The sequence below is a fragment of the Lygodium microphyllum genome, chromosome 26 (genome assembly GCF_053477565.2).
Source record: "Lygodium microphyllum isolate KBCC chromosome 26, Lygodium_microphyllum_v1.1.10, whole genome shotgun sequence".
In the NCBI taxonomy this organism is placed as follows: Eukaryota; Viridiplantae; Streptophyta; class Polypodiopsida; order Schizaeales; family Lygodiaceae; genus Lygodium; species Lygodium microphyllum.
The window spans coordinates 94,490,950-94,563,038 of NC_141160.1; the positions used below are offsets into that span (position 1 = coordinate 94,490,950).

Sequence of the window (72,089 nt, forward strand, 5' to 3'; positions counted from 1 at the left end):
GATTCTTAAATTGGTCATCAAATTCCACTCCCTCTTGCTGGTCATCAACTTCAAGTAACCTAGAAGGACCCACATATTGATCTAAACCAACATTAACTACTTGCTGTCCATGCAAAGTGCCTTGTTCAAGATGACACACAGCATTTCCAACCAGCGATGAATTTTCAGACTGAGAGGCATTATCACTGCTTGATCCCATCTCACTATATGAAGGCATTCTTGCTATAATGCTTAGCTGAAAGCAATTTTAACACCAAAGCAATGCTTTAGACTTCCAATCACATGTCATGCACCCACCAATTCAAGGGAATTGATGTATCCTGGCAATGGAGCCTTGGAACCAACCTTCTCCTGACCTCCACAATGTTGAAATGAGGCTCAGCCAACCTCAAATATCCTTTCGCTTACTTGCACGGGCAAGTTTTGCCGAGTGGAAGTTTTCTAATTAGATTTTTTATTCATTTAATTAATTTTCACAATTAGTAAGACTCAAAATTAGTATCAATCATTGTCCCTAACCACAAAATTTAAATGTGCCCCATCCACGATTAAATTAGCTAGGCCATTTTGACTCCTAGGTGGTGGTGCTAAGTTGGGATAGATTAGTCCATCAAGCATTTATGCACTGCTCTACCAAGAGTTCAATGCCGCTCACACTCACCCATTAAAGGTATGCACTTCTATCCTCAAATGGAAGACTCCACCTCATTAGAAAGCCACTAGAATCTCACAACATGAGTAGTTTAAGACATTTAAAGGGGTGACATTGCAGACTTGCCCTACCTGAATTCGCAAATAAGACCATAGTCGCTTCCACAAGATGGACAATTTGCAATGTTTCTCTAAAAAACTAGTATGTAAGCATGTTGTGGTGCACCCAGCATCATTGAGGGTTCTATGAGGGAGGTGTCATGTTCCTTGCTCAAGCCGGGGGCCTGTTTGTCCTTTGATGTAGGCGAAATTGAAGTCAAGGTATTGTACTCATCCAAAGTTAATATAGCATGTGTAGCATTAAGAGGACTGTGAAACATGAAAGGGCAAGTCACAACTCCATCACTGACTTAAGGGTTCGTCCTTCCCTTCTTGGTGATTACTTGAAAGCTCACGACTCTACTCAGTCAGAGTATTCACAATGAATACACTGCCCATGTTGAAAACATGAGACTAACGGCACTATGCAGCATTTACAATGGTCTCTCTTACGAAATCGTCCACGAATCCCAGTTAAGCACCAAGATTAGAGATCATAAACGCCAGCGGCACAATACTAGGTGTAATTGAGCCCGCACGCCATGACCAACAAAGATATGCGCTCTCTCTCTCTCTCTGTGCGCGCGCACGCGGGGCCTAATACAGAAACACCCACGTAGAGAGATTAGCAAAAAAGAGAAGAAGTAGCTACCTGCAGCGTGTAGACCTTATCGCCGTTCTCGTTGGTGTAAAACATGAGATACATGATGGTTGCTTCTTCTTCTGTCTGTGTGTAAGCCTTAAGGTATCCAAGTCCTCGCACAGCTCAACTCCGCACCAACAAGCAAGACATTTGGGTCAAAAGAGTATGCATATATAATATATAGATAGTACTGGGACTTTGGGCCTAATTCTTATGTTTAACACATTCATGTTCCATTAGGGCTACGCTCATTTTCACTAGTGGGCTCTCGCGCACCGTGTGTAAGAGGTCGGTCACACTTTGCTTCCCGTCAATACGCGGTCACATCACTCACAGCCTCTAACCCTTGATTACAAGTTGCTTCTCAGGCACTTCTAGGATTTTCAAAGCATGTGAGGATCGTTAAAAATTTAATGTAACTCACCTGGGGAAAAAATAGTTGTCTTTCTTTTATCTTTTTTCTTGTTTGTTTGACTTATTTAAATGTAATTTTTAATAACAATAAAATTAAGTATGTAGAAAACAAAAGCAAGAGGTGCTAAAAACATAATTTTCTATAATCTCATCATCTAACTCCCTCCATGTTTAGCTTTTGTCATCCAATTCTTCCGTCGTTCAGCTATTGTTCAATTTTGTGATCAAGGTACATGCATTCTGGATTATCAATTATCAGTTTATCTTGTTTTTTTTGCCATTAGTTACCTTTAGTAGATGCAGTTATGCAGTATTAATTTCTTCATGGTGAGATTGCGGTGTTAGATTTTATGCCTAATCGTCAAGTGTTGGTTTCTTTGCTATGAGATTACGTAGTTAGATTGTGATGCTCAATTGCCACTAGATTGCCCTATAAGGTTGCATTGCCTCGTTGCCATTACATTGTGCCTCTACCATAGGCTTTAATTGTTGTGAACAGCATCAATCCTATCATGTTAGCAATCTCAAATCCTAGCTGAGCACAGGTCCATGTATTATTACTAGTATTAAAGTCAGCAACTCTTTTGTCTTGATCGATAATGCCAATATGAGTATGTAGTAGTAAAAAGTATCATGGAAATAGCAAGATGTAGGGTAATCCCAGGTAGATGTATATGCATTAAATTAGATGTATTTTGCTTGTATAATTTTCAAATATCTCTCATGTTTGAAATATAGAATGTGCATGCTCTATTTGGTAGCTTGTAGTAGCTTTTGTACGAAAGCTCAGATTGGCATGCTTTTGTAGTATATGTTTCATCCTTGGATATATTCAAATTGTTGTAACAAATATAACACATAGTTAGTCACAACATGTTTTCCTATATCCCTCTTTTGGCAGTCCATCAACCAATTAGTTGGGAGGCAAATTTGCATATTTAGGCAAATCAATCTTGTTAAAAGTCAAAGTAAAGCATGTGGTCATGGCATGCTAATTTGTGGCCTTAGATTCTTGATAACTCTAATAGAAAACTAGCCCAGTAGTTGCTAATGTCAATCGATTCTTAACTATAAGGTATGGAGCTTGATGTAGTTTACAAGTCTTGCCATGAGGATCTTCTAAAGAGAGGTTATTTCTTCAAGCAATATAGCTTCATACTTCAAAATTAAACTCTTAGATAAATTACCTTGTTTGAGATCTCTATTATGTCTAGGACTTAGATTGCTCTTATGGATTTAGAGCTTTACACCGTAGTAGCAACCACATATACCATTGAACCCTTGTTTTTTCTGAGAAATGTCAAATCAAGTTAATTCCTACCTTTGATCAGAGGAAAGCACCAACTTACTAATACGCATTCTTCCTTATAATGCCAAGAAAGGGAGCATGAAGGAAGGAGGAGAAACACAAGGGAAGGAGAAAAGGGAGAAAGAAGAGAGGGGAGGAGAATTGGGAGATTTGATTTACACTTACATCAAAAGAGCTTCACCTTTCTATGTACCCACTTGGTCAAAAAAAGGAAAAGCATAGAAGAGTAAAGGGCAGCCACCCTATGAACCCAATCATGCTGCTTAAAATCCACAAGTGGATCTCGATGTCACATCACAGATATAATCTATAGATACATGCTTTGAATGGCACTTTACAAAACTAAGCTTATCAATGCTATACATCATCTTTCCATCAACTTGTGCTAATGCTCCTTTATCCTTCAAACATTTGGTGCTGTTGTTACCTTCTTCAATTTTACTCATTTGAGAAGCCTTTTCTCAAAAATTTTAGAATTCATTTGATACTAAACCATAGTTTTTCTTGAATCCATCCCGATCAATTTGGGCACTAATTGGAAAATCACGAAAATGTATTTACACAATAGAAATTGTTTTTTCCCATTCATTATAATATTAGTCAATGTTTCTAGATTCTATTCCACTAGCATAGAATGTGGTGCGATGTTTAAAAAAATAATGAATGGTAATTGTTTAATTGTTTCTATAAGAAGCTAGTTGCAAACTACTACAAACCATGCCCCTACACATGGCACATGGCCTTGAATTTGAAACCAAATGCAAACAAAAACAAGATGTATATGCCACCACTACCATTGGTTTTGAATCCAAATCCACACCTTGGTGGAAACATGTTTCAAATTGCACATGTGCATGTCCAACTAGGAGGTTTTTTAAATTTTTTCCTTTTTTTTTCATTCTTCTCTTTGTCTCATTTTTCTTTTTATTTATACCAAAAGAAAACAAGGCAAAATAACACAAAACCAAAAGTGAAAAAGTTGAAGGTTAAAAATATAGTCTTCAAATAAAAGGGGGCGATAAAAGAGTGTGAGTGAATAATGGGAATGACATATAGGTTGCAAATGATGATCGAACAAGTACTTAGCCATAGCATGAATTCATTCCACTATTGTAGCTGATTAGGCCATAATGGCATGTAATGAATAGTATTTGTTTAGGTTGGTTAGTCATAACATATAATAATTGGTTCTTAGCTACATGACACAACCATTAGTGCCACCCTCATCCCTATTACCTATAACACCTACGTCCGTACACATGGTGCCATCAATGCTTGCATGCCTATCTAAGCCATAAAAACCCTCATCCAAACTACTATCAACGTTGAAAGGAAGTGGTTGGACAAATAAAATCTATAGCACAATCCATGGCCCAACACCATCCAACCCGCTCTCTCAGTTTTGACACACACCTATAGTTGGTGCCAATTATCGCCGACACTAGTCGCCTCGCCATTGTTGTGTTGAACATACCCATGGTTGTTGTCGTTTGTAGCTATTGCCTATTGTGGTCATGTATGTCACGGTGGATGTTGCAAGTTGTGGTCGTGTATGTCGCTAAATATGTATTTAGTAGATTACTTAGTCATCAATTAATTTCTCAATTAGATTAGTTTGTCGTCAGTTTATTCATTAGTGTAGCTATCAAGACAATCAAAATACGAAGTAAAAAACTAATTAGTTAATTAGTTATTAATGAGGTATCATTGGTTGTTAAATATATAATTATCCAATTGCTTTGTTGTTTATAATTACTTAATAGCTATTTAGTTATAGTTGAATATATTCTTAAGTAATAATTATAATGATTAATTGATTAGTTATTAGTATTTTTTAACATAAAACTAATTAATTTTGAGCTTAGAATTGATTTGGTCTACTCATTCAATTTTGTGTCATTATTCTAGACTTGACTTCAGTAAAGCAAACTACAATATTCATAAATATAATCTTTCACAAGGTTATAATCAATATTGAAGAAAATTAAAGAAAAGTGCAAAGGCGAGGGAATGGCACCTTCCCCCATAATTATAAAACAACAGGTTGCTTGTATATCATGTTCATATGCCTCTTTGTGTTATTGCCATACTCTTATGAAGTTAAGTTAGTCAACAAAAATAGTGAATATCCAAGCCAATACATCTCAAGCTTTGATCAATGAACTTTCAAGTTTTTTATTTTATGTTTCAATACAATGTTAACTTGTGAGTGCTATTGATCTCAGACAGGTACTCATTTTGGTTAGATATGGTTCATCCATAAATTAAATAAGTTGCCTTCTTTTCATTGTAAGTGATTTTTAAACTATTCACACTTTTTTTAAATGCATTTTTAGTTCAACTATTATTTTCAAGCAATGTAGAGTAAACCAAAATCTACCAAAATATTCAATAATAAGGACTTGGACAAAAAACACATAAAGTAAAATTGAGCCAAAATGGTGTTGCAAACCACATCATTGCTAGAAAATTTGGAGAACTATTATCCTTATATTTTTGTGGTCACAAAATTTATTATTCATCATGACATGCTATTTCAAATATTTAAGGATATGTTTGTATCCAAAAACCCAACCAAGCCATGCAAACAAGTTTTGTTTATGTTCGAACCAAGTCCATACTAGTTGTGAACCATTGGGCCCAATGGAGACAAGTCCATAGTAAAGACCTTAGATTTAAAATCCCAAAGTAGCTTAGAAAATGATATTTTGCCTAGTGGTCACTTAAGCCACTTACTTAAAGTTAAACCTCAAAAAAATTAGATCTCATCATGTAAGATTTTGCAAATGGCACCCATGTCTTGTTGAAGTCAAAGTGAAAAACTTGCACTAAAAAAATAGGTAAGAAGATCATTGCTCTCAACCTATAATTCAAGTGCCCTTGGACATTGTCCTCCATAGAAGGGACTTTTAGCCAAGCCAAATATTTAATTACATATACTCAAACAAAGACCGCTGGAATTTCCACAAGTACCTCTTACACTTTGTTTGTTGGCTCAACCTTCTCCTTCTCTTAGGCATGTTGAAAGAAAATTTCATTGGGGCATACATTTGTAGCTATAACAATAAAAATGGCTAGCCATTAGCTGGGATCACTCCCAAGAGTGCCACTTGTATGGGTTTGGGAACTCTTGGCATATAAATCAAAGAAGATGCTATTCTCACTACTAAGGGAATGGAGGATAGCTAACTATGGTCTAAGGTGTTTATGCACTTCATTGAAAGTAGCCCCACTATAGCTAAGGCTAAAATAGGGCTCAATTAGGCAAATAAGCTCTTCGGTACGAAAGTCATTATTGGTGTAGGGATCCTATGTCATAAGAGCTATTGTTAATAATAGAGGGACATTATTTAATCAAGTAAAATGGGTTAGGCAAGTCGAGGGGACCCTTCCTACTTCAATCTTGGCAATGTGTGATGCATATGAAAAAAGATATTCTATCCTTACACGAGAAGCCCAACCTTGTAGCAAAAGGTGTCAAAATTCTAGCTCAACCTTTGAAACCCAAGAAGATTGAGTTTGAAGCCTAGGGAGGGGATCAAGATTGAGTTCAACCTCATTGATAAAGAACAAGAGTAAATGTAGGGATGTGCTTTAAAATAAGGTGTCTTGGCCTACCTCACTAATTGTAAGGAGGGATGGGATGCTATCCTTTAAGCAACATGTAAGATAGTCCAATTGCACAAATTGAAGAATAGGTCAGGTTTTCAATAGTAGGATAGGAAGCATATATGCAAGCTCAAAGAGAGTTAGTCTAAGATTTTCCAAATGAGACAATGAAGGTTTGATCTAGGAGGTGTAGGAGAGCATGGTTGTATACACCATCTAATAGGAGAAATGTGTTCTTATGGACAATACCTCTCCAAAATATTCCAATAAGAAAAAGTGTTGGGAAGTTCAGGGAACAAACCCCATGTATTCTTTGGTGGCGCAAAGTGGAAGATGTGCTTTATCTCTTATGGGAATGCAATTGTGAGAAAGATCTAGAAGTACTTCAAGAAGGTTATGAACAAAGGTGGCTTCCATAGCATGATAATGTGCAAGTAGGCTTTACTTGTGATCGAGGGAATATGTAAACTAAGAGCTAGAGATTTTGGGCAATAATAATAAGGGGAGATGTATGGGGTCTTTGGAATAAAATGATAGAAAGGGGAGAAGGGTTTTGTCATGGTGACATTGAAAATGGGGATCAATGTCTAAAGAGCCACAAGGCAATGAAGAGAATCCAATGGCCAATCTTGAAATGGGCATTTGGCATGGGGCAAACCAAAAGCATTGACTTTCGTTTAGCAGTTTAATGTTGCATATCCAAGGGGAAATTAATGTAGCCATCAAAGGTGCAAAAGGTTGCTACCTTTCTCAAGAGTAACAGTGGTGGAGTTCTCCTCTCATGCAAGGTAGAGACCATCCACGTGGGAACAATTTAAGCAAGTGTTTGCTTCAACATGGTTGACTAGTACTTTTGAGGTAGATGCAATGATTGCATGGCACAAGTTTGATACATCTCAATGCAAAAATTTAGAGAAATAAAACAAGAAGTTTTGGACATCATCGCTACCCACCATTACTTCATATCATGCATTGCCTCTATCAAAGCAAATAGAGAAGTAACATTGTGGGGTACACAAAGAAAGAAGGGATTTTTGCATAAAAACAATAGTAACCAACAGATAGAAATGACATGTTCAACTAATGCTTTGCTACATGGAAAGTCTTCAAGCTTCAAAGATGATGAAGAGAAGTTAGAAAAGAAGACAACAAAGGCTAAGAAACTGGGAAAGTCTACTTTTCATGCTAGGACAAGCCAAAGACAGCAAGGTAGCACTTGAAAAATTGGTGGAGAAACGCAAAGAATTGTATGCTACCAATAATGCCATGTGTGTGAACAAGAGGGGGATATTACCAAAAACTATCCCAATAGGCAGCAAGTTGAAAATGCTGAAAACAAAGGTAAAACAAAGAGTAAATGGCTTAGAGCCATTGTTGGTTTGGACCCAGATATCCTTAGTAAGTAGCCAATGATGATGCCATGGAATTGTACAAAGTATCGGGCAAAGTAATGATGCATGCATTGATATTCTTTGATCCGAGTACTCATGCTAATTTTATCTCCACAAACATGGCTGCTTAACTTGGCATCAAAGAGGATAAGATGGGACCAATGGGAGAAACGGATATAGCATGACGTGCTCATGCAAAGCTTGTTACGACCATCATTAGGAAGCTTCACGTTCACATTAAAAGTTATGTGGACAACAACCTATACATGTGTCCATTTGATGAGGAAAAGCTAAGAGGCTGCTAAACATAGATTTCTGATGTACTTCCTGAAATGCCATGGGGCCATCATGTGCATGATACATATGCAAAAAAAGTCACTCTCCAATATAAGGAAAAAACCCATACTTTGGATGTAAAGGTAAAACGGGAGGCACGTTCCTATTGTATATGCTTCAACTATATCCAAAGTAATGAGAAATCATCTTTCAACTTGCTTACTACTTGCCAAAAGGGGTCGATTCAACCCAACTCATCTCCTTATTGCTTCACTGGTGTGTTGTTGGTGGAGAAAAGGGATGGCTCATGGTGCATGTGTATTGACTATTGTGCTTTGAATAAGATCATAATCAAGGATTGCTTTCTCAGATCAATGACATAACTAACAAATTTTAGGGGTCTACCATTTTTAACCATGTCGACTTGAGAAGTGGTTATCATTAGTTTTGTATGAGTTCTAAGGATGTACACAAGTGAACAAACAATCAAGGAAGTCTGTCATCATCAGAAGATGACCCAACTCAACCAAAAATTTTCACAGCCCGTATGCAAATCTGCCACCAAATATGATGTTGATTTTGGATGCAAACAACGTACTTGTGGTCCGTCCAGCTATAATGGTTCCAATCAGCATCATCGCTCTTATCACCATTATAAAGATCACAAGTCCTACTTCAACAGACAATATCAAAATTACCAATTCCAAAAGTCACCCAGATATTCTCACAGACATGGATATGGTAAGTCTCAAAGACATTCTAGACATTCTTCCCATTCTCAGAAAAAAAACAGGAATCAACGAAAGAGCTTAAATGCTATATTTGCAGAAGTTCTTCACACTTGGCCAACAAGTGCCCAAAAAAGGCCAATGCTAAGAAACAAACAACTGCTGCTAAGATAAACTTGCATTATCTTAGCGATATCTCATCTACTTCTTCTTCCTTTGAAGATTATTCTTCACATGTTGAAAGTTACTCTTCTTCTGAAAGTGACAGTGACAATGATACCTCTTGGTATGCTATTGACTCAAATACCTCAGTAACTGATATAGATGTTTCTACAGACTCAGATGTTTCCACTGATTTAGATACAGATGTCTCTTAGGATTATACAGTTTATCCTAATACTTTTGAGCTAGTCAATGCACATGCAGTCCATTTCTCAGGACACAAAGAGAAATTGTTTCTTGTAGCTACTTCTACTGTACGAGGAGAATCTTCTAGAAGACACAAGGGCAAACAAAAACAATCTTCATCACATTCTGATACTTCCAACACAACCACTAGTTCCTCTGAAAAGAAAAAGAAAGACAAGGTACGTCAAGAAATCTTCACTAACCCATATGATTTACCAAAACCAAGAACCTTAAGCCTTGAAACAAAAGGACAAGCCAATATGTTTGTCCCTTATACTCTTGATCAAATGCATCATCCTCGTACAGCAACACAATTACTACACTCCCTGTCTACTACAACCTCCAATACTCAACAAGCAGGTACAGATATGCTACAAGCTTTTACCTGTATGCAACAGGAGTTACACTCCCTCTGTAAAGTGTATAAGAGAATACTTAAGAGGATAAAGAGAGCTAGCACATGGAACAACTGCTATTCTACAAGAACTACATAACTCTACCCTAGAAATCCCAACCAAAACCTGTTAATCAAATCAGAGTTACTAATCCCTAGGTACATAAAGTAAATGCCCTCACCACTAGTGGTCCTATCCCCATGATCTGTGTCCAACTTAAAAATATGCCACAATTCTCATTGTATTTGGATGCTCTTTTAGACACTGGATCTAGCCTAACTATAGCCCCCTTTGAGTTATTTCCTCCACATTGTATAAAAACATCTGCTTCTATTATTGTAGAATTGTCAAATAACAAAATGGTTACGCTGATCCATGTTACTCAAGCTTTCCTGCAGCTTGGACACATCAAAGTCCCCATTGAGGTACAATTTATGAAATAGATGCCTTATGATTTGTTGATAGGTACAGACATTGCAACATCTAGTTTCATATACATTTTGGGCTTATCACTTTACAATCTCCTATTTGGGGAAAAAGGTAAAAATGCCATTATTGCCCAAAATCCATCGTAGTATATATTCAATAGCAAAGTCATCTTCACAACAAAAGACTCTTGCCAAAGAAAATTGGATCTATGGAGAACTACAAGCTCATGCCCCAAAAATCCAAAAGATTTTCGACCATCTCAAAACTTTTATGCATGAAGACCCTTTAAGGTACAGAGAAAAAAGGTTTTCATATGTTGTTTCTCTTCCATTACACCCTAATGTCATACCTACTAAAGCTATTCATTCTGGTACGAAGGAAGAAGACTTACTTTTATGCAAAGAAGAGATCCAAACTCTTCTTGATAAAGGATTTATTGAACCTACTACCTCCCCATGGGCATGCCAAGCTTTTCATGTAAATAAACACTCTTAACAAAAAAGGGGAAAGAAGAGAATAGTGATTAACTATAAGCCACTAAACAAATACCTTATAGGCCATGGTCACCCTATCCCATTAAAGGATGTGTTAATAAAAAAGTTTAAAAAAGCTAATATCTTTAGTAAATTTGACCTTAAATCAAGCTTTTGGCAACTCCCTTTGAAACCTAAAGACCGCTACAAAACCAGTTTTGTGTCCCTCAAGGACATTACCAATGGACAATTTTAGCTTTTGGCATAAAACTGCTCCTACACATTTCCAAGGGTGGATTGATTCTATGTTTTCCAAACTCCCCTTCGTTTCATATACATTGATGACATATTAGTATTTTCAGAAAGTCCTAAAGAGCATATTACTCATCTTCACCAATTTGCCAAAGCAATGGAAGATGCTAGAATTGTACTATCGCCAACAAAGTGAGTAATGTTTCAGACTTCTGTTGAATTTTTAGGTTTGGAAATACAAGGTACCATTAAGCTGCAAGATCATGTCTTGACCAATATCTTAGATGTGCCAAAAGAATTCTCCAATGTGAAACAATTACAACAGTTTCTTGGGTGTTCAAATTGGGTTAATTCTTATACACCCAATATAGCCGTATATTCCAAAGATCTTTATCCCCTTCTCCGAAAATATCAATTCAATTGGAAATATAGCCTTCACACACTGGCTATATAGAATATCAAGAATCTCATCAGGCATCTCTACAACAACTTTGTGATCAAATTGTTGTATTATGTCAACAATTAATTAAAGCCCAAACACCAAGCTCTTCTACCAATACTTCTACAACTATACAGTTACCACCTCTTCATTGGTTGCAACATCTTCTACACTAGACTGGGCTACTTTCTCTACAAAATGACTCCAAAAAGGCTGGAGCTCATATTTTGCTTCCGCATCATCAGGAACACTTAATATGCACCAGGTTTGTCCAACAACTGCTAAAGGCAAAGACAAAATGGTTATTATTTCAGAAGAAAGTGCATCTTATGCACCATCTACTTCCAATGCCCCCTCTACTTCTTCTTCTACTCAGCCCGAACTAAATCTTTATTGTAATGAATATTTAGATGATATCTTGAGGGAAATTCAACATATATATTTTCCTTCATTACAGAATGTACTCAAAGAAGAAAATACTCCTAAGTAATCCAACTTGTATCAGATGCCTTTACAACTAGGAAATACTGCTGAAGGTTTGTCAGAATACCTTAAGTTCATGTTTCCTAATTGGTTTGACCATGATTATCAAATTGCTTTTGACCATATTGATGAGTATGATCTTGTTCGCATTAAAAGGCAAAGAGAAGCAAATAAGGTTCTTGACCAAATGCCGTTATGTATTGATCTTGAAGATCAACATAAGAGGATCTCCAAGGCCATATTAAAGCCCGTGTTAACTCACACATGATGGGAGAAAGTATTGAACAACATCCTCCTCATATCCCTCCAAATAAACTTACTGCATGGTACTACCGAGATCAAGCTGCTTTTCAAAGACAAGCTGCATACACACTCTCCTCTTCAGACGAAGATGGTGATAGTGCAATGGATGAGGGTTTTGTTCCAATTAATCCTCATAGAGCAAACATTTCTCTAGATACAGCACTACAAGCTTTCTTAAATGCACATATTGCAACTACTATAAGTAAACCACCTCCTCTTCCCGTAAATACTATGAATCCCTCTACTGTACCCCTTAACACATCATCATCATATTCTAAACCTTCTTATACCAATTTCTACAAGAAAATTGGTGTCCTAGAAAAGGTTGGTTCTTTTCCAATCTAGTCTATAGATGGAAAATCTCCATAAGAAATTAAACTTCTTATCTACATGATGTATACTTATGTAGGGCAAAAGATAGTAGAAAAATCGCAAATCAACAAAATTGATCTTTTGAATGCCATGACTCATGGTTTTGTGGGTGGACTAAAACAACAGTGGATCTCTATCCATCCTCATGTGAAATTGGCCATTGTGCAGCATGCCGATCCAGCTCAATTATTTTTTGAGCTACTTATTGGTGAATTAGTAGAATGATGTCTTGGAAGCTCGTGAAGTTTTTTTCAAATCAAAACTCTGTGACCTAAGACAGTATAGAGAATACCTCATTTATATGAGGGGTCTTCTTTATGAAGGTTTAGGTGCTCATGACAACAGCATGAAAGAACATTTGGTATGTTCTTTCCCTAAGCTTATCCCTTTTTATGTAAACAAAGAATGAAGACAGAAAACATAGATTTTACAGACAGTGTGGGACAAATTATCCAAACTATTGAACAAACAATCAAGGAAGTCTTTCATCATCAAAAGATGACCCAACTCAACCAAAAACTTCCACAATCCGTATGCAAATCTACAACCAAATATGATGTTGATTTTGGATGCAAACAATGTACTTTTGGTCCATCCAGCTATAATGGTTCCAATCGGCGTCATCGCTCTTATCACCATTATAAAGATCAGAAGTCCTACTTCAACAGACAAGATCAAAATTATCAATCCCAAAAATCACATAGATATTCTCACAGACATGGATATGGTAAGTCTCAAAGACATTCTAGACATTCTTCCCATTCTCAGAAAAATAAACAGGAATCAAAGAAAAAGCTTAAATGTTATATTTGCAGAAGTTCTTCACACTTGGCAAAAAAGTGCCCAAAAAAGACCAATGCTAAGAAACAAACTGTTGCTGCTAAGATAAACTTGCATTATCTTAGTGATATCTCATCTACTTCTTCCTCTCAAGATTTCTTCAAATGCTGAAAGTTACTCTTCTTCCGAAAGTGACAGTGATAAGTGATACCTTTTGGTATATTATTGACTCAAATACCTCAGTAACTGATACTGATGTTTCTACAAACTCAGATGTTTCCACACATTCAGATACAGATGTCTCTGAGGATTGTACAGTTTATCTTGATACTTTTGAGCCACTCAATGCAAAATGTAGTGCATTTCTTAGGACGCAAAGAGAAATTGTTTCTTTGAGCTACTTCTACTACATGAGGAGAATCTTCTAGAAGACACAAGGGCAAACAAAAACAATCTTCATCACATTCTGATACTTCCAACACAACCACTAGTTCCTCTGAAAAGAAAAAGAAAGACAAGGTATGTCAAGAAATCTTCACTAACCCATATGATTTACCAAAACCATGAACCTTGAGCCGTGAAACAAAAGGGCAAGCCAATATGTTTGTCTATGGGCAAATGATGCATACATATGTTTTTGAAAACATTTATGGTTCATGTGTCTAAATTATAACTTGGTTTCTTGGATAGAAATTTTAGCATGTTCTTTGACACAAGTTTGGTTAAGCAATAGTTGCATACATTGTTTGACTCTGATGCCACATGCTTTTCCAATAGTTTCCACATGCTTCCATCACACTACAGTGTAATCAAGGGCAATTACTTCCAATAGTTTCCACATGCTTCCATCACACTACAGTGTAATCAAGGGCAATTACAAGGAAGGGGGAGGTTTGATACTGGGATGTGAATTTTTAACTTATTATTTGGTATGATCAAGTTGTGCACATGTGAGATGTACATGTAAAGTGCAAGTTAAATGGGAGATGATAATCCAAATCCCTAGCTTGGGAAATGGGGGGTAGCAGTTTTCTTCTCCGCCTCAATAAGAGACAACAAAGAAGAGGAGGGCTCGCCAATCGTACTAGAGTTTTACCCCCCCTTTTAAAGCTATTGGCACAATCAGAATCCCCACCATAGTTATTGTTTGAGAGGTTTTCTCTCTCATCTTTGACAAATTTCTCTCTCTCCTATCACTATTGGGATCAATGAATTCATATGTACAACAATGAGATTGTTGGCATAGATCTAATCTACTATTGTAATTAGGGTTTCTCAATAGTCTTGGGAAGATGCACACAAATTTTAGTCTTGTGACAAAGGAATTTGCTGAAAATTGAGAAATTGCAACAAATATACAAGGGAATACCCATCTACAATTAAAGTGGCTTGTCTGCAAAAAAGTGTTCAAGATCAATTTATGCCCAAATGCATGTAAAATCAAGGGCCAATTTGGGGATTTATGGTATCAATCATTTGTGACAACCTTTCATTCTAGATTTTGTAGAGAGATTGACCAATCAATAGAGGAAGAGGGGATTCTCAAAGAGCATATGTAGATTGCTGATCAATCTTGGAAGGCTACTTCCAAAGACTCATCACAAACACCCTTCAAAGGTAACTACCGAACAATAATTCAATTATTGAATCGCATGCTAGATTGGCAGCAAGCCTATTTAATGGACTTGGAGCAAACATCTCTTCTAAGAAGCAACCAAAGACCCTAATAGTAGTAAAGTAGGTGGAAAAATATAAATTGGGTGATGAGCCTTATAGCTACATACAATAGCTTAAACAAGTTTGTGAGGCTAATAACCTCAAGGAAAAAAATAAGCAAGCTTAGCCCTTTGCTTATTGCTAGGTAAAAAAACTAGAATAGTTACTAGTTGGGTGCACTTGTGAAGGAAGATTCTTCGAATTGAATAACCTCTTTATCAAAGTGCTTTTCAAGGGCTAGTTATTGAAAGGTAGAGCCCACGTGGAAACACACAAGTGAAAGCAAGAGCTATGGTAGATGGAGCAAGAGAGCGAGAGAGAGAGACACTATATGTGGGAAATCTAACCATCACAATGTGCGATCAGCCTTTCTTATTCAATAGACACTAAAAGAATAAAAAATGTAACCGTGATGGATGCCCACCACCTACAACCTACAGGTGTAGTCATGGTATGTGAAATAAATACAGGGCAACATAGGCACAAGCACATTTATCCCCAACAACTTTCCACTTAAAGGTGAATGTGCCTCTAGTGAGGAGAGAACAACAAAAGTGACAAAGTGCAAATGTACATAAAGTACAAGATGAGGAATAGATTGTTAACATATATGTTAGCTCATGGCCAAGTCTATGCGTGCCAGTGGGCTAGGACACCACGATATTATCCTGATTATTTAAGCATTTTTCTTGATATCTTATGATGGTCATTTTAGCATTTATTGCTAGTCGACCAACATTAAATGATGACCGACCTAACATGATTTATGACATTATTTTTGTCTATTTATTTAGGCTTCTCCTTCACATTCATTGATCATTCATCACCTAACAGGTTCTAGTGGAGAGACAAGAGCAAGTGCCAATGCCTTCACAATCAGTGACTCACATTGGTTCTGTACTATCTCATATTTTGGTATATGGATTCCATTTCTTGAGTATTTCTTTGCTTCTGAGTTCCTTGTGTAGTGTTCTTTTTTTTTGCAATATTTCTCTTTCTCTTTCCTTTGTCTCGTGTTCAGCAATCTATTACAGCAGTTTCCCACACTTCCATGACTACATCCACTTTTGACATGATATCAAATTGCAGGATCATTGTTCCTGCTACTGTTTTACACTATTTCAGGTTTGAGTTTTGGCTTTTGTACTGCTAATTAGACCTACTTCTAACTATGAAGAAAACTGCTAGGGTTTGCACTGAGGACACATAGAGTGTACGACCACAACAGAAACACAAAGAGACAGACACAGATACAGAGGGCAAAACTCAAACCCTAAACACAAAACTCAAAACTCAAACCCTAAACGCAAAACTCAAAACTCAAACACAAACAGAAGAAGGGAGAGAGAACACAACTCTGAAGTGAATGAATATTGTAAATGAATGTAAGAGTGTGCAGTGTGCTCAAGGGTAATGCAATGTCGGAGTGTGATGTCCACCGAAGATGGATCCCAAGTCTATGATCACTAGTCGGAGTGTAGGAGTGCTGAATAGTGAATGGCAGTAGGTTAGTCACCAAAACTCAACAGTCTAGAGGCTGAAAACTAATAAATGCAGCAGTGTACCACGGATCAAAGGCTGGAAACTGTGCACACTTGCTGTAAACAGCAGGCTGAAACAGTGTCTGATGTGGCTGGCGATAACTAGATAGTCAAATCGCAGTAGATGATGTCACCAGCAACTGACGTAAGCATGGATAAAGGCGTCAGCAGCAGGAGCAAACACGGATGGAGTGGCAGTATTCTTGAGGACTGGACAGCCACGTGGGAGGAGGCTAATGGCTAAAATCTGCACGTGGAGTGAGAAACCTGCACAGACGGAATGAATCTGAATGGGGGCAGCTTGTCTATTTATAGATGTGAAAGGGCATCCCAAAAATTAGGGTCTCTCTCGAACTGCTCCCCATTTTAGGGTTTCCACTGAACTCTCTCAAAACACTCTCCGTCTTAGAGTTTTTACTCTAAAAGAACATTTTTTAATGTGTTTTGAGGCTGTTTAAGAGGCTAATCAACAAGTAATGCATGTTTTAGCTCAACACTAACTGCCCTGACTAATTTCTAGCATGAGTGACTATCTTCATATCATATTCGGCTTGTCTTCTCAGCATTTTATAGACCACCATTTTCATTGATCTTAATCATCAAAGAGAAGACCTCATCAAAGTTGGCACTATGCTCCTGCTTAAAACCCTTTGCAACCAATCTGGTCTTATATGCTGGCTTGGGATATCCAAGGGGTGCTCTTTAACTTGTATACCCATTTACAAGCCAAAGCACACTTTTCACTAGGCAAAGGAACTAAATCCCACTTATGACTTTTCTCCAACGAGTCATACTCTAACTGCATGGCCCTCTTCCAGCAGTGACTATCACCTCTACACATGGCCTTATCATAGGTAAAAGACTCGCTAGCATTAGTCACCATATCCATAAAGGACGCAAACCAATCAGGATGACGTCTATCTCTAGTAGACCAAGCCTATACATCTTGTCCAACATCATGACCATGGGCTATTAGAACATCAGTTGTAAGCTGTCTAGCTAGCTATACAGTAACAAGAGGCTCCTCCTGAAATTTGCGCACCTCCACTGTCTACTCAAACTGCTTATGCATCTTCTCTTCATGAAAAACAACATCATGGCTACATATGACATTCTTAGCCAACGGATCCCATAGGTGATAGCCCATCCCACCTGCGTCCCCATAACCAATAAAGATGCATTTCACTGATTTAGGATCAAGCTTGTTACATTTATCCTTGGGAACATGTCAAAAAAGTCTCACATCCAAAGATACGTAAATGAGCATATGACGGAGGTTTTCCCAACCATAAGTCCTCTGCAACTTGGCAATCAATAGCAATGCATGGGGATCTATTTATCAAGTGTATGGCAGCAGTAAATAACTACCTCAAGCTAAAAATGTTGTGGTAAGCGTGTCAGGCTAAGCATACTACGAACTCTCTTGAATCGTCTTGTTCATGTGCTCTACAACATCATTCTGGGGTGGGGTGTAAGGGATGATTAACTAACACTTAATACCTTGCTCATAATAAGACTATTCATATGCTTTAGAGACGTATTCACTCCTATTATTTGACCTTAGGCATTTCAGCCTATATCCACATTGGTTCTCAACATGAGCAAGCCAATAATCCTTATGCGAGGTAATATAAAAAGAAGCCCCCAAATCAAGCAACCAACACTGAGAAAAAGTGAACGAGACATCGGCCAACCGACTACCATCAAGAGAATAAGCTACCAAGATGTAATCATCATCAAACTCAAGATCCAAGGCATTTATCTTCTTAATTTTCATGTTGGACTTACTAGGAACAATGCTACGATCATCATATTTATCCATCACTTTGCCCTTGCATTTCTACTTGCGTCTATCACCACGCATCTTATGGCACTATGGCCTAATATGACCCTTCTTCCCATAATAATGACATGTAAAAGAGGCCTTACAACCACAGGACTTACTGCAAGATTGTCCGCGAGGTTGAATCCTCTGAGAGTCTCTACTACAATGGTCATTACTGCTCTTACCATCATGTCTACCCCTAACAATCAATGCATGAGAAGTACGGACTGCATTCATATTCTTTCTATTTATCTCCTCTATGAGTAAGACACCCTCAATATCCTAGAGTTTCAAACCATCCTTCGGCATATTAGCACACATGACAATATAGAAAATGTCCCATGACTGAAGTTGTGTCACAAGCAAGAACAAGGGAGAAAGATTATTCTTAAACTCAATGCCCTACGAACTAAATTGGCTGAAAATCGAATGAAACTCATTCAAATGCACAGACACACTAGTGCCTTTCTTCATGTGAAGATCCATGAGCTATTTCAACCAATATATTTATGAAGCCGGAATTTGCTTGTCATAAAGATTACATATCTTCTCCTATAACTGCCAAGCATTATCCTCAGGTGGCACAACATTGAAATAAACCTATTTTGACACTGACAATATAACAGTGGATTTACATAGCTCACCCAATTCATTCCAAGCATCCTGATCAATGCCTTCGAGCTTCACACTCTTGGTTTTCAAAGGCCTAACCTGCTTCTTTTGAACCAATACCTACCATATCTGCGTCTTTCAATAGGTGACCATGTCATAACTATATCCGGGCTCATACATCAATACTAGATATCACCGTAGACATGTAGCATACTCGAAATACCATATAGGTACAATAGCCATTCGAAGCACAAAGCTCACTATTGTATGCTTGCTGTCCAAATTGTTAATCACAGCAATAAACCTCTATAAAACTGAGTTAATCAAGCTCTAAACAATCCAAGTAGCATCCCAAAAGCATAATCATACCATCCGAGCATTAAAATAGCACCCCCGAAGCATCAAACATGCATTATGGAATTTATTGCTTGCTGTCCAAACCAAAACTACTCTGTTCCATGTGAAATAGAGAACAGAAAACTATACAGAATCAACTCTGTGAGTGCCCTAATTTGTAACTCTCATCGCACTCTTCATTTCTAGCTATAAAATGCCTAAATCCGATACCATACGCAAAAGTTATGGCCAAAATACGACAATGCTATCAAATTGCCATAGTTGTCCACGACTTCTACAACATGCTCTATATCCACTCAAAATGGATAGAATGGCTGCTCCTCAGCTCAATAAGCACTTAACAAGACTCAGCTGAGCCCTGGGAAGCTCCTTGACAAGCCAAGAGCAAGCTAGAATAAACCGAGAGAAGGGAATCCTCAATGCATATCTTGGGAGGAAGAAATAATAGTTGCCATAAAACCTTGAGCTAAAGCTTTGAATCCAAGCTGAAGTAAAGGATAAAGAAACTCCTCGAATGGTTGGCTCTGATACTAGTTGAAAGGTAGAGCCCAAGTGGAAGCACACAGGCGGAAACAAGAGAGCAAGAGAAAGAAGCGTTGTATATTGAAAGCCCAACTGTCACAATGTGTGACCAACCTTCCCTTATTCAATAGTCACTAAAAGAATAAAGAATTAAGTGACAATGATGGGCGCCCACCACCTGCAGTGTACATGTGTGCGGTCACACTGTGTGAAGTAAATATAGGGCGGCGTAAGCACACACGCCTTTACCCCCAACAACTAAAGAAACAACTAAGAGCCATAATCAAATTAAGGACTTAGTCAGAAAAATCCAAGAAGAAATAGAAGAACAAGCTGAAGAGATGTTCACCAAGCTTATTGACTAATGAACATGAGATTTCCTTCAAGATCCATAAGGGTGAAGTCCTCGAATAACCAACACACATCCCTGAACAGCCAAAAGAACCTGTAGGTCTCTTTGGCAAATACCAGCAAACACTTAAGAAGGTCATGTACAACAAGTATCAAGAAGTAGGTATTAGCATATTGCAGTGTTAGCTTCAACCCATGTGACAAGGCCCATAGGTGTGCTTTCAGTCATCTAGAGGACTTGTAAGGCATGAATAGAAGGTGGTGACGGAGAAACCCCATACAAGGGGCCGAGAACCATGCTCTACTTCATGTGTTGGCCTTTTTAGACTCAACAAGAAAATGTATTATTGATATATGCATGGAAGTTAGCACTGTAAACAACCATGTGCTTTAAGGCTGGGGTAACCCACCCATAGAGAACGTCTCCATCGATTTGATAGCAGTTGATCAATCCAAGGTATGCTCATGAGAGTGCTGAAGGATCAGCTAGTGGAGATTTCAAAAATATGGTTCTCAATTAACTGAACAGTGATGAATAGTGTAGACTACGATCTCCTCTTGGGATGAGCCTAGATAAGAAATGCTAGACTTATTGTAGACTGGAATAACAGTGATTATAGACCAAGGCCATGCAAGTGATTATAGACTTGTTGTAGACTGGGTAACAGTGATTATAGACCTAGGCAACACAAGTCAAATGGAAACCTGGAAGACCTCTTTTATCAACCTACATGCCATATCCAAGCTCCTAGTAGGCATGGAAATTTCACCTAAAAAGTAAAAGACGTGACAAGATACATTCCAAATCTAGAGGAAGTATGTTTGGATACATACATATATTGGCAACCTTGGACCTATATCTACAAATGAAGAGAAATTAAAAGGGCTAATGAAAGGCCAAGTTCAACAGCATTAAGGACCATATGCATGTGCATCAAGCCACCATAAGTGAGAAGGCATATGTTAAGATCAATTTGAGAAGTGTGCATACGTTAATGCTAGCCCCGATGCATGATGTGATGGAGGAGATGAATTGTCAAATACCATGAAATCGGTCTGAAAAATGTGCCTGCAAACCTTTGAAAGAAGAGGCACAATTGGTTTCACAATGCCTCAACATTAAACGATGAGATAGTGATCCGTAAATGTGGAGCACAGATCTTCCACAGCAACCTTAGGAAACCCTCAAGATAAACAAAGATGAATCAGAGGCATATCCGTCAACCACCATACTGACAGCAAAGTCCTAGCTTCAGATAAGTAATCCTACCTTTCATCCCCCACTGCCAACTGTTTTTGCATATGTCTGCCAAATATTCTGAGGCTTCTTCCATGCTTGTGTTTCACTCCATCGACCAGCAATCCCTTGAATCCTCCAAATCTTGCTTCTTGGCTCTCAAAGACTGAACCATATTTGCAGCATCCTGCATGCCAGCTTCTGAAAATATATTTGACATGCAGACATAAGCTGCAGGATCCTTATCATCCAGCTGCAGTGCCTGGCTAAAAGCATACTTTGCAAGCTCCACATGCCCCCACTTTCGACATGCTCCCAACAAAGTAAGCCACACGACAAGATCACCACTAATAGGCATCTTCTTGATCATAAATAGGGCCTTATCTAATTGACCTGCACGCCCAAGAAGATCAACCATGCATGTATGGTGCTCGAGTGTTGGGATGATACCATATTCTTTGTTCATACTGTCAAAGTAAACCTGGCCCTTATCCACTAGACCTGTATGACAGAATGCAGTGAGAATACTACTGCATGTGATAGGATCTGGCTGTACACCATCTTTTATCATTTTATCAAGTGTGCAAAAAACCCTTTCCATCTGTCCAAGCTGGGCATATCCTGCAATTAGTGTATTCCAGATTACTGCATCTCTAACTGGAAACTTATCAAACATTTCTTGAGCCTGAATGAGCAAGCCACATTTGACATACATATCGACAAGGACATTCTCAAGAAAACCATCTTTTCCCAGCAATCCTCCTTTAATTACCTCTGCATGTATTTCTAGGCCTTTATCTATGGCTCCAAGACTGCCACAGGCCCTCAAGGTAGATGCAAAGGTGACTTCATTTGGACACACAATCTCAACTTGCATCTGGTCAAAACAGTTGACTGCTTCCTCACAATATCCATGTTGCACATACCCCGTCATTAATACATTCCACGAGACAATGTCCCTAACTGGAAGCTTGTCAAAAATTTCCTGTGCTTTTGCAAGCCAACCACACTTGGCATACATATCCACCAATGCATTGCCAAGAAAAAGATCTTTCTCCAGCAAACCTTTCCTGGAAATCTCAGCATGCACTTCTTGAACTATGTCTATAGCTCCTAAAATGCCACAGGCCTTAAGGCTGCACACATAGGTCACCACATCTGGAGGGACTCCCTCAAGTTGCATCCATTCGAAGTGATCAAGTGCCACTCGACCATATCCACATTGAGCAAATCCTCCAATAAGTGCATTCCAGGAAACTGTATCTCGCACAGGAAGACTGTTAAAAACATTTTTTGCTTGAACCATTGAGCCACATTTGCAGTACATATCAATCAATGCATTTCCAACAAATAAGTTCAACTTCAGAAACCCTTCATTGATAATATCAGCATGTACTTCTCGTCCCATATCTATATCCCCTATACTGCCACAGGCTTTCAAGATGCAAACAAAGGTGACTCCAGTGGGACAGGCTCCCTCAACTTGCATCTTTCTGTAACATTCCAATGCTTTCTCAGCACATCCCTGTTGGGAATATCCAGCAATAAGCGCATTCCAGGACACTACATTCTTTGCAGGAAGTTCGTCAAAAACTTTTTGAGCTTGTTCAAGCAAGCCACATCTAGCATACATACTAATCACAGTGCTGCCAACAAAGAAGTTCGTTTTCAGCAGGCCATTTCTAGCAACCTCAGCATGTAACTTGCTACCTCTCTCCAGATCCTTCTGGTCAGCACAGTGCTTCAATAATGCTACAAAATTATGAGAATGGTCCTCTTGAAGAATCTGTGTTCTGCTGTTTATGAGTATCTTCTTCTTTTTTTGAGCTGTTTTAAGGAGTCCCTTTTTATTTTCAGCACCAAAAGGTCCCTCTTCCTGACCTCTGGGTTGCGATCCTCCTTTTTGTTTTGGCAGTGATGAGCAAGGTAGAAGTTTGACTAGTTCATCTTTGTCATTTTCTTCTTGGGCGATTGTCATTCTTCCCCATAACTTCTGTTCCAGTGCCGATGATGATAATAGTAGGACCTGCTGGAAGCCGAAACTCTGCATGTCCCACATCAAACTATGGGGTAACTATACATCCACAATTAGAAGGGACAAGTGTAATTGCAAACAGCAACCTCAGATAAATGCAGTGATCCATTGGATGCTAGCTGTATTCACATGTAATGGAGTACTCTACAATAGGATCTGGCTGTGCAGATAAGTGCCACCCAAACGTTTTTTCTTTGCCCTCACAGCTCAATATCCATTCCTGCTAAACTTGCAATACGCTGGCAGATCTTGTGCCTCAAATATGAAGAAAATTAAGCAATTTCTCGACAAGCCTTCACCATTCATGATGTTGCATGCTGGTAAGGAAAATATGTTACCTGCCAAGTACAACATGATATCTCAAGGATCTGGCATTATCATCATCTTTTAAAGACAACATAAGGCCCAATGCTCTCAATATTCTGAGATTTGTTAGCATTGCCTTGTTTAGTGGTTCATGCAGTCAAGGGGTGGAATCGTGCGTTTTCCAATTTGCATCAACTTTTATTCCACTTAATTGGACTTCGTATGGCATGTAAAAATATCTGCTTTTTCTGGTCATCTTCTCGCTCTACAGAATTCCTAAGGATAGAGAGCTAGGGTGTTTTTCTTGTTTCTCACGTTTCTACAGCCAGGGGTCAGCTTAATCACTGTGATCTTTCCCCTTCCTGTCCATCTTATTGGATTTCTGTCACTGACCACTTCTGTCTTTGCATCTACAGATTTATAATCTGGCAAGTCATTTCCAAGTAATCCAATCAGAAAAGGCGTTAGCTGCTGTCAGTCTGCCATTACTCCCTGCAAACACAAGAACCGGTGCCTCCTCCCCAGAATGTTGGATGATTCTGTTGTTGATGTGAGTGTAATGCACAAAAAATTTCTTAATGGCTTTCATTCTTTCAAGCATTCTCACTTTCAGTTTCAATTATTGCCAAAGCATCTCATCCCACCAGTCTTTTTCTTGACATAGATTGTGATGAACATCAAAAAGGCGCCATTCTTGCATTTGTTATATGATTTCGATGACGTTATCATCAGATGAAAGAGGCAAAGAGTACCTACAAGAAGAAATTTGAACACGGGGAGCAATGGAATGAGGTAAGAAATTGTGCGAGCACGGCTTCACTGTAGGGATCAATTCTGGCTCACCATCTAGAAGACATAGATGGTTCAGGTGATATGAAGGCAGAGGAGGAGGCTCCCTTACTGCAATTCTGGCCAAAGAAGACAAAAAGAAGAAAGCCAGGTTTGCCTTGGTACAACTGTGGTAGTCCAAAGCACCAAAAGAACAGGCATCTCATGGATGACAACATGGCTCTCAATAAGAGGTCCCCACATACCAGCACCACATAACTTGCTTGTCCAAAATCCAGATCTGCTCATTACAGTCATGCCATAAATTATGACTACAAATAAACACTATGTCAAATACACTGTCATGTAAACCTATTGTGCATGCTGTTCTGGAATCCATGCAAGCTTACCACAAAAGGGATGCTATTGTGAGGGCATTTTGGTCCTCAAAGAAGTGTGTGCTATATACTGGAGACCACAAGAATGCCTACTTTTGCTGGACCAAAGACAAAAGCTGTGACCCCTTGCCACGAGGATGTGAAATTTTATTGCTTTGCTTAGCATTTGATTAAAAGTTAATTAAATGTGCTAATGTCACTTGCACATATGAGGTGCAAGTTGATTATTTCACTATGTGGGAACCAAGACCCTAAGATATCAGTTGTGCCAAAGGCAAAAGTTGTAATAAGTTATGCCTAACAAGTACTAGGTGGTACCTGGTGTTAGATTTGGGCCTGGACCAATATATTGGCCACTAATGTCAATTGTGACATTAGAGACTAGGCATTAATCAATTAATTAATGCCAATCTAAGGATCAATAACTGCTCAAGGATACTTGAATCCTCATAAAAACCTACCAATGAGTTTTCTTGGGCTCACTCATAAACTTGCAAGCAAACCTACCAAAAAACGAAGATTAAGTCTAGTACTAATTAACCAAATCAACGACACAACTAGCCTTTGGTAACTAGAAGCATCAACGGCCATGAAATCTCCATATGCTGAAATCTTCCAGTTTGGATTCATGGTAGGAATAGAGATGGGATGACAAGCTGTGATCTCAAAGGTGGCCAAGAGCTCCTGAACATAACTTTGTTGAGATAGAAAGATCCCCCATCACTTTGCCATATCTAATGGCCAAGGAAGAAATGAAGTAACCCCACGTTAGGCATCTCAAAGTTCTGATTAAGAGCATCCTTAGTCTACTACATCATCTACGTGTGGTCCCTTGTTAGTATGAGGTCATCCACGTAAAGCACAAACATTGCAGTTAGCCACCTAAGATGCGGACATACAATCTAGCTATCGAATCAGAGATGGCAGCTATCACCTCAACACACAATGTAGATAGTAGAGAGAGTGAGAGTGAGGTCACTGCACAACTTGATTAGATTCTACGTGCAAGTAACGAAAAACATGCTTCACAACTTGCCAATGCGACATGCGTGGGCTGTGCATATATTTGCTCAAGTCTAAAACTGCAAACTAAATATCTGGCTTTGTGTTGCATAAACAAATGAGACGTCCAACTGCTAGAGCATATGTATGAATGTCAAACATATTGTCATCATGCAAAGATAGCTTAAGTCTAATCTCCATTGGTATACTTACTGGCTTGCAATCCTAGAAGCCAAATCTCTCGAGGAGTTTACCAATATATCTAGACCATGGCAATCCAATGCCTTCAGTATCATGAATAGACCGAATGCCCAAATAGTAATGCAAAGGCCCCAAATCTAACATTTCAAAAGATTACTACAAATTTTTATTAAATGCTGAAATCTAATCAACATGTGTCCCTATGAGCAGAAGATCATCCACATAAAGACAAATGACCAACAAGGATCCCCCTCTTTGCATAGGTAAAGAGTAGACTCTAATGGGCTATTAAAGAACCCTTGGCTAAGTAAAAAGGCATCAATTTTGGCATACCAAGCTCGTGGAGCTTGCTTCAAACCATACAAAGCCTTTTTCAGCTTGCATACCAAGTGTTCGGATCCTTCAACTACAAAACCCATGGGCTGCTAAACATACACTTCTTCCTGAAGTTCCCCATGTAAAAATGTAGTTTTAATGTCAAGCTAATGTACAATCCAACCATAATGGGCGGCCAATGCAACCATATACCTGATAGTAGTCATACAGGATATAGGAGCAAACGTCTCCTCATAATCAATGCCTTGCTTTTGCGCATAGCCTTTTGCCACTAGCCTGGCCTTGCACTTATCAATGGATCCTTGCGCTTTTCATTTCAGCTTATAGACCCGTTTAGTACCAATGGATTTCTTTTCAACAAGCAATGTAACTAAATCCCATGTTTGATTCTTTATGAATTAAATATAGCTTGCATTGCTGCCATCCAATGCACACTTTGTTGTGTATCCTTAAAAGAATCGGCCTCATCATCATCAAGTGTATTTGCTGCCATAACCAACTCCATAGCATTAGCATGATCGTGTAATCTTGCAATTACCATCTAGGTATTTGTCTAGCCTCCTGATTATACACATGCTCTTGATGAACCTTAAGTTCAGCATCTTGCTGAATATTCAGATCAGCCATAGGCTGAATTTCTGCATTATTTAATGGAGCAACTGGCTGAACTTCAGCTGTGTCACCAAAAGAAATAGGCAGCAGCCCTTCAAATACATCATTTGCAGACTGATAGGTGTCATAACCAGCAAGAGATAATTCTGATTTTTCATCAAAAATCACATCTCTACTTCACTACTGTACCCCACAAATATGCACTTGACAGCCTTATTGTCCAAATTTTTTTCTCAATACTTTGAAAATATGAGCATATGCAAGACACCCAAAAGTACGAAAGTGCAATGCCTTTTTGCTTCAAAAAATTATTTAGCAAGGAAGACATGTATTCCCCTCTTGGCCTGAACAAAGAGCCTTAATTTGACAACTAGATTGATTTTCCACAAGTACAGTAAAAGCCAAAAATACATCATATACTTCTACCTTTTTCATCAATGAATAGACCCAACAAAAACGAGCAAAGTCATTAGTGAAGGTAACAAAATAATAACATCCACCCAATGATTTTGTCTGCATGGGTCCATACACATCCGAATGCACAATCTACAACCTGGCTATGGCTCTAAAAGCAACATCACGAGAAAAAGAAAATCTATACAGTTTTCCCAAAATGCATCCCTCACAAATGTGCTCAATAGGTCTCTCCAAGAGAGGTAAGCCTTGCAACATCTGAGTACACTACATAAGCATCAAACTGACATAGTTCACATGCCCCATACGAGCATGCCACAACTCTGCCTGTAACATAGCAGGAGTAATAGTAGATGCCAAGTAAACTAATTGGTCAATCGAATGAGCATCTAAATCATAAAGTACATGACATAATGTGCCAGTGAGTACTAAAGTCAAGAATTCCTTATCCCTGACCATGCATTTATCATCATCAAAAGTGGCTTGCATTCCACACTTTGCTAAAAAAGAAATGGACAGCAAATTTTTCTTTATCCCTGGCACATATAATGCATCATGCAACCGGAGAGTAGAGCCATCAATGGCTTTCAAGACAATCTCTCCAACACCTCTAACAAGATAAGATGCATTGTTGGCACATTACATTGATTTGCCAATAGGAGCTGTAACAATAGAGATTGAAACCAGCCTTCCTTCTCGGATAGGGTGGTTTAACCTGATTAAGCACTTAATTACAGCAATTAGCAAATGAACATAAACTGAAATGCTCACTTTATCTTTATAAACTTGGACAATGGACACCCTGTTGACCCCAAAATTGGCACCCCTTTCAGTATTTCTTTAATTTCAATTGCTGATGGATAAATTACAAGCTGAGATTTCACGATCTCCTTGGTGATTCAAAAGCCCCTTGCTATTCCAATAATCAGCAAAGCATTTGGGCAAATTACCCCTTGATTTTCACCCAGGACTTGCTCTAACGGAACCCCAACTGGTCAAATGCTGCCCCAAATTCACAATAGATGAGTTGGTATCTGAAATCCTCACAATTCCACGAATTTTCAGTGCTGATTTCAGTGTACAATGCCTTTAACTGATGGCACGGGTCCCAAGGTGGCTGCTGAACCCTAATTACTGCTGTAATTTAGGGTTTACAACAGTAAACTCTCTGCTGTCCACCAAATTTGGCTGTACTCTGCTACCAATGACTGAGAATTACTGAGAATGTTTGAGCATAGACTGGAGGAGATGAGCGAATGTTGTAGAGAGAGAGAAAATCAGCTGAAATGTATCTTTTGATTCGTAGCTCTGATGGCAAATCTGATGGCACCAACAGCTTCAAAAGGGGGGTAAAACACTAGCTCTGCTGGCGAGCCCTCCTCTCCTACCGCCGCCTCTCTTGAGGCCGAAGAGAACACCTGCTGCCCCCTGTCCTGTTGCGGTGCACGATCAGTCGTCGATGCCTCTTAGAGCCAAATCTGATCACCTCCTCTCCCTCCACCAAGCTCAGAACGGCTGCAAATCAGCTTCCACCACCCTCCAACAGCCTTCTCCCTAGTTGCATGGAAAGTTTTGCCAAGTGGCAGCCTTCCTAATGCATTTTCAGCCATTAAATTAATTTCTTAGAATTAATTAATTCTGAAAATTAATTTCAGCCCTTTTGACCCTGCCCAAAATTAAACATGCCCATTTGTAATGAAGTTGGCTAGGCCATTTGCAACTTGGAGTGGTTCCCAACCTCTGTTGACCCTTAGACTAGCATTAATTAATTAATTAATGCTAGTCCCTAATGTCACCACTGACACTTAATGGCCAAACAATTGTCCTAGGGTCCAACCTGGCACCAACTGACCACCAAAACCCAATTGGCATAACTTAACACAACTTTTGCCTTTAACACCCACTGCATCCTCAGGGTCCTTGGCCCATTCCCATAAAATAACTGCCATGTGCATCACATGTGCTAAATAACCTTGCACATTTGATTAATAACTTAATCAAATGTTACTAGCAAGATTAAAGCATCTCAAAATTTCACGTCCCCGTGACAGAGATAAACAAATCCCTACGAAATGTAATGTGCTTAGAAGCACCACTGTCAAAGAACCAAGTGTTAGCATCCTTTGTAGAGCTGAATGCTCTATCTACCCAAGAGGAATCATAACTGCAAGTGTAAAAACAATAGTCACGATCAACGATGAATGACGCAAATTCTATAGTAGTAGCAATAGAAGATGCATCTGAAACAAATATCCTAGACTCCTCCTTTTTCTCCTTAGCAATGCGTTTCTTGCATTCAGTGATGTAATGACTTGGTTTTTACAATAATAACACTTACCCTTCTTGGCTTGCGTGCCCCCCTGCTTCTTGTTGTTTTGTAAAGTTCCTAACCTTCAAGAACTCTGCGGAGCATTCCTTGCCCTTGCCCTTCTATCTTGCCATAAAAGCCTATTCACAGGCTACAACATCCACCCCACCATTCTTCCTTGTTTGCTCTTCTTCCAACAACAAACTAACCAACTAAAGAAAGGTAAGTGGCTGCAGAGAAACTCGTATTATGAGATTCAATGCCATGTGGAAGGCCAAATAAAAGGGTGGCAAAGAATTCAAAGTAGTAGAGATCATCTGAGCATCAGAATAATACTCATCAACCACTCGTGCAAGTCTTGAATTTTATTAAGATGATCTTGCATAGAATCACCTTTTTCCATCTTTGCATTTTCAAGCTCCTTTTTTTTTTAAATGTGAGTATCATTTTTTCCAACAAACATGTGCTCAAGTGTAAGCCATGCTTACTCATGAAGTAGCTGCAGACTAAATATGCAGGATTAGAGACCATTGAAGTACCAATGCAATAAGTGGCAATGCTTGGGCATCCCTAGTGTCCCAAGCCTTCTGTGCAGCTGTTCTTTGGGATGGTGGCTGAACTGGAGCTTGCCTTTGACCACAATAATTTAGTACGTGACATTTTTGGGCCTTACCTCGACTAATTCATTCTTGTATTCTTTGATAACATCACGACTTATTCCAACCTCCTTATGGAGGAGTAGCAAGAGTCATATTTGCAGGATGAACTTCTTCCCCACTGACATAATCCCAAAGATTTTTTGCAACAAGTACATTCTTCATCATGGACCATAGAGAATAGTTATTGCCATCCAATCAATCCTCTTTAGATACATAAGTGAAGACATCACCCTATCCTTCGTTGGCCATGATAAATGTCACTCTTCCAAAAGGCGCAAGAGCAATAACCAAAGCCAGGCCTAAGCTGGAAATCTGTAAATTTCCGGAAATTACAGCAAATGCCAAGCTGTAATTAACTAAATTGTGTCACACTTGACCACTACTGTCTCAATGTGCCGAAATTTTTACAGATTTCAGCAATTAGCATGCTTTACAATGCAAGAACAGTGCTTAGCAACACTAAAAACACAAAAGCCCCAAAATTTGATCGTCCAATGTGCACAATTTCAGTCAATTTCAGACTGAAACTTCAATATATATGCCAATGTCTGCCAAACATGCAAAAGCCCCAAATTTTCTGACCCAAACTTCAACAAATTTCTGCAATTAACGAAAGCACCTCTTGTGACAAAAATAGACCTTTCCTTGTAAAAGCCCCTTGCTATGGCTCTGATATTTTGAATAAAATGATAAGTTATACCTATAACTCGAGAATAGACCTAGGACAAGCTGAAGATGAGCTGAGATTGCTTGGAGTACAGGCGGGACTGCTCAGGCTGGCAAGCAGCAGCTTGGACAAGCTGGAAGAACTGGCAGCAGCTGGTGCAGGAGGAGCTGGCGGTGACTGCTGGCCAGTCGGGCGGCATAGGCAGCGCAGCCTGAGCAGACAACAGGCAGGGGCGGCAATAACTAGAGATGCAGGCCGCGCAGGCTGCGTAGCCTGCAGGCAACAAGTTGGGGGTGGCAGCGGCACTGCAGGACAGGTCAGGGTGGCGGTGGCAGCTGCCTGAACAGGCAGCTGGTGCTGCAGCTGGTGGAGGGACTGCCCAACTGGGCTGGCAAGCTTGGCGGGAAGTTGCTTGGTGTAGAAGCTGTCCAGTTGAACCTCGAGCTCTGATACCAAAAATGTTGAATCAAAGATGGCAGCTATCAGCTCAGCACACGGAGTGTAGACAATAAAGAGAGTGAGTGTGTGGTCACTGCACGACTTGATTAGATTCTAAGTGTGTAAGACAAAGTACAAAGTACAACCCTTAGACTTTAGGGTTGTGTAAGTGTCTTAAGGTGGGGTGCGTTTACACACGAAAGTGTGTAATGTGTAATAAGTGATCGAACTGCGTAACATAAATACACAAATAGAGAGTAATATGACTAGGGTAAAAAACCTCTCTTAGGGAGAGTAAAAAGTGCCCCAATGTCCTACTGCAGATCGCCAACACTCCTATTTGAGCGTAGGCGTGAGTAAAACCCAACACTAGGATCAGAGTCTAATCTTCGATACCCTGACCTTTTGCAAAGAAAGGTGTCTATCTTCTCCTTCCGAGCACAAGGAGCTTGTTTTAGGCCATAGAGAGCTTTCTTAAGCTTGTACATCTATCCATTTGACTAAGTAAACCCAAGAAGCTACTCAACACAAATTTCCTCCTTCAAGTCTCCATTCAAAAATGCAAACTTCACATCCACCTTATAAATTGGGCTAGCAAGGGCAAGGACTATCCACATAGTCACCATCCATGCAATAGGGGCAAAGGTGTCGTCAAATCAACATCTAATTTCTAAGCAAACCCCTTAGCCACCAATTTGGCCTTTTGTTTGTCCAAAGTGCCATCACTATGATATATGGTCTTAAGGACCCACTTCACTCCAATCACTTTCCCTTTGTCTGGTCAAGGAACCAGCTCCCACATAACATTCCGCTCAATGGCTCTACAAGTTCTTGCTCCATGGCTCTATGCCAATGGTCATGCTATAAGGCTTCTACAACAAATGTGGAATGTGTGGAATCCCTATCCAAACCAGTCTAAATGTCAACAACATTAATTGTAGACCTACCAAACTTCCCACCTACATTCTTGCACAACATGCTCTAGCCTAGCTTCTCTCTTCCAATGCACATTCCTATTCCTACTTTCCTACATCTTTGGCATGCCTACCTTTTGGTGGTAAGACCATTCCAAAACCCAACACATTGCACTCACAAGCACTTTTCATTGACATTGAACTATGTGTGTTTTATGGTATTATGTGGTAATCTTTTCATTGCCCACATCTTTTGCAAGTTGACACTAACCCTTACAAGATCTACCGATTGATCGGAGCAAAGACTTGGATCATTCAGTACATCTTGGTTGCCCTTCTTTGATGGGGTTTCACATTCTAAACCAACAAGGAGTCTTCTCCTCTCGAGGCCGAGTTCTTCCTTTCCTTGAGGTGACACTGGAGGCCATTCATTTCACAGGTTTTCAACTAGATATGCTGTTCACTCTTCTTCTTTGGGTGCTTCTCCTTTTCCCCATTGACATCGACTTCATGTAGAGAGAGGGTGCTTACTTCTCCTTCCACCTATCTAATGGTGAGAGGGGACAATCATGTTCTCTTGGTGTTTACAAAATTTTAATTACTTCAAAGACATTATTATTGTACTATTGTATCATTATTCGAATCATCAGGATGATCATGATTGTAAAAGGGCGCTTGGGCAAGTGAACAGTCCCTTTGTGAGGGCACTGTTCAAATGGCACCATTGCATAGCATTTTGCATGAGCATGACGTCTTGCATTGCCCTTTGCATTACCCTATGCATTGACTTTTTGTTCTTGTAAATATGCATCTATAAGCATTTATTCCTTTTCAGTTAGAGAGTGGTTGGCTTTTGATCCACCATATTCGTGGCAGCTCCCATGGCAATCTTCCAAGGCACTCTTCTTGCTTTCATTAGCACGTATCCCCCATATTTTCTTCATGATCGACACCCCTAGGTGGTTGGGATAGCTTGTCTACTTTGGATCTAATTATCCCTTATCATTCTCCCTAGCGGCACAGTTGCTCTATAGGGTGCAAACCTTTTTTTTTCCTTTTTAAATAAACAAAAAGTAGTTCAATGTGGTTCCACTCACCTTTGCAGGTCCTGGTAGGCAACGGGACAGCCAACGAGCATCCTTTGTCTAATGCCTTGGACTCTCTAGGGTGATTACTTGGGCTCCATTGGCAAGATAACCATCGCCTCAAGATATGTTTTGTTGAATCTAATTATCCTTTATCATTCCCCCTAGTAGCATAGTTGCTTGATAGGGCGCAAACCCTTTTTTATTACAAAAAGCAATTCGATGTGGTTCCGTCTGCCTTTGTAGGTCTTGGTAAACCACTAGATAACCGACAAGCACCCTTTGTCTCATACCTTGGCCTCTCAAGGGTGATTACTTGGGCTCCCTTGGTAAGATAGCCATTGCCTTTGTAGTCTTAGTGGGTCACTAAATAATCAACAAGCACTCTTTGCCCAATGCCTTGGCTGCTTTGGGGTGTGACACCTTGGGGTAAAATGGGCTTGTGCTATCGTGACAATTCCTCTCTAGTTCCAATTTTGGGTTGGAGAGGGTGTGTTGAACTAAAAAAGGCATTATTAGCTCTTTATTATGGCCCCAAAACTCAAACTCAAATTTACCAAAATTTCATTAAACAATGTGCGTTCCTAGAGAGTGTATGTGTCCATAATTTAAATCCTAATTTGGGAGAATCCACACTTCTATAAATAGACAAGTTGCCCACCATTAAGTCCTATCTCATTTTTCAAGTCCTCCATCAAGTGGTGCCAACTTCTCCACTATTGTCTACACCCCCTTGTGACGGATACCTCTGGTTGTGGTGGTGACTGGCCTACACCAGCTCCTAGTTGTCGAGTCTATAGCCCTCCACACTTTGCCTTTGCTGCAAGTGGTAGCTCTCTAGCCTAACCACTTTGTTCTAGCTATCGCCTACTATCGGAGAGGCTGTAGAACATTGTGTTTGTTGCTGCCAACACGTTTGCTTCCTACCTTTATAACATACAACTATCACCATTTCCAGGGACAGCATACTACTACGTTTTCAATTTCCAGTTGACACTTCTATCCTCCAAGTTATTCTCAACCCATAGCCCACTATTCTACTTGTGTTTGTCTTGTTCGGCACCAATCCACCCTACCCAAATCTACATTCGTTGCTATTGTACACTTTCCGAGGTTGTATGCTATGTTTCAAGATCATTAAAAGTATGATACTCTCTAGCTCATACTCTCTACACCGGTCCTAGAGACAAGGGAATTCAACGATCAATATTTCACCTTTGCATAGTGTGTCTATTGCATTAAGCATCGTATATATTCAGCATTCATTCATTCATTGTCTCTAAGTTACCCTAACCCTAACTGTGTTCTTTATCAATTTGTGCTTTATCGTACAATTGTGTTTGTTTTCTATAGAAGAGTATTGCTTTACAGGTGGGGGCACTCAACATATCTAGGACTAACATATGAAAGGTGAGTTCCATTTTTCACATAAGAAATTCCAATGTTTTCAATCTATCCTCTCAAAGAAGGGTGAGCAATGGCCAACATCTTACAAGATAGTAAGAGGTATTCCTTATCTTATTTTACATCTTGGAAGAAAGTGTTGAAACATCAAAGTCATTAAGTTCATTGTATTATTCGTATTTTGGTCTCCATTTATAGCCCCAAAAAGGATTTATCTGTATCATTTATTAGGGTCTAAGCACCACACAAGAGAATCAGTGCACCACCCTAGTCAATTCAGTGACTCATGTGCCTATAAACAAGGCATGGGCATTCATCACTCCGCACATATTCTCTCATCCATTCATCATTTCCCCCATCACAACCTCAAGCTTAGCCCTCTACCATTCTTGTCCACACCCCTACCCTAGTAGATATCTCACTTCGTGGTGTTGTTCAGCTAATCATGACCCCTTGCCACAATTTCATTCTAGATGTCTTCTTCACATCACCATCAGCTCTAGGCACTCCACTTGCTGCATTTTGAGTCCACACAAGCCTAGCAACCCCTTCTTCATCATTTCCCTTGCTGTGTTTACCGGTTTTCCTCCTCCCTAGACTGGTACAATAGATCAACTTCATCATTATTCCTGCTGCCACCCCAACACCCAAATGACGATTCCCATCCATAAGCCACTTTAAGGAGGCTGCATTTGCAGCAAATTCAGGCCGTCTACTGTAGGTTACACCCTCGTTATCAGCCCTATATCAAATACTTGCGTTTTTGTGCTTTCGTCACTTCATGAAGGGCTGTGCAACAGCCATTGTTACAACCCTTAGTCTATGCAGAATACATAACAGGACTACATTGTTGCTATAGGTATTGCAGCAAACTGCTCTATCGCATGAGGAAATGAACATAGAAAGCAAGAATAACATTGTAGAACATGAGAAAGAGACTACTTCATCATTTATGACAGCAATAAAGAGAGAACAAACAGAGAATACTACAAAAACAGGATAAGAAACAGGGCACAACTATCAAAGCTTGATTCCATCATAAAAAACTCATCATCTCATACAACGTGATCAGTAAGAACAAAGAGAGAATCATGCCTTTCTAGGCTATGCCTCTTGTAACTACATCAACCACTAATCATATGACTTTTAAAGTCCATTCACATAACAAGACTAAATGAACTATAGATGACTAAGGTAAAACATAATACTAATGTCATTTGTGAATATGATGTCAGAGGCTAGGCAAACAGTCATCTTGATAGCAGCCATCATCCCGAGGAGATTTCAGCATATCCTTCATCTCCCATAGCTCTTGAGGGTTGCATTTCACTCCCTCTACTGCTATCCTTCATCTTCTAGTGTTTACTTTGACATTCCACAACCCGGAAGTCTGGTTTTGCTCCCTCCATAGAGCAGCTCTTTTCCTCGTCATCGACGCCTCTTCCCAAAGGAATACATTCACAATGTAGATCTCTTCCAAGTGTTGTCACGTAATCAACTAACACTGTGCAATTATCTCTCAGCTCCACTCGATTGTATCAGCATGATTTAGTGTTCATCATTCTTCATTCATCTTCTTCTTTAGTGTTTTGAAGTTTCTTTGTCTCGGTGTTGCCATACACTTTGTGATTTTCCCCACAAACCCTACCATTTCTTGACATGGTATCAAAGCATACTGTTCCGTCGCTCAACATTGTATTAGAGCAGAGGTGCTCCAAGAGCTAAAGATCCTCGTTTTTTATTGAGGAGAAGAAAGGTCGCAAGATCAGCAATACTCTCAAATTATAGATTATTTCTTTCTATAGCATCATCACGGATACCGTTATCTTCTTTTCCTCCCACCCTCCCTTTATAGGTTTGACACACTAGTGCTATGGTTTCTCCAAAGACAAAAGGATAGACCACTAGGTGCTCCTACTATAGCAAGAACAGCTAGTCCACCACAAATTGTTGTCATCGACCTTTGCTCCCTACCATACCAAAGTATGCGCATCTTCCTTCTAGCACTCCTTGTGCCACCTTGACATTCTAGGCTACAGAGACTGTTTGAAGGTAAGCTATTGGATTGAGTTAGATGAAGGGCTTTAGTTAGGAGTCACCCTCAACAAATGAGCCCTTCCAATCAACCTCAAGCAAAATATCAACATTTGCAATTGTATCTACTATCTTTGATTGTCTAATATTGATCAAGAGAGTGTAAGAATTGGCCTTTTTCACCTCAATTTCTGGCCACCTTTTTCCAATAGTTGGTGGGTAAGAAATCCAAGATCTCCATGAGGTTTCCCATAGCTAGGAGGACTACAAATTCTTAATCCATTAATCCATTGCTAGTTGAGCAAAGTGGCCCAGACATGCAAGTTTGGTATAACTAAATCCATTGTCCTCTTTACTGGATGTAATCTGATGCTAACTTACAACGTGCCACCATTGCTTCTAATTCTTGCACCAAAAGAATAGCTTTGCAATCTCAACCCAAAGCATCTTGCATAAGGGAAACATGGAGGCAAGAAACACAATCATGGGCTAAAGTATATGTTTGATTACAACCAACTTCCTAAGTACGGAAAGGGGAACATTCTTCATCACTATATCTTTTCTAGTCTCTAGTCTTTCAACCAACTAAATCTCTGTTTCATGGTAAGGCCTAGTCCAATCATGTGGTCTAAGTACCTAATGACCCTCCTAGGCCCAATGTCCTTAAAGTCCAAAAAACTTTGCAACACCTTGTCAGCCTAATCAAAGACAAGTCTCAAAACTACACTCTTGGCAAGACTAACCCTCGATCCGAACACACGACAAGACCTATTATAAAGCTGCAAAAGTCTCCTAGTGCTTCCCTTTTCTTCCTCCACAATATTTGCAATGTCATTTACAAATATCTAGGAGCTAAAGGTACTTCCGTCAGGCAAGGGTGGGCTCTTATTAGCACCTTTACCAACCAAGTAGTATACATGTCTTAGAAGTGATTTGATACTAAAGGCACACCAAAGGAGCCAATCGGCATCCTTGCCTACTATATCTTTGAAGTTTAAAAGGTTCTTGAAGGTAACTGTTGAAGCAGAGGGATGTTGATTCCTAAAGCATCAGAAAACTGTAAGCCAACTATGCCACAGAAGCCCACCGGCCCAAAACCTAACTTGGAGAGCCAAAGCAAGATGAAGTCCCGCCTTGCAATGTCACAAGTCTTTTCGAGCTCCACATTAATCATGACAAGCTTCTTATTTCGCAGCAGAGGATCTTTCTTCATGTATGGAACCAAATTGTTTGCCGGCACATGTTTTGCCAGTACCTTATATGAGACATTTAACATTGTCACCAAACACCAATCTTTGCATTATTGTCCCCTATGATTCTTATCACTTCAACAACTCCAACATTGACCACCGCAGACCATTGGCATAATCTCCAGACTTCATTGAGCAATTGGATGAGGTCTTTACCACATACCTCCCTATAGCTATGATAAGATTCAACTAGAAATCCATCTTTATGAGCTGACTTCTTTTTTTTTCTTCATATCAACCACTTGCTTCAACTCATCTCCAAGGAAGGGTCAGTCTAGAATGGCACACTTTTCCCTAGGCAGTAAGCAAAGCATGCAATCCAAAAGATCAGGGCTCTGACACAAGGGTCATCATCTACTAGAAGCTCATCCCTCACAATGTCAATTAGGAAATTTGTAAAGGAATTGCCTATATTCTTCTCATTCTTAATAATCTAACCATCCTTGTCCATCGCTTCAGTAACTGCATCTTTGAGCTTTTTCTTCCTCACCACATTGAAGAAGATTGTGGCAAAACAATCATCTCTTCATCCATTCAGCCCTAGGGAGAATTCTTGCACCATGTACTCTTGACTCTTATTGCTTCTCTATGTAAATCTCAACTTCTTGCAAGAACTTTAGCATGGCTTCATCGTGAGGAAAATCATGCAAAGCACCAATATGACATTCCTGAATTGAGATGCATGTTCACCGTCATAGTCTGCAAATTTTAGTCACACCTTCAACTTGGTCCTGGCACAGAATCAACTTGACAATGCTTGTTACGCTCTACCACCACTACTGCTCAATGTGGACTACCAAATCACCATGGGACAGGAAAGAGACATACATTAAGGTTCAAGGGGAGCGGAAGGGCATGGTCATTGGAAGATTTGACCATCTACACGCAATTGAAACTCCTGAGCAGAGGGAAATTATCCAATATAGAAACCCTTGTAAGAACCTCTGCATCAAAAGCCAGATTAAGCCAACAAGCACCGCCTTAACAGTAAACTGTGACTAATCATGACACTCACCATGACCGATCATCAATCTTTTCTTGCCAGTTCAAAGTTTGAAGCTTACCACTTCCATCAATATCTACGATATCTACTAGCTCCAAATTGGTTTGGAGTTGTTGCCACACAGCAAACTCCCTTGTATGTAAGGACTTCCTGACATGTTACATATGACCTCTGTATGTAAAGGCTTCCTGACATGTGACATATGACCTCCATTATTGGCTATATCCCAATCACTTACAAGCAGGCTCTCATTCATGTCGGGTTCGTGTCCTTATAATCTGCCAGCCAATGACATAGATCTGCCCTTTCTGTGCTACACGTGGGAGCATATGTATAAATGATGTTGAAAACCTGGTTAGCCTTGCTTATCGTAACACCGAATGTACTGATATGTGCAGTTAACGATGGATAGCTTAGGATTAATCCTTTTATTGAAGGGGATAAGCATGGCTACAAAACCATATGCCAGGACATTAAGAAACACATCATAGTTCTGAATAATTAGTCCAGAGTCAGAGCCATACTTAAGTTCTGGTAGTGCAAGGATGTCTAGCTTGAATTGTCCGATTGGGTCCCAAAACAACGTCCTTTTGGCTCTCTGAGGCCGCACGTTCCAGCTAATAAGACTAACCCTTGGCGGCGTTAGGAGATAAGAATGAGTTAACATTCCTAAAGCCCTCAAGAGGGCATAGAGGTCTGTAAAGCTTCACTCTATATGGGCCATCTTCTTAAGACTAGTCGTAGGACTGTCTCTATCCTTCTTCTTGGTGTCCTTGGCTCCCTTCTCCGTGGAGGGATATTTTCCTTGATAGTGGAACCACTACTTGCCTTGTTATGGTGCTATAAGCTACTTCTCAGGAACACATGTAGCCTTCCCAAACGTATCAAATGTATCTCCTTTCTCCACTCGATCAATATGCTTATTTTCCTACCAAGAGCCTAAAGGGCAATCCAATTTAAGGCGAGAGAGAGAGAGAGAGAGAGAGAGAGAGAGAGTGTGTGTGTGTGTGTGTGTGTGTGTGTGCACATGCAATTGGCTAAGCTCGAGTCCCACGAACAGACCAATCTTGGATTGTCTCATCCCAATGGGAGCCTTGGTACCTTTTAAAATATCGCATTATATTTAAATTTTTCTATCGCATCTTTTGTGATTTTTTAAAAATCCTTATTTTCCTTAGCATCTTCGGGATTAGAATTATCATCCTACTCCTCCTTCCCTTCATTTTTCTACAATGTTTTTGGGCAATTGCAATCAAAATGTCTCATCTTTTCACATTAATCCCTATATATCCACCTAAACAACCTACCATCCGATTTTGCTCAAAAATCTAAAAGAAACAAATCTAAAAGAATCTCTTACCCACAAAGTTATACTATACCACACTGCAATGCAGCTCAAATGTGGTAGAGTAAACTATGTTAGGTATTAATTGTTCCTGTGATGAACATGATAGCCTTGATTGTAAAGTACCCACCGCTTACTTAGACCAAAGGGGCAACCTTCAATAGTAATCCAGATTTGCCTCCAATTGTGGTATGTCTAGCCTACATGGGATGCATAGACTTTGCTAATCCAGTTGTCTCCAAGTTTACCTTTTCAATAAAATGTCAAGGCATCAACCCTTGGACCAAAGTTTGTGGGTTCCCTTCTCAAAATCATCATATGCTTATCTAATCTCTAGAACATTGTTAGCTAGTCCTGGTGAAGCTGTCTCCAACTAGACTTAGCTAGTTGAATTGTCTTCGAGTTTACCTTGCAACAAAACATCAAGGCACCAACCCTTGGATCAAAACTTGTGGACTCCTAAACTTCTCAAAATCATCCTATAGTTATCTAGTCTCTACAAACATTGTGTCCTTTGAGTAAATGGGTTTAATATAAAGACATCCACTTCTACATTTGCTTCAAGGAGAATAATGCTTTTTTCCTCATCTGAGGAAGCATAATCATCACTCCATTCCCCTAAAACATAGGGGTTAGGATTCTAGAATGTTTGGGCCTTCTTAATTCTAACACTTGTTGCTAACTTTTGAAAAGCTACTTGATTTATTAGGTCTATTCATCCATACAATGTGATCATTGTTCACCCACTTTCCATTAGACAAAACACAACAAAAACATCATTCCACACATAAAATCAACTTTCTCATTCAACCCTTTACACAAAAATCACAAGTGCTTAGTCACAACACAATCAATCAAACTTTGGTAAAAATAGCTCCTTTTATTGGATCCACTTTGTTTACACACTATTTATCAAGATTCGACTCTTTACCAAGTCAACAACCCTTTAACATAGTTGTTCTTACCTCTTTCTAGAAATGAGACATACCACATTGCATGGGGCTTTTATTTTCACCACTTAGCCCTTTGCCTAAGGTACTAAGCAACTTATTCAACACCTTTATCAACAATAAACACCATTGATATAAGGGCATATTCAGCTATCACCCCAGTCTTAAATACTCTGTTCCCTCATCCAATGAGAAGATAAATCCCTTAAGCTCACAAGTGCGTAACCCAAAAAGCTATCAATTCCACAACATAGCAACCAACTCTTCTAAACAAGTGCATAACCAAATAAGCTATCAATTCCATGACATAGCAAACAACTCTTTCAAAAATTTCACTTTGTAGACCATTTGATATTGTCTTAAACATCTATTGGTCATATGCTATCTCGTGATCAAGATAGCCTTAATGTTCTAAACTTCGTTATGTATGTCTTTCCCTAGTTATACCCTATCCATATAGCAGATTATTTTCAAATTATGTCTTTTCTAAATTTTTAGTGTTCCTACATGTATTTTCATGATCCAAAGTAGTCCTATTATATTTCTATCATGTACAAGTCTGCAAGGGCCCATGATAAGTATAGCATCCATGTAAAAAATCATAATCATAAGACTACCATCTAAAACCTTCTTCTATAGAGACAATAATCTATCTCGCTTCATGTATATCGCGGAGACTACATTATGAAAGGGTGAGCAAGAGTGAGAGTGAGAAGAGCACAAGCAAAAGCAAGAGCTATGGCCATGGAGGTTTGGACTTAGGAGAGCAAGACTGGTATGTGGAAACTCCAATGGTCACAATATGTGACTTGCCTTCTCTTTATTATTCTATCATAATAAAGAATAAATAATAAAGTTGACATTGATGGGCCGCTGCCACCTATAGTGTACATGTGTGCAAGCACTAAGTATAAAGGTAAATATAGGTGGCTAGGCATAGACGGGTTTTAACCCCCAACAACCTCCCACTTAAAGGCAAAAGTACCTAGAATAAGGAGAAAAGTACAACGTGTACATATGAATATAACCGGATGAGGAATGACATTATCTCATCCTATGTTCATCATCTTCCTAAGGAAGGCATAATGTTCCATTGGAAGACATTTAGTGAGTAGATTAGTAGGATTCTTGTCTATAAAGATCTCAAGAAGCTCTATTTGATTGTCCTCAATCACCTTTGATGAAGTGATAGCACACCTCAATGTTTGGTCTTCACATGAAAGACTAGATTATATACTAGTTGGATAGCACTCATAGAATCCAAATGCAAGGTAGGAATCATAGAAGTAATACCAAGATCTGCAACCAAACAGCCTAACCATAAGACCTCATTGTAAGCCTTAGTGCATGCAATGTACTTAGCATCTCTAACAAAGGTAAAGGCATAACAAAAGGTGGACTTTCTATCTCTATCTACATGTCTTGCATAATCTAAGTTAGTATAGCAATATCCTAGCTACCATAGCAAGGCACAAGTTAATAGTGCCCTTAAGGTATCACATGATACCCTTGATGGAATCCCAATGTCGCCAACTAGGTATGGCCATGTAATGAGCTACAACTTCCATTGCAAATGCTATGTTAGGTCTAGCAGCTATCATGACATACATCAAGCTGCCCACTACAAATGCATATGGAATATTGGCCATCTCAATCCTCTCATCATTTGGTTGGGAAAAATGTGCCTAATGACTAACCTTCACATGAGAAGCTAAAGGGGTGCCAATGGACTTACTACCCTACACATGGAACTACTCAAGTACCTTGTGAATATACTCCTTCTACAACAAGCAAAGGAGTCCCTTAGAGCGGTTGCATGTAATGTGCATACCAAGTATATGAGAAGAATATCCCATGACCTTCATCTCAAAGCTCCTCTTGAGCCGAGTCTTCAAAGCATCCATCTCATCATGAGCACTCCCAGCAATCATCATGTCATCAACATAGAGTATCAAAATGATAAGGCTATCCTTCTTTCATATAGAGACATGGATCTATTGCACTACGGGAGTAAGAGTATGATAAGGCTACCCTTCTTCGTGTAGAGACATGTATCCATAGCATTGCGGGAGTAAGACTATGAATGCATAAAGATGTTAGACTTATGTTATCATTCCTTAGGTGCATGCTTAAGTCCATAGAAACTCTTCCTTAACTTGCATACTAGGTGTTCCCTACCCTTTTTCACCAAGCCCTTAAGTTGTTGCATTAAAATGTCCTCATGTAGGTCTCCATGTAGGAAAGTCATATTAACATCTATCTGGTACAAGTGGATCAGACTCTTAACTTGCACACTAGGTATTCTCTACCCTTTTCCACAAAGCTCTTAGGCTATTGCATATAAATGTCCTCACATAGGTGCAAAAAAGTCATCTTAACATCTATTTGGTACAACTCTAGATCTAATTATACAAGTAAGGCCAAAATCAAGTGAAGGATAGTCATTTTAACCACCACAAGAGAAAATATCTCATCAAAGTCATGTCTTCTTTCTTGTTTAAAACCCTTTGCAACCAAATGGGCCTAATATGCTAGTTTCCAGCAACCAAGGGTGTTCTTTAATCTATATACCCACTTGCATGGCAATGCATGTTTTTAATTAGGCAAGGAAACTAAATCCCAAGTATGGTTTTTCTACAACTAGTCAAACTCAAACTGCACATGTCTCTCCTAAGATGAATTGTCGCCTCTACACATAGCCTCCTCATAAGTAAGAGGCTCATCAGAATTTGTCACCATGACATAATGCATAGAAGACTCATAACAATCAAGAGAACTCAAGGTTCTGGTAGAATGTTGAAGAACTAGCTATGAATGTGGTACATCCTACCTCTCACTATCTATCAACATCATCACGCACAAGCAGCAGATCTTGGGCTATTAAAGCATTAGTAGCGACAGTTTGCAAGCTGTCTAATAGGGGTTGGTTGCATAGTATTAGGAGGTTTCTCTTGAAAGATTTCCTTGTGGATCTCAATCATCTCCTTTGGTTTCTTATATATCTTATCCTCAACATCATGGTTGTGGATAATTTTCCTAGTCTCTCACTTGTATCACCATATCCTAGAAAGATGCATTTGAGAGACTTGGGACTCAACTTATTGCGCTTGTCTTTGGGAATATGGCAGAATGCCTCTCTGCCAAAGACTCACATATATGCATATGAATGACATTTATTAGACCATACCTCCTCTGCAACTTTACCACCAAGAGTAGTGCATGGGTATCTATTAATCAAATGAATTACAATAGTAACCACCTCAGCCCAAAATATATGAGGTAAACGTACATGACTAAGCATATTATAGACCCTCTCCTGAATAGTCCTATTCATGTGCTCTGCAATACCATTCTGGAGTGGGGTATAGGGAGCGGTCAACTAACATGTAATGCCACGATCATGACAAAACTACTCAAAAGCATGTGAGACATGCTTACTACCATTATCTGATCTTAAGCATTTCAACCTATGCCCAAGCTAGTTCTCAACCAAAGCAAAAAAGTGCTAAAAAAGGGCTTAAATCTCTTGCTTGTGCTTGATGGGATAAGCCTAGACTCTGCACAAAAAGTCATCAATAAATGTGACTAAATATGTAGCATTACCCAAAGATTGACAAGTCATTGGAACATAAACATCCAAATGAACAAGAACCAAAGGCTCACCCATGCATGTAGAGCATGGCTTTTTATAAGCATTATGAGTATGCCTACTATATAAACAATGATCACAAGAATCAAAACAAGAGTAGTCTAGAGGCAAGAGATACTACAAATGAGTCAGAACTTTCATTTCTTTGAGTGATCTGTACCCAAGATTATGATGCCATAGAAATACATGAGAAAGATAGATAAATGTCAATACATGATCAGTGGATCTAGAAACAAGGATAAAGGCTACCAATTTTGGCACCTCTATCAAAAATAAGATTGGTACAAGTGATTTTCCAAGAAAAATCACCAAAAGAAACATGATAACTAGCATCATCTAATTAACTGGCAAAGATAAGGGTTTTCGTCAAATTCAAGACATGACATACATCATGCAACACAAAAATACCAATAGAAAACTGTAAGCGAACATCAATGATGCCAATAATATCACACACATGATCATCTCCTAGGCATATTGAACTATAGTCTGATGCATTAATCTCATCAATCTTGATAGTCCGATGCATTAATATTCTCAATCTTGATAGTGGATTTAGTGATGTGTTAATCTCCTCAATCTTGATAGTCAGATACATTAATCTCCTCAATCTTGATAGTGGATTTAGTGATGCATTAATATTGATGCTAAGTGAAGAAGTAGCCAAGATGTAATCATTTGAACTATAGTCCAATGCATTAATCTCCTCAAACTTGATAGTGGATTTAGTGATGCGTTGGTCATCCAATGACTTAGCATTATGCTGTACTTTCCCTTTGCCTTTATCATGCCTATCCTAGCAATCTATTAATCAACTAAACCATTGTTTTGACACCTTTGTCCCAAAATCCATATGAAAGACCTATATTAGATAGCATGCTTTGATTCCTTTCTTATATGGTCCTATTCATATTCTCTTCAAGCCCAAATTGGGCTAGGTTAGCTAGAGCCACCTGCTCCCTTTCGATACCTAGCATTTCCCAAAATTTTTGAAAGGCATGAGAACTATACTCTCCACCATTATCAGTATGTAAGCATTTGAGTTTCTTACTTGGGTGATTCTTTGCGTGTGCTAAGAACTTTTCAAATGCATCAAATGTACTAGCCTTTTCCAAAAAGGGGGTAGATGCATACTTTCCATGTAGCATCAATAAATGTGACAAAGTATGAGCTCCTCCCAATCATGGTAGGCATAGGTCCACATACATGACTATGAACCAATTCCAATGGTTCAAACCTTCTTATCATGAGTCTAATTATGTAACAACCTAGTCTTCTTGCCATACATGCAATGCTCACACATGTCAAAATCAAAAGAGTTAAACAAGTGAACATACCAGAATCAAGAAAGAATCTTCATTCATGTCATTAACATTTGACATATTTGATTATGCCAAAGAGATATAGATGATTGGTCAATCACAACTATGACATTATCATTGACACTAGAAACATGCAAAGAATACAAAGTACCTAATTTGGGTGCTTGTACAACAATAAGAGACCCTTTGCAAAACTTTCATGAATGATTTCAAAAACCAACATAATATCGATACTCATCTCATTGTCCATTACTAGTCAAACTCTTCTTGAGAGCACAAAGACAACCATCTGCAAGAGATAAATGCACATATCCCACTCCAACAATGACACATACATAGTCATTGCCAACCAAACACAACCTTTCCTACCTACATCAAATGACACAAACTTATCCCTATGTGGAGTAACATGAAGGAATTCACATGAGTGAATGATCTAATCACATGACATGCCACCATCAGTGGCAACTAAAAGAGCATTACCAAGTGTAGAGACATGCATGCCATCACTGGCATCAACATTACTACAAATAGTATTCATGTTTTCTCTCTTTGCCTTGGATTTCTCTTCCCTTTTGCCATCATCATCAATCTCTTTTTTTTGTCTTCACCTATATTCTTCCATTTGAAGCAATCTCTCTCAATGTGACCCTTCTTATCACAATGGAAACACTCTACATCAATCTTGTTGGTTGTAAAGGCACTCATGCCTAGCTGCTCATGTATTAGTTACATTGACAGTACCTGCATACCCACACACCTGTACACTGCAAGTGGGGCACACCCATCATTGTCACTTCATTCTTTGTTCTTTTAGTGACATTTTAATAAAGGGAAGGCCAGTCACACATTGTGAATGTTGTAGTTCCTACATTGTGTGTGTCTCTCTCTCTTGCTCTTGCTCCTCCCACCATAGCTCTTGCTTTTACTCCGTGCTTCCACTTCAGGGATCACTCCCTTCAATTGGTATTAGAGTCATCTTTCTTGAGATCTTGAGCCCAATCTAACATTGGTTCAGCTCGTGGAGAAAAGCTTCAGTTCACAGTTTCAATGGCAACCATGGATTCTTCACCTCAAGGTATGTATTGAGATCTACCTTCTTCCCAACTTCTTCCTATTAACATCTAAGACTTGCCTAGGGCTTCCTGGGACCTACTGGAGCTTCCCCAATGCCACATTCCACTCAACATTAGGTAGCATGAGTGGCCAGTAATTCAGCGTGAATTGCACATGTTTGCTACCCCCATCGTTGATGATCAGTCGGCTCCTCATCTCCAACTCCTAAGCCCCTGAGTACTATTGGGCATTCATTTGGCATTGTATTCAACACTCTAGGGTTGAGTTAGGCCTCACTTGAAGATTTCAAGATCAGTCATTGATTTACAGTCTGTGACAGTTTAGTATCATACAGTTTAGGACAACACTTCACTCATTGTTTTGAGATCACTTATGCTTCCTAGGATGTTGATTTGATGCAGGATAATCTAGGGATGTTATGCCAATGTATTGGAATGCTATGGGAATGATTTGAGCACTCTTTTGCTCAACTTTATAAAGGTTTTTTACTTTTGTAATAACCAGGTTTGAAGCTAAGCATATGCCTATTGCTCTCGGGCACTTATCGATTATTCGAGGTGATGTACAATGCTTATGGTTCATGTTGCATGCTTGGTTATGCTCCCAGATTGCTATTGAGCTAAGATTGGAGCTTTGAATCTTGACATTGGCTATCATTCATTGTAATGTATTGCTATTTGATGCTCCAGTAAGAGCTTTGCAAGTTACTTGGGTCATATGCTCTCGAATATATGCTACTTGGATCTTGGATGTATGGATGCCTTCCACATGATGTTTTGAGCTTTGTTTGCTTGCCTGACAACTTGACTTTTGTTTTGGTGGGGCCACTAATTGACACTTGGATATTACGTTGAGCATTTGGTTATGCAATTGAGCTTGAGGGTCTTTTAGTGAGACCGTGGGACTTGGTGACATGTACATGCTCTTGTCATGCTTTACGTATGTAGTTGATGCTTAGTGGGCTAATTTGGCATTCCGCTTGGGCCGACACCTATCACTATCATGATGTTGTTAGTGAAGTACACATCTTGGTTGGTTATGTATTGAGTTTTTGTTACATTGCTCAATCCATTGTGCCTTCAATTGTCTCTTCTATTACTTGTGAGATCCAATCCATGCACAATGATTATGCTTATGGGATGTATCTTAGCCTAACACACTAATTAATTGCAATTTATTGCACTATTTATGCGAGCAGTCACCTTCATTTGGCAGTTCTTTGTATTGAGTTTGTGGACAATTCATTACCTGGTAAGTACCCCTTGTTCTCAACTTGAACTGGCAGTGGTTTTAGGGTTGTTTGTAGTAGTTATATAGCAGCTTGCTTTGATAGTTTGTGCACTTGTTTGCCTTCATTATGGTTTGTGGGTCGAGTAATAGTGCTATCTTCAATATTGATAAGTTGGATGGCACCAACTATAGCTACTACTGCTGGAAGGCCCAAATCTGGCAAGTTTTAATGTAGAAAATGCAGGTTAGGCCCTTTGGAACATAAGGGTGTCAAGCCTAAACCTATTGATCTAGAGGATTGGATTGATTTAGATAAGCTACGTAAGTTCGCCATCATATTGTCCCTCTCTAAGCAGGTGTTCTATTGTCTCTAATGGGTAGTCCACATGGGAATTATAAGAAAAAATTCGCAATGTCTATGACAAGCAAAGCCATGTTATTCAGATTTATTGACTGAAGCAACTAATGGACCTTTGCATAAACGAGGGCGCTTCTATGTCAGGTCACTTAAATGAGTTTCATTTCATTATCAGTCGTTTGTTTTCACACAAAAGAATGGCTTCAAACCAAGTTCAAATTCTATAAACGAATCATAGTTGTTCTCCATTCACCATAGCTCTCACCTCCGTGCTCTCTTACTCGATCCTTATCACCTTTCAATTGGTATCAGGGCTTGGCTCTTCAAGGTCTTGAACGTGGTCGGGCACTCCTTCAATATTCATTTGAATACCTACACTCTTGTCTTCACTCTTGGCAGTCATAGTCACACCTTTGAGCTTTTGGTCGGGTCTCATCCTTCTCGGACAAGTAGCATTGCGCCTTCTCGGGCAACAACAGGGTTTTCATCTTCAGGTATTGGAGTTCTCATTCCACTCTTTATTTTAGTCCATAGGGTTTGAAGAACAGGGCAACCATGGCTCAACCCATGAAGGTTTGGAACTGAGCTCTCTCTCTCTTCTATGCCTATTGAGGCCTCTTGGGAAGCTTCTTTGGGAGCCATAGAAGCTCCCTAACCATCAAGTAGTACCCAATTCCCTCAGCAATATCAAAAACTGATTTTAGCAGTAGGCTACCCCATTTTCTCAGCCTATCAAAAACGTGGTCTTCATCTTCAGCACCTCTTCAGGCCATTGGCACTACACAAAGGGTCTCATTTGAGGCATAGGAACATGCTTCAACCATGGCATTAAAGGCTTGAGCTTGGCATTGACATTTGGGTCTGATGTACTTCAGTCCACATGCAGCCCCAAATAGTGCTACATTAGCATTTGATGTTTATGCTTGCTTGGTACTAGTTATTGATGCCATTTGGTACCCGAATCATGCTCGGATGTTATGGGAAGCTATGCATATGATATACCATTGATTTGAGGTTGATTTTGGCCCTATTTATGCTCAGTTTGACAATGAATTTAATGCTGTAATAGAGCAAGTTTGAAGCTATTTAACTCGGGTTATGTTATGCCTATTGGTCTCTAGTGCTTCCTAGATGCTTATTATGACTATTTGGATACAAATGGATATTTGGAAAATGTATTGGATGGTTTCGGAATGTATTTTGAGCCTCATTTGAGCTCCATATTGGTTGGCACTTACTTGACATTGGTCTACACTGGCATGCTTTGTGACAGAGGTTATACCTATGGTCTATGCATGGCTCGTTGGTACATGCTTTGAAGCATATGTTAGTGATGCATGCTACCTACATTGTTTGAGCTTCTTTGCCGCTTGGAGCTTCACTTGGGCTTGTACTTGGATACTTTGGAACCTCTTTTGGATGTTTCTTGGCTTGTCAAAGATTGACTTGGGTTAAACATGATGTACTTGGATGCTATCAAATGCTTGATATTCTTGGTGCTCTCATGATGTACGGTCTTGGCTATGAGATGTCTTATGCATTTAAATGCTATCTCTAAGCTTGGTTGCTCATTTGCCATTTAATTTTGTGCCAGTGGGAGCTTTATGCATATGGCCTTGGATTTACCTAGAGCTTACGTGTTATGCATTTGAGCTATTACTTGAGATTTGAGATTGGGATCTCTTACACGTCATGACTACAATATTTTATTGGTAGATGCTTCCATGTCTACTCTTGGATGCTTATGAGTTGATTTGATCCATCTTCATTGAGCATACACCAACCTTTGTTAGGTCTTGTCGGTGGTGTGTACATCTTGCTTATTACTCAGGGGATGTATTGGTTGTACTGACAGACTCTCTTGACACATTTGGGTGTTTGGCTCATGTTCATTGGGTATCATAGGGCCTCTGTTATGCCCACTTGATGCAGGATTGGACTTGGACATTCTAGCAGTTTCTCTTATTTTAAGCTTGTTTTGGCATGTTTACTGCTAATTACAACATGTTGTTTTTTGTATAGTCTACCTCTGTTTAGAATCATAGAAACAATCTCCCACGGCTTTAACTTCAACAAAATTCATCATTCTCTTCATATTCTTCATAGAATTCATCAACGAACAAAGAAAACTCAAGAGGAACACCACTTTGGAATGGAAAAAATATCACATAGTATTCATCTTCATTGTCTTCATAGTTTTCTCTCACAATATCTCATATGTAGATACATTGTTTGACATAGAATTGGCTATCTCTGACTCTCTCTTTCTCTGTCAATCAATAGTACATCATCTCCTCGCTATAATACTCAATAATCACTCATAATAATCCTTCTTTGGTCATGGATGCCCTTTGCAAAAGGTGTGTCTGATATGAAAGGTCACCAGAGCCACTATAGTGACTTCTCGTAGCTCATCACTGTCACTTCACTCCAGTCTTCTCTTGAGTCTTGAGCAACATCTTCTTCCACTTTCTTGATCTATTTTGAACTTACATTCACCTTTTTCCAAGGCTAGAAAACTTTTCCAAAGTCACATATACATTACACATGACACTTACAAAAGCATATAGAACAGAATATGACAAAAACAGAGGCTCTACAAAAGCTCAACAGAGGGTTACAGAAGGTCAATAGAAAACATCAAAACCCTATAACTCATACTAAAACCATTCCAAATGATCAAAAACCATTCAATGAGCTTTCAAACATTATTCAACTTCCATCAATCATTAATCTATGCTTCATATAGAAAAAAACGGAACAAAAGAGAAGTTAAATAGAACCAATCAGAACTCCAACCAAACCTATCAGAACATCATAGAGCCTCATATTTCTACTGAGAATCATCACGAGATTCAAAACATAATCAATCTCATCCAAAATACTCTCAAACACTTTCAAGCCAATCAATCATTACTCAAAATCCATAAAAAATCAACCATTTAGTCTTAAAAAACAACAAAAATCATCCAAAAAATCAAGTCATTCCAATATTCAACATAGGAATACTGAGGAGAAGGGGTTTCTATTGCAAGAAAATCTATCTTATATTGTCAACAAGCCTTTGTTTCATTCTTTAGAGAACCACAACAAGGAAAAAAACACCACGAGCAAAAGAAATCTTCGCGCAGAATCACATATGCAATCTCCCACGGTTTTAACCTTAACAAAATTCATCATTCTCTTCATATTCTTCATAGAATTCATCAACCAACAAAGAGAACACAAGAGGAACACGACTTTGAATGGAAAAAATATGATATACTATTTATCTTCATTGCCTTCATAGTTTTCTCTCACAATCTCTCATATGTAGATACATTATTTTGCATAGAATTGGCTACCTTTGACTCTCTCTTTCTCTACCAATCAATAGTACATCATCTCCTCATTACAATACTCAATAATCACTCATAATAATCCTTCTTTGGTCATGGATGCCCCTTGTGTTAACCCTCAAACAAATAAGGTGGAAAATCTAGAAAATCTAAAGTAAAAGACAGGACCAAGGCAAAGTGAAATGGAAGACGAAAGCGTAGCAAGAGAAATATGGAAATAGAAGAAGTGCTAAAAAGTCCAAAATCAAGGAGAAAGGCACACAAGAAAAAGTGCAAGTCAATACTTTTGTAAAAGAGCGCAAGGCGTACCATGATTTATTTTAAGAGCACCGGGCTCTAACCCGTGTAAATTATAAAAGTAGATGGGCGGTAGGAAGGACACTAGGAAGATAGGAGGACAATGGAGAAAAGGGCCTAGGCCATGGTCAACCATGTAAAAAAAGGGATAAGGGGATGACCACCCAAAAGTGATTTAGGGCTTTGTATATAAAGTTGAAAAGTGAATGAGAAGCTCATTCTTATGTATGGCCAAAAGTAGCTCTCTTCTTCTTCTTCTTTTTCTTCTTGTTCTTGCTTGCTTGAGCTTGTGCTTGAGAGAGGGAGTGTGAGGGAGTGAGTGTGTGAGGGTGAGAGACTATGGTGGAGAAGCTCTCCATCTTCTTCTCTCTTCTTCTCTTCTCTTATCTTCTCTTGCTCGCAACAATGGAGGTTAGAGCGTGGAGCTTGATGATGGAGCTTGTTTGAAGCTTGCACTTGGATCGATGAGCTACCAGAGTGCTCGGGAGAGGAGGCAACTTGATCAGGCATGGAGGTAAGCTCACTACACTCGTAGAGATAGATAGCGCATTGGCTATGTGAGAGGTAGCCATTAGTACTCGGTTTGGAACACTTGAAACAATAAGCGGTTCGTGGGTCTTGGCGGTTGATGGCCTCTACATTTTGGTTCTATTGTCGGGACCATGGATTCAAGCCTTGAGCGCTTGCACACTTCGAATTGAGCATTGAAGTAGGGCTTTCCTTGAACCGGTGCTTGAGGTAGATAGGTAGGAAGCAAGGGAGTTTGAAGAGGTATTTGATCTCCTTAGCAAGTAGGTTTTTGTTTTTTTGGATTTGGAAAAGCAATTAATGTAGGTGTTTTCTTTGTCATTTGGATGCATTACGGTAGGAAAAAACAAAGAAAAGAAAGAAAAACAAGCATTGGGGTTTATGTTGTTATAACAGGGCAAGAGGGTTTGATTTGCTTGTGGATTTGTATTTTGGAGTTTATTCGCTATTCTAGGTATATACAATTCTTCATTAGGGTCTATACTTACGTTTTGGAAGTTTGTGCAACCCCTCATAACCAAAATCGTTAGAATCGAGTTGATATTTGTCATCCTTGAAACTCGTACGTAGGAATTGGACACTGTTACTAGAGTCCAATTCCCAGAATCGGGCAATCCGATTTTCGGATTCGAATCAACCCATCCTGTCCGATCGGACATACCTTGTCCGATTTTGAAAATCGCACATCCCAGAATCGGACACGAAAATTGGACATTCTAGAATCGGATGCTCAAAAATTGAACTACCCAAAATCGGAGACTTGTTAAACCGGACGTCCGATTCCTAGAATTGAACACACGAAAATCAGACCACAACCATCCAGTCAGACATGCACAACAATTTGATCACTCTACAATCGGACCAACCATAAGACTCGAACCAAACTACCAATCGGACCACTCTTCGGAATCGGACAGTCAGATTGTTCGACTCTAAAAGTTGGACCACCCAGAATTAGACAATCTGATTCTGGGAGTCGGACCAACAAACCAGAACAAGAAAATACAAACCCAGAGACCATATAGAGCCAAAAGCATTGGATCCTAATGTAGTAAGGGCTCTGCATAAGCATAGATTCTCACTTGCAAAATAACAGCCAAAAGCCCATACCCAAGACAAACAGAGACCCTAGAACCTCAATGGGACAATCTAGCCAACAAGGGCAAAAAAGCCATACCACAAAAACATGTATAGTTTGCGTCCGGATTGCATCTAGTCAAAACATAATGCGACAACATGAAGCTACTGCAAGGATGACTAGAAATGACAGTCCTAACAATAGATGCACCTTGAACGACACTGCACAGATGACCCAAGACATCAGTAGAGAATCCATATGTGGTTGTGCAGTTCGAGACTCAAGGGCATGTATCAGAAGGCTTGAATTTATAAGTCAAGACCCCGAGGATGAAGATGTAGTACCGCTTGCTTATCTAGAGTCAAAATCACTGCAAAAAGAGAGCATAGTGTCGATGCTCTCATCGATGAAGGAGCAGATTTTAATATCTTGACCTATGAAGCATGGACCCTACTAGGCCAACTATAGCTTACACCAACTAATGCAACTCTTAATCCTTACGGGGGATATCCACAAGCACGTATAGGGAAGCACAAAATCCTTGTAACTATTGAGACTGAAAGCTTGCATATCATATTCCATGTTCCTCCAAAAAGTACTAATTGTGGAAAGGAAACCCTCCTAGGACGACCCTTCAAAAGGGTGATGAAGTGTGAGGCCGATTATGTAGCACAAGGGATACAATTGACACTATCGGGTGTGAGGATAATCCAACCTTTAGCAAGGGTGACCTCATTAAATCTCGAGGAAAGACAATGAATATTTTGACATATCAGGCAAGCCTAGTAACAAGAGCAAGGACTTGTTGAAAGAATTGATAGAAGCACATGTTGAACAGAGAGAATCAGTGAGCAAGGCCATGCTTGAAACAAGAAGGCTAGGAGACAATGCCAAGGATAGGCTTTGGACTTACAAATATTTTAGAAGACCACAAAAGAAGCCCAAGCCTTATAGACAAAGGCATTGATGGAGAACCTGCACAATGCCGTGATGGATATCCAAAGTGTTGCTATGTGCACAAGGGTATTACGCAGGCAATCAATTGGCAACCGATGGATTTGGGTACCAAAACCCCCTACTAAATCTCCTCTATCAGTTGAAGGCCAAATCGTATCAAAAGCAAAGAAGCGCAAGAGGGAATCTAAATGAAAATCCAAGTCTCGAGGCAAGAAACCAAACATGACTATTCGAAAGGTAGATCATCAGCCTGGCGTGCTTAACAAGCAGACATCAGATGTAACCGTTGAGTGTGCACAAAGATCATTAGTGCCCAAGGAGCCTTTGACTTTTCAAGAGGATAATGAGCATCACAGGCACAACGTTGCTCATGATAAGGCTGAATACTCAACAAAGCAAATGGCAGAATCGCCTAATAGTTGCAAGCAAATTTTCAGGTCAGTGCCAAGTCCACCTAAGAGTCCCAAATCTTCTACACCCTCCTTTCCTAAACAAACACAGGAAGCACAACAACAATCGTCAAGTGTAGCTGCTCAATTCCAATCTCTATCTCCACTTGAGCTTCCAAATGTCCAAGATGCGGGACATGACACCACCCTTAGCTCTCAGCCTAAGGATATACGTGTGTAATCCACTGTGGCTAGCTGATCTACACAAGTGAATGCTCAAAGGGCAACAAAAGACACTACTACTTCCAATCCGCCCAAGGACTTGACACTGTAGTCGATTAATAGTAGCCGGTCCACTGATCTAGTTCCTACTACTTCCAATCAAGAATCACAACAGTCATAACCTTTGGCCATGATGATGCCTCTTGCAGAATGTGTCCTTAGCAATTCATATGCAAAAGAGGTGCCACGACTAACATCCTCGACACCTCCAGTGCTTCTAAAGCACCTAATACCTAGGATTGAGGAGAAATCTCTCAAAGATTTTTGGCCAAGGAGATGGCACATCTAACCAATGAACAAAAGATGAATTGCACGATGAAGCTTGATCATAAGCTGACAGCCATCACACGTGCGTATATCCATGTGGACATGGGAAGGCCAACACTAGAGTACATGAAGCTCATAGCCAAACCCTTGACTTGGGATGAGCAACAATATATTTGCTCCCACTAAGTAGCTGTTGCTGAAGAAGTCTTATATAAAGGACATCCGAAAGGTCACAACTAGAGAATTGCACTTGATACCCTCGCTCTATACTGCTCAATGTGAGACAAACAAGGAAAAGCTCGAAGCAATCAAACGAAAAGGAAAAGGACAAGGCAACTTTGGGCAGAAATGGTACTCCAACTAGAGTTTGGCAGCCAGAATTGGCCACCAACTAATGATGCTTGCTGAGCAAAGGAAAGCCCCTAGGACATCAAGACACGATCCCACGTATGTTGCCCTGACCTCATTAAGAGTGATGGAAATGGTCCATGAGGTCTAGCTTTCTGCCATTGTCCAAAAACATTTCTTATACGATAAACTGCTTCTAGAAGAAGATATACACGTGCTAGCAGGCTAGGAGTAGGGAGCATGGTACTTGATATTAGCGCATATGTCTTCTGCCTCACTCAAGACCTTGCCATCCTATATCTCTATGCTTCCCATCAATACAACCTTGACTTCTTCAGCTGGTTCCATCCAAGCCTACAAGATAGCTCTAAACACAACACCCACTCTGATAAAAAGCAATGGAGGCATGTTTCAATGGGTAAGGAAAATAGTCTAAAGAAGACACCTGACCAAGAGCAACTACCAATGCAATTGGATGAGGGGCTAACCACCAGGGGAATTAGCTCAAGAGCTAGACTCTCCAAAAAGAGAGGCAGTTGTATCCTCACAACCTAGCGAGGCTATCCAATAGGCCGTGGCTATGTCCCATGAGGACACACCAAAAATAGAGAATGTTGAGGCCTGACCAAGCACATCAATGACTGACCTAGTTCAGGGTCCTAAATCTTTAAAGGATACATCTCAATTGCCCAAGAAAAAAAGAAGAAAGCAACAAAAACAATGGCAGTTGCAAGTGGTTGTAGATGCCAAGAAGATTGAGACCAAGAGTGTTGAAGAGCTGAGGAATGAAGCATTAGGTCCACCCACGAATGAACCCATTTCTATCTCTCCTAATAGTGGTGAAACCTCAAACACATCCGTGTGTTTTGATAAGTCAAAGCAACCAATACCATCAATGGTTGCTTGCAACACTCAATCCATTGACAACAAAACTTGCATTGACCAATCAAGAGTGGATACAACATTGTCACAACAAGTTGACAAAACTATACCAGTCACATCCGAGGAGAACCATGACATAATAATAGCAAAGCCTTTGGAGAAACATGAAAACCCCGAGGATATAAGCAATCCTAGCATTGACCAATCTTGCTCATCTAGGCCTGAGCCCCCAGCTATGCTAAAGCCTAGGGAAACTCCCATAATCTTGCATGAGATAGCAACCGAACAAGCCTTCATAGAGCATAGAAGTGTCACAGAGTGCTTGACTGAGTTGGATGCTAAACTCAAATTATTCACATATGTCTACATCCTTGCGGACATGGGCACATTCCCTAGGGATGTTGAGAGTGGAAAAAGACGGAATTTTTGATTGATTTTTGTTATTTTTGAGGTCTGAATGATTGATTTTTGATGAATTTAGAGTGATGTATGGTTGTTAATGGAAGTGTTTGAGAGTGTTTTGGATGATATTGATTATGTTTTGGAAGTTCATGATGATTCTCACTGGAGATATGAAGCTTTGTGATGTTTTGATAGGTTCTGTTGAGCTTCTAATTGGTTCTGTATACCTTATGTATAGCTTCTGTTTTGTTCTGATTGTCTTTTGTATGAAGCATGGATTGATGATTGATGAAGATTAAGATATTTTGAAAGCTTATATTTGATAGTTTGGAATGGTTTGAGTATGAGTTATGAGGTTGTGATGACCTTTTGTAGACCCTCTGTAGAGCTTTTGTCTCTGCTCTATCTCTGTACTGTAACTGTTCTGTAGTTGTTCTATAGACCTTCTGTAAGTGTTCTGTAGAATGTATGTGTGACTTTGGGAAAGTTTTCTAACCTTTGGAAAGGATTAATCTAAGTTCAAAAGAGCTAAAACAAGTGGAAGAAGAAGCTGCTGAAGACTGAAGAGAAGACTAAGTGACAGTGACAATAGTGAGCTGTGAAAAGACATTGTAGTGGCTCTAGTGACTCTTCATATCAGACATACCTCTTGGGAGGTGCATCCACGACCTAAGAAGGATTATGGAGGGTTATTATGAGAGTATTGTAGTGAGGAGATGATGTACTACTGATAGAGAGAGAGAGAGAGAGAGAGAGAGAGAGAGAGAGAGAGAGAGAGAGAGAGAGAGAGAGAGAGAGAGAGAGAGAGAGTCAGAGATAGTCAATTCTATCAAAACAGTGTAACTGTATATGAGAGATTGAGAGAGAGAACTATGAAGACATTGAAGATGAATAATATGTGATTGATTTCCATTCAAAGATGGTGTATTCTTTTGTGCTCTTTGTTCTATTGAAGAATTTTATAAAGATGTTGAAGATTATGGTTGATTCTATCAAATTCGTGGGAGAAATTTACTATGATGTTGCGTGAAGAATTGCTGTTTTCTTTGTTTTGATGATCAAAAGAATGAAATAAAAGCTTGTTGATTTTACAAGATAGATTTTCTTGCAAGAGAATTTTCTTTTCCTTGGTGTTCCTCTTGGGGCTCCAAGGGAGTAGCTTGAGGAATACTTGCCATATCCGTTATCCTGGGAGGAGCAAGAATATCTTAACGAGCACTATGACAAGCTCCTACATGAATGCATGCAACTCATCTCTGACAAGGAGGCTGACGAATTACACTTAACTGTGACATTCAATGATGTGCTTTGCCAACAAAATCTTTTAGAGATGGAGCAGCTAAAGTGACAATCAAAGGGTCAAAGTCAATTTGAAAAATGTTGGTTTGAAAATCGTACTACAATGGCCTAACTTGAAGCCCAGATTATGACAGTCTCAGAGAAGCGACTAGCCAAATGGTGGTCTCAAAGAGACCCAACCTATGTGGCACCAACTTCCTTTCGAGTAGTACTGATTGCTGTTCGGGGTATTGACTTAACTAAAACTAGCCAAGAAAACTCTTTGATTGATAAAATTCTCACTGAGGAGGAGCTATATGTTGTGAGTAGACTCAGATAAGGTATCATGCTACTCAATGTTGCAAAATATTTGTTGTTATTGAGTAGGCTACCACAAGTATTGGATGTATGTGCCACACTCCAGTACAATCCTGAGTTCTAGAATTGGTTTTTATCCTCACGAAGTGATATAGATTCATAAATGTGTACAGAAATAAACAACGAGTTTTGTGATTGTGTATAGATAATTAAAAAAAAATCTCACACACAAGCAATGATAATCAAACACAGGTGATATGCATCGAAGTCAACACCATGAGATTCAGATAAGTGATGTCTCTTTGAGCTGCACCTGCTCATTATAGTTGAAGCATATGACTTGCATGTACTCTCACGAGTTGCCAAGTGGATATAGGATGACACATGTCTTTGTACGAAATCGTTCAATGTCCAAGTTACCACAAGACCACCAATCCCACAAAGAGCCATTACAGAAAAAACAACAGAAATACCAAGAATAAAGAGCCATGACGGAAGCCCCACTGCTGGAAGAGAAAATCACCCTTGCAAAAAGCCCACATTGCATTTGAGCATGGCCCAAAGCATAGTCAGCTACTCTCTCTTTCTTGGTCAAACTCTACATTTGACTCATTGTAGTTGCTACCTCAGTTGTACCAATATCTCACATGTTACAAAGAGGTTTGCAAAATCTCAAGTGTATCTCTCCATCTCAACAACTGTTCCTCTAGTATCGAGGCTAGTAACATAATCATCCTTGTAATATCCATTTTTCATAGCCTTTGGATCTTGACATTTCTCAAACTAAATGAAAGGCTAATAGCCTCAATGTATTGCATTGGTTATATTCATTTTATTCAAAAAAAAAAGAAAAATAAGGAAGAAGAGAAAACAAAAAGAAAAGAAAAGAAAAAATCACCCACGATCACAACACATCACCTAGGGGTCTTCAAATTAGGTATGTCCAGTGACCTTGGTCGGCCTAATCCCTTAGCCCTTTTACACATCCCCCACAATTGTTCAAGGCACATCAAGGGCAGTACATACCTAGGGAGCTCATCTGGTTCGACTTGTCAACCCGAACCATTTGCACAATTCTTTTTTGCACTCCATCTCAGTGTCATTGCAATCAATAGTGGTAAGCAAGGCATGGAAGACCATGGAAAGTACATTGTACTCTTCAACCACTACTATACGTAGCCACCAGTAGCTACCAAAGCTAAGGCATCAATGAGCTCAATTATGCTACATCGTGTTGTCAAAATCACAAATGATATCTCAAGAAGCCTTCAAGTGTACTTCTCCTCAACATCGACTAATTTTTCCACCCCATTGAACCCTTGCTTCATCCACTCATTGCTACAAGGAACCAAACCAACAGTCTTCTAACCACGTAATATTTAAGTATGCACGTGCACTCAAATAATATCTGCACCACAATATATATACAATTTGGATCCTCAAGTGCAGGACAATATTCTCAGCTTGCTTAGAGTTCGACTTGTCTTCCAAGTTAATCAAACTACGTCTTGTGCACGATACGAAGACTAGCACTATACCATGGATAGATCACATATGAGAGGTTTTTAGTTGTAGGTATTCCAGACTCCAATGAAAGTATCGTAAGCTCTTCATCAACACTAAACTCTGAATTCTTATCCTTTATCATCCTGCAAACCCACCAAAGAATCGTCACCCGTCGTAGAATCCCCAGAACATCAACACATGTGCCAATCCATAAGTGCAATTCCCAACAAAAACTAGTCCTATCACCAACTTCAACAACCCTATCGCCAACCAATCAGGTCAACAAAGTGCTACCAACCACCTTCATCTGCACCACCAAAACTCCAAGGCCAATCACAGCAGTCCCTTCCACCCACATCTTCAGTGCGTGCCAAAGCCTGCTACCTACAACGGTGAGTGCCATGGGACTAGCACTCATCTAGGAGGGGGTAATGTTAACCCTCAGACAAACAAGGTAGAAAATCTAAAGTGGAAGACAAGGCCAAGGCAAAGTGAAATGGAAGATGAAAGCCTGCCAAGAGAAATATGGAAACACAAGAAGTGTTAAAAAGTCCTAAATCAAGGAGAAAGGTGCACAAGAAAAAAGCGCAAGTCAATACTTTTGTAAAAGAGTGCAAGGCATACCATGATTTATTTTAAGAGTGTTGGGTTCTCACCCGTGCAAATTGTAAAAGTAGATGGGCAGTAGGAAGAAAGCTAAGAAGATAGGAGGACAATGGGAAAAAGGGTCTGCCATGTAAAAAAGGGGATAAGGGGATGATTGCCCAAAAGGGATTTAGGGCTTTGTATATAAAGTTGAAAAGTAAATGAGAAGCTCATTCTTGTGTGTGGTCAAAAGTAGCTCTCTTCTTTTTCTTCTTCTTCCTCTTCTTGCTTGCTTGAGCTTGTGCTTGAGAGAGGGAGTGTGAGAGTATGAGGGAGTGAGTGTATGAGGGTAAGGGACCGTGGTGGAGAAGCCCTCCATCTTCTCTTCTCTTGCTCGTAACAATGGAGCTTGGAGCTTGAGGATGGAGCTTGCTTAAAGCTTACACTTGGATCATGGAGCTACTGGAGTGCTTTGGAGAGGAGGCAACTCAATCGGTCATGGAGGTAAGCTCACTATACTCGTAGAGATAGATTGCGCGTTGGCTATGTGAGAGGTAGCCATCAGTGCTTGGCTTCTTTGAACACTTGAAACAATAAGCAGTCTGTGGGTCTTGGCAGTTGATGGCCTCTACACCTTGCAAAAGGTGTGTCTAATATGAAAGGTCACTAGAGCTAGTACAATGACTTCTCGTAGGTCATCACTATCACTTCACTCCAGTCTTCTCTTGAGTCTTCAACAGTTGCTTCTTCCACTTTCTTGAGCTATTTTGAACTTACATTCACCTTTTTCCAAGGCTAGAAAACTTTCCCGAAGTCACACATACATTCCATAGGACACTTACGGAAGCATACAAAGCAAAACATGATAGAAACAGAGGCTCTATAGAAGCTTAACAAAGGGTTAGCGAAAGTTAATAGAAAGCATTAGAACCTCATAACTCATACTAAAACCATTCCAAACTATCAAAAACCATTCAATGATCTTTCAAACATTCTTCAACTTCTATCAATCATTAATCCATGCTTCAATCAGAACCTATCAAAACATCAAAGAGCCTCATATTTCTACTAAAAATCATCACGAGATTCCAAAACATAATCAATCTCATCTAAAACACTCTCAAGCACTTCCAAACCAATCAATCATCACTCAAAATCTATCAAAAATCAACCATTTAGTCCTAAAAAACAACAAAAATCATCCAAAAAATCAAGTCATTCCAACATTCAATATAGAAAACACCAAGGAAAAGGAGTTTCTACTGCAAGAAAATCTATCTTGTATCGTCAACAAGCTTATGTTTCATTCTTTAGAGAACCACAACAAGGAAAAAAACACCATGAGCAAAAGAAATCTTCACGCAGAATCACAGATGTAATCTCCCACACCTTTAACTTTAACAAAATTCATCATTCTTTTCATATTCTTCATAGAATTCATCAACCAACAAAGAGAACACAAGAGAAACATGACTTTGAATGGAAAAAAAATGACATAGTATTTATCTTCATTGTCTTCATAGTTTTCATAGTTTTCTCTCACAATCTCTGATATGTAAATACATTGTTTTGCATGGAATTGGCTATCTCTAACTCTCTCTTTCTCTGCCAATCAATAATACATCATCTGCTCACTATAATATTCAATAATCACTCATAATAATCCTTCTTTGGTCATGGATGCCCCTTACAAAAGGTGTGTCTGATATGAAAGGTCACCAGAGCCACTACAATGACTTCTCGCAGCTCATCATTGTCACTTCACTCCAGTCTTCTCTTGAGTCTTCAACAGCTGCTTCTTCCACTTTCTTGAGATCTTTTGAACTTACAATCACATTTTTCCAAGGCTAGAAAACTTTCCCAAAGTCACATATACATTCCACATGATACTTATAGAAGCATACATAACAGAGGATGACAGAAACAAAGGCTCTATAAAAGCTCAACAGAGGGTTACAAAAGGTCAACAGAAAGCATCAGAACCTCATAACTCATACTTAAACCATTCCAAACTATCAAAAACCATTCAATGTGCTTTTAAACATTCTCAAGTTCCATTAATCATTAATCCATGCTTTATACAGAAGAAAAATAGAAGTTAAACATAACCAATCAGAACCTCAATAGAACCTATCAGAACATCATAGAGCCTCATATTTCTACTGAAAATCATCACGAGCTTCCAAAACATAATCAATATCATCCAAAACACTCTCAAACACTTCCAAACCAATCAATGATCACTCAAAATCTATAAAAAATCAACCATTTAGCCCTAAAAAACAACAAAAATCATCCAAAAAATCAAGTCATTTTAGCATTCAACATAGGAACACCAAGAAAAAGGAATTTCTACTGCAAGAAAAATCTATCTTGTATTCTCAACAAGATTTTGTTTCATTATTTAAAGAATCACAACAAGGAAAATAACACCACGAGCAAAAGAAATCTTCACACAGAATCATAGAAACAATCTCCCATGCCTTTAACTTCAACAAAATTCATCATGAATTTATCAACCAACAAAGAGAACACAAGAGAAACACCGCTTTGAATGGAAAAAATATCACATAGTATTCATCTTCATTATCTTCATAGTTTTCTCTCACAATCTCTCATATGTAGATACATTGTTTTGCATGGAATTGGCTATCTTTGACTCCCTCTTTCTCTGCCAATCAATAGTACATCATATTCTCAACTATAATAATCAATAATCACTCTTAATAATCATTCTTTGGTCGTGGATGCCCCTTACAAAAGGTGTGTCTGATATGAAAGGTCACCAGAGCCACTATAGTGAGTTCTCACAGCTCATCATTGTCACTTCACTCTAGTCTTCTCTTGAGTCTTCAGCAGAGCTGCTTCTTCCACTTTCTTGAGATCTTTTGAACTTACAATCACCTTTTTCCAAGGCTAGAAATTTTTTTCAAAGTCACACGTACATTCCACAGAACACTTACAAAAGTATACAGAACAGAACATGACAGAAACAAAGGCTCTATAGAAGCTCAATGGAGTGTTATAGAAGGTCAAGAGAAAGAAATTAACCTCATAACTCATACTAAAACCATCCAAACTATCAAAAACCATTCAATGAGCTTTCAAACATTCTTCAACTTCCATTAATCATTAATCCATGCTTCATACAGAGGAACTACAGAACAAAACAAAAGTTAAACAGAACCAATTAGAACCTATTAGAACATCATAGAGCCTCATATTTCTACTAAAAATCATCACGATCTTCCAAAATATAATCAATCTCATCGAAAACACTCTCAAAAACTTCAAAATCAATGAATCATCACTCAAAATCCATAAAAAATCAACCATTTAGCCCTAAAAAACAACAAAAATCATCTAAAAAATCAAGTCATTGCAACATTCAACATAGGAACACCAAGAAAAAGGGGTTTCTATTACAAGAAAATCTATCTTTTATCCTCAACAAACTTTTTTTTCATTTTTTAGAGAACCACAACAAGGAAAAGAACACCATGAGCAAAAGAAATCTTTACACAGAATCATAGAAACAATCTCCCATGGCTTTAACTTCAATAAAATTCATCATTCTCTTCATATTCTTCAAAGAATTCATCAACCAACAAAGAGAACATAAGAGAAACACCACTTTGAATGGAAAAAATATCACATAGTATTCATCTTCATTGTCTTCATAGTTTTCTCTCACAATCTCTCATATGTAGATACATTGTTTTGCATGGAATTGGCTATCTCTGACTCCCTCTTTCTCTGCCAATCAATAGTACATCATATTCTCAACTATAATAATCAATAATCACTCTTAATAATCATTCTTTGGTCGTGGATGCCCCTTACAAAAGGTGTGTCTGATATGAAAGGTCACCAGAGCCACTATAGTGAGTTCTCACAGCTCATCATTGTCACTTCACTCTAGTCTTCTCTTGAGTCTTCAGCAGAGCTGCTTCTTCCACTTTCTTGAGATCTTTTGAACTTACAATCACCTTTTTCCAAGGCTAGAAAATTTTTTCAAAGTCACACGTACATTCCACATAACACTTACAAAAGTATACAGAACAGAACATGACAGAAACAAAGGCTCTATAGAAGCTCAATGGAGTGTTATAGAAGGTCAAGAGAAAGAAATTAACCTCATAACTCATACTAAAACCATCCAAACTATCAAAAACCATTCAATGAGCTTTCAAACATTCTTCAACTTCCATTAATCATTAATCCATGCTTCATACAGAGGAACTACAGAACAAAACAAAAGTTAAACAGAACCAATTAGAACCTATTAGAACATCATAGAGCCTCATATTTCTACTAAAAATCATCACGATCTTCCAAAATATAATCAATCTCATCGAAAACACTCTCAAAAACTTCAAAATCAATGAATCATCACTCAAAATCCATAAAAAATCAACCATTTAGCCCTAAAAAACAACAAAAATCATCTAAAAAATCAAGTCATTGCAACATTCAACATAGGAACACCAAGAAAAAGGGGTTTCTATTACAAGAAAATCTATCTTTTATCCTCAACAAACTTTTTTTTCATTTTTTAGAGAACCACAACAAGGAAAAGAACACCATGAGCAAAAGAAATCTTTACACAGAATCATAGAAACAATCTCCCATGGCTTTAACTTCAATAAAATTCATCATTCTCTTCATATTCTTCAAAGAATTCATCAACCAACAAAGAGAACATAAGAGAAACACCACTTTGAATGGAAAAAATATCACATAGTATTCATCTTCATTGTCTTCATAGTTTTCTCTCACAATCTCTCATATGTAGATACATTGTTTTGCATGGAATTGGCTATCTCTGACTCCCTCTTTCTCTGCCAATCAATAGTACATCATATTCTCAACTATAATAATCAATAATCACTCTTAATAATCATTCTTTGGTCGTGGATGCCCCTTACAAAAGGTGTGTCTGATATGAAAGGTCACCAGAGCCACTATAGTGAGTTCTCACAGCTCATCATGGTCACTTCACTCTAGTCTTCTCTTGAGTCTTCAGCAGAGCTGCTTCTTCCACTTTCTTGAGATCTTTTGAACTTACAATCACCTTTTTCCAAGGCTAGAAAATTTTTTCAAAGTCACACGTACATTCCACAGAACACTTACAAAAGTATACAGAACAGAACATGACAGAAACAAAGGCTCTATAGAAGCTCAATGGAGTGTTATAGAAGGTCAAGAGAAAGAAATTAACCTCATAACTCATACTAAAACCATCCAAACTATCAAAAACCATTCAATGAGCTTTCAAACATTCTTCAACTTCCATTAATCATTAATCCATGCTTCATACAGAGGAACTATAGAACAAAACAGAAGTTAAACAGAACCAATTAGAACCTATTAGAACATCATAGAGCCTCATATTTCTACTAAAAATCATCACGATCTTCCAAAATATAATCAATCTCATCGAAAACACTCTCAAAAACTTCAAAATCAATGAATCATCACTCAAAATCCATAAAAAATCAACCATTTAGCCCTAAAAAACAACAAAAATCATCTAAAAAATCAAGTCATTGCAACATTCAACATAGGAACACCAAGAAAAAGGGGTTTCTATTACAAGAAAATCTATCTTTTATCCTCAACAAACTTTTTTTTCATTTTTTAGAGAACCACAACAAGGAAAAGAACACCATGAGCAAAAGAAATCTTTACACAGAATCATAGAAACAATCTCCCATGGCTTTAACTTCAATAAAATTCATCATTCTCTTCATATTCTTCAAAGAATTCATCAACCAACAAAGAGAACATAAGAGAAACACCACTTTGAATGGAAAAAATATCACATAGTATTCATCTTCATTGTCTTCATAGTTTTCTCTCACAATCTCTCATATGTAGATACATTGTTTTGCATGGAATTGGCTATCTCTGACTCCCTCTTTCTCTGCCAATCAATAGTACATCATATTCTCAACTATAATAATCAATAATCACTCTTAATAATCATTCTTTGGTCGTGGATGCCCCTTACAAAAGGTGTGTCTGATATGAAAGGTCACCATAGCCACTATAGTGAGTTCTCACAGCTCATCATTGTCACTTCACTCTAGTCTTCTCTTGAGTCTTCAGCAGAGCTGCTTCTTCCACTTTCTTGAGATCTTTTGAACTTACAATCACCTTTTTCCAAGGCTAGAAAATTTTTTCAAAGTCACACGTACATTCCACAGAACACTTACAAAAGTATACAGAACAGAACATGACAGAAACAAAGGCTCTATAGAAGCTCAATGGAGTGTTATAAAAGGTCAAGAGAAAGAAATTAACCTCATAACTCATACTAAAACCATCCAAACTATCAAAAACCATTCAATGAGCTTTCAAACATTCTTCAACTTCCATTAATCATTAATCCATGCTTCATACAGAGGAACTACAGAACAAAACAGAAGTTAAACAGAACCAATTAGAACCTATTAGAGCATCATAGAGCCTCATATTTCTACTAAAAATCATCACGATCTTCCAAAATATAATCAATCTCATCGAAAACACTCTCAAAAACTTCAAAATCAATGAATCATCACTCAAAATCCATAAAAAATCAACCATTTAGCCCTAAAAAACAACAAAAATCATCTAAAAAATCAAGTCATTGCAACATTCAACATAGGAACACCAAGAAAAAGGGGTTTCTATTACAAGAAAATCTATCTTTTATCCTCAACAAACTTTTTTTTCATTTTTTAGAGAACCACAACAAGGAAAAGAACACCATGAGCAAAAGAAATCTTTACACAGAATCATAGAAACAATCTCCCATGGCTTTAACTTCAATAAAATTCATCATTCTCTTCATATTCTTCAAAGAATTCATCAACCAACAAAGAGAACATAAGAGAAACACCACTTTGAATGGAAAAAATATCACATAGTATTCATCTTCATTGTCTTTATAGTTTTCTCTCACAATCTCTCATATGTAGATACATTGTTTTGCATGGAATTGGCTATCTCTGACTCCCTCTTTCTCTGCCAATCAATAGTACATCATATTCTCAACTATAATAATCAATAATCACTCTTAATAATCATTCTTTGGTCGTGGATGCCCCTTACAAAAGGTGTGTCTGATATGAAAGGTCACCAGAGCCACTATAGTGAGTTCTCACAGCTCATCATTGTCACTTCACTCTAGTCTTCTCTTGAGTCTTCAGCAGAGCTGCTTCTTCCACTTTCTTGAGATCTTTTGAACTTACAATCACCTTTTTCCAAGCCTAGAAAATTTTTTCAAAGTCACACGTACATTCCACAGAACACTTACAAAAGTATACAGAACAGAACATGACAGAAACAAAGGCTCTATAGAAGCTCAATGGAGTGTTATAGAAGGTCAAGAGAAAGAAATTAACCTCATAACTCATACTAAAACCATCCAAACTATCAAAAACCATTCAATGAGCTTTCAAACATTCTTCAACTTCCATTAATCATTAATCCATGCTTCATACAGAGGAACTACAGAACAAAACAGAAGTTAAACAGAACCAATTAGAACCTATTAGAACATCATAGAGCCTCATATTTCTACTAAAAATCATCACGATCTTCCAAAATATAATCAATCTCATCGAAAACACTCTCAAAAACTTCAAAATCAATGAATCATCACTCAAAATCCATAAAAAATCAACCATTTAGCCCTAAAAAACAACAAAAATCATCTAAAAAATCAAGTCATTGCAACATTCAACATAGGAACACCAAGAAAAAGGGGTTTCTATTACAAGAAAATCTATCTTTTATCCTCAACAAACTTTTTTTTCATTTTTTAGAGAACCACAACAAGGAAAAGAACACCATGAGCAAAAGAAATCTTTACACAGAATCATAGAAACAATCTCCCATGGCTTTAACTTCAATAAAATTCATCATTCTCTTCATATTCTTCAAAGAATTCATCAACCAACAAAGAGAACATAAGAGAAACACCACTTTGAATGGAAAAAATATCACATAGTATTCATCTTCATTGTCTTCATAGTTTTCTCTCACAATCTCTCATATGTAGATACATTGTTTTGCATGGAATTGGCTATCTCTGACTCCCTCTTTCTCTGCCAATCAATAGTACATCATATTCTCAACTATAATAATCAATAATCACTCTTAATAATCATTCTTTGGTCGTGGATGCCCCTTACAAAAGGTGTGTCTGATATGAAAGGTCACCAGAGCCACTATAGTGAGTTCTCACAGCTCATCATGGTCACTTCACTCTAGTCTTCTCTTGAGTCTTCAGCAGAGCTGCTTCTTCCACTTTCTTGAGATCTTTTGAACTTACAATCACCTTTTTCCAAGGCTAGAAAATTTTTTCAAAGTCACACGTACATTCCACAGAACACTTACAAAAGTATACAGAACAGAACATGACAGAAACAAAGGCTCTATAGAAGCTCAATGGAGTGTTATAGAAGGTCAAGAGAAAGAAATTAACCTCATAACTCATACTAAAACCATCCAAACTATCAAAAACCATTCAATGAGCTTTCAAACATTCTTCAACTTCCATTAATCATTAATCCATGCTTCATACAGAGGAACTACAGAACAAAACAGAAGTTAAACAGAACCAATTAGAACCTATTAGAACATCATAGAGCCTCATATTTCTACTAAAAATCATCACGATCTTCCAAAATATAATCAATCTCATCGAAAACACTCTCAAAAACTTCAAAATCAATGAATCATCACTCAAAATCCATAAAAAATCAACCATTTAGCCCTAAAAAACAACAAAAATCATCTAAAAAATCAAGTCATTGCAACATTCAACATAGGAACACCAAGAAAAAGGGGTTTCTATTACAAGAAAATCTATCTTTTATCCTCAACAAACTTTTTTTTCATTTTTTAGAGAACCACAACAAGGAAAAGAACACCATGAGCAAAAGAAATCTTTACACAGAATCATAGAAACAATCTCCCATGGCTTTAACTTCAATAAAATTCATCATTCTCTTCATATTCTTCAAAGAATTCATCAACCAACAAAGAGAACATAAGAGAAACACCACTTTGAATGGAAAAAATATCACATAGTATTCATCTTCATTGTCTTCATAGTTTTCTCTCACAATCTCTCATATGTAGATACATTGTTTTGCATGGAATTGGCTATCTCTGACTCCCTCTTTCTCTGCCAATCAATAGTACATCATATTCTCAACTATAATAATCAATAATCACTCTTAATAATCATTCTTTGGTCGTGGATGCCCCTTACAAAAGGTGTGTCTGATATGAAAGGTCACCATAGCCACTATAGTGAGTTCTCACAGCTCATCATTGTCACTTCACTCTAGTCTTCTCTTGAGTCTTCAGCAGAGCTGCTTCTTCCACTTTCTTGAGATCTTTTGAACTTACAATCACCTTTTTCCAAGGCTAGAAAATTTTTTCAAAGTCACACGTACATTCCACAGAACACTTACAAAAGTATACAGAACAGAACATGACAGAAACAAAGGCTCTATAGAAGCTCAATGGAGTGTTATAGAAGGTCAAGAGAAAGAAATTAACCTCATAACTCATACTAAAACCATCCAAACTATCAAAAACCATTCAATGAGCTTTCAAACATTCTTCAACTTCCATTAATCATTAATCCATGCTTCATACAGAGGAACTACAGAACAAAACAGAAGTTAAACAGAACCAATTAGAACCTATTAGAGCATCATAGAGCCTCATATTTCTACTAAAAATCATCACGATCTTCCAAAATATAATCAATCTCATCGAAAACACTCTCAAAAACTTCAAAATCAATGAATCATCACTCAAAATCCATAAAAAATCAACCATTTAGCCCTAAAAAACAACAAAAATCATCTAAAAAATCAAGTCATTGCAACATTCAACATAGGAACACCAAGAAAAAGGGGTTTCTATTACAAGAAAATCTATCTTTTATCCTCAACAAACTTTTTTTTCATTTTTTAGAGAACCACAACAAGGAAAAGAACACCATGAGCAAAAGAAATCTTTACACAGAATCATAGAAACAATCTCCCATGGCTTTAACTTCAATAAAATTCATCATTCTCTTCATATTCTTCAAAGAATTCATCAACCAACAAAGAGAACATAAGAGAAACACCACTTTGAATGGAAAAAATATCACATAGTATTCATCTTCATTGTCTTCATAGTTTTCTCTCACAATCTCTCATATGTAGATACATTGTTTTGCATGGAATTGGCTATCTCTGA

General features: G+C 38.7%; 2 protein-coding genes across 6 annotated transcripts in view; both read right to left on the bottom strand.

The window, feature by feature from the left end:
• The window catches only part of NOP10 (nucleolar RNA-binding Nop10p family protein), a 3,969-nt gene extending 2,410 nt beyond the window's left edge, over positions 1 to 1,559 (bottom strand). Inside the window, exon 1 of the mRNA XM_087668290.1 lies at positions 1,403 to 1,559. Coding sequence (XP_087524416.1) covers positions 1,403 to 1,456 — 54 coding nt within the window. The 5' untranslated portion in view covers positions 1,457 to 1,559. The remainder of the gene's footprint in view (positions 1 to 1,402) is intronic.
• Positions 1,560 to 20,794: 19,235 nt separating this feature from the next.
• Positions 20,795 to 40,363, bottom strand: LOC148013558 (pentatricopeptide repeat-containing protein At2g13600-like). Of its 5 annotated transcripts, XM_087668226.1 has the most exons (3): positions 39,974 to 40,363; positions 24,800 to 25,025; positions 20,795 to 24,708 (listed from the first exon to the last, which is right to left on the bottom strand). In XM_087668226.1, the coding sequence occupies exon 3, from the start codon at positions 23,672 to 23,674 to the stop codon at positions 21,722 to 21,724; it is 1,953 nt and encodes a 650-aa protein (XP_087524352.1). In that variant the 5' UTR covers positions 23,675 to 24,708; positions 24,800 to 25,025; positions 39,974 to 40,363; the 3' UTR covers positions 20,795 to 21,721. The 5 variants fall into 5 exon arrangements, with proteins under 5 accessions (XP_087524352.1, XP_087524355.1, XP_087524354.1 ...); XM_087668229.1 differs by lacking the exon at positions 24,800 to 25,025 and having other exon boundaries at positions 20,795 to 23,659; XM_087668228.1 differs by lacking the exon at positions 24,800 to 25,025 and having other exon boundaries at positions 20,795 to 23,988.
• Between the last annotated feature and the right edge of the window lie 31,726 nt (positions 40,364 to 72,089).

Excerpts from the sequence above, each read along its gene's own strand:
- LOC148013558 (XM_087668228.1), bottom strand. The coding sequence starts at position 23,674 with ATGTGGGACATGCAGAGTTTCGGCTTCCAGCAGGTCCTACTATTATCA.